This window comes from Manis javanica, chromosome 12 (assembly GCF_040802235.1).
Source record: "Manis javanica isolate MJ-LG chromosome 12, MJ_LKY, whole genome shotgun sequence".
NCBI classification, from domain to species: domain Eukaryota; kingdom Metazoa; phylum Chordata; class Mammalia; order Pholidota; family Manidae; genus Manis; species Manis javanica.
Window position 1 is genome coordinate 76459160 of NC_133167.1, and position 72089 is coordinate 76531248.

A 72089-nucleotide genomic window follows, 5' to 3' on the forward strand; every position below is an offset into this window, starting at 1 on the left:
CTTTGGTAACTGTTAGTCCATTCTCGGGTTCTGTGATTCTGCTGCTGTTTTGTTCTTTCAGTTTTTCTTTGTTCTTATACTCCACACATGAGTGAAATCATTTGGTACTTGTCTCTCTCCACCTGGCTTATTCCACTGAGCATAATACCCTCTAGCTCCATCCATGTTGTTGCAAATGGTAGGATTTGTTTTCTTCTTATGGCTGAATAATATTCCATTGTGTATATGTGCCACATCTTATTTATCCATTCATCTACTGATGGACACTTAGGTTGCTTCCATTTCTTGCCTATTGTAAATAGTGGTGTGATAAACATAGGGGTGCATCTGTCTTTTTCAAACTGGGCTGCTGCATTCTTAGGGTAAATTCCTAGTAGTGGAATTCCTGGGTCAAATGGTATTTCTATTTTGAGCATTTTGAGGAATCTCCATACTGCTTTCCACAATGGTTGAACTAATTTACATTCCCACCAGCAGTGTACGAGGTTCCCCTTTCTCTGCAACCTCGCCAACATTTATTGTTGTTTGTCTTTTGGATGGTGGCCATCCTTACTAGTGTGAGGTGATATCTCATTGTGGTTTTAATTTGCATTTCTCTGATGATTAGCGATGTGGAGCATCTTTTCATGTGTCTGTTGGCCATGTGAATTTCTTCTTTGTAGAACTGTCTATTCAGCTCCTCTGCCCATTTTTTAATTGGATTATTTGCTTTTTGTTTGTTGAGTTGCGTGAGCTCTTTACGTATTTTGGATGTCAATCCTTTATCGGATCTGTCACTTATGAATATATTCTCCAATACTGTAGGATGCCTTTTTGTTCTATTGATGGTGTCCTTTGCTGTATAGAAGCTTTTCAGCTTGATATAGTCCCATTTGTTCATTTTTGCTTTTGTTTCCCTTGCCCAGGGAGATATGTTCATGAAGAAGTTGCTCATGTTTATGTCCAAGAGATTTTTGCCTGTGTTTTTTTCTAAGAGTTTTATGGTTTCATGACTTACATTCAGTCATGTATTTTGAATTTGCTTTTGTGTTTGGGGTTAGACAACAATCCAGTTTCATTCTCTTACATATAACTGTCCAGTTTTGCCATCATCAACTGTTGAAGAGGCTGTCATTTCCCCATTGTATGTCTATGGCTCCTTTGTCGAATATTAATTGACCATATATGTTTGGGTTAGTGTCTGGAGTCTCTATTCCATTCCACTGGTCTGTGGGTCTGTTCTTGTGCCAGTACCAAATTGTCTTGATTACTATGGCTTTGTAGTAGAGCTTGAAGTTGGGGAGCAAGATCCTCCCCACTTTATTCTTCCTTCTCAGGATTGCTTTGGCTATTTGGGGTCTTTGGTGTTTCCATATGAATTTTTGAACTATTTGTTCCAGTTCGTTGAAGAATGCTGTTGGTAATTTGATAGGGATTGCATTGAATCTGTGGATTGCTTTGGGCAGGATGGCTATTTTGATTATATTAATTCTACCTAGCCAAGAGCATGGGATGAGTTTCCATTTGTTAGTGTCCTCTTTAATTTCTCTTAAGAGTGTCCTGTAGTTTTCAGGGTATAGGTCTTTTACTTCCTTGGTTAGGTTTATTCCTAGATATTTCTTGCTTTCTAATTTTGTGTAAGTTCAGTTCTGGCTTTAGTAGGGAGTTGAGCAGGAAATAGATAAAATTAAGCTCCAGGCCCTACTCTATGAACCTTTTTTGTATACAGATTGTAGTTAACCCAGGGGCCTCTTTGTTTTTATTTCAATTGAGTTTTCCAGCACTATTCCTATTCTGATTCAACTATACTAGCCTAGCCTACAGATCACACATACCAACACTGAGGATGTACTCCATAACTGTTTGTTGAATGAATTACTTGGCTCCATGTATTTTTGTCCCTTCTCTCTTTAAATTACATTTTCAGACTTAAATTCACTCTTATCCTAAGATCTGAAATTATTTTTATTATCACTGTTTTATCAAACTTCTACTCAATACTTAAAATATTTGACAGTAATTTTACCATAAACTCTGTATTTCATTTTCTGATGAACCAGAAAAATAACTCCACCTGCAAGCATGTGAGGTCAATGGCAAACATCTGTGCCCTTTGGAGGCTTCTTCCTTTAGCGCATCTGCTTACATCCAGTTACTTAACACACTCATGCTGACCAGTGCTTACTGCTGAGTCTCTTACACATTAAAATGAGAAGAGGGAAAGAAGTGAGTGTTAGTTACCAGTTGAGCGGTCATTCTACTTTTCTTCCAAAGGAAATAGCTCCATTGACTCCTTGGTGGACTAGGGGCAGAGGCAGGACTATCAGCTGGTGTAGCTTTGAAGTGTGGCCACAGGGCTTCCACCCCCTTCCCAGCTCAGCTGTTGAAGCAGAGAAGGAACTTCAAAGGCCGACTTGTTGTCCCTGTCAGCGGGGGTTGTGATTCCCATCAGTTAGCCTTAGAGAAAACATGAGTTCATCCTCTCACTTGTCAAGGCTCACCAAATATGTACCAGTTTTTAGCTATGACTGTCTCTAGTGAATGCATAGAAAAAGCAAATCAGCCGATTTCCTTGGGATCTTTATTTATGTACACTATTCCTACAAATCAGAGATGGCCGGTTTTATAATTTGCCCAGATTGCACCACAGATCAGTGACAAGTAAATCACTCCTGCCCTGATTACATTCTCTGCTCATGGAAACACACAGTGAGTGGTTCTCCTAAGGGCAAAGGCAAGTTTAAGAAGGTTGTTCCCTTGCATGCTGCCACCCTCAGCCCATAATTGTAACTTTTACAATCCTTCAGTTTTTCATCCTATGTATAGGCAGTGCGTTCACACTCATTTGTGAGTTAGGAAAGAATTATTCCATTTGGTTAACAATTCACCTTGTACAATATGTACATTTTTGAATGCTATGATTAAATTGTAAAAGTAAAAGCAATTTCCCTGATTTTATTTAGCCTAAACCTTTTCGCTTAAGACCTATATTCTTTACTTCACAATTATAAAAGGAAAAGGAAATAACGCTTGAAATGTTAACTCTAACTCTTAAAATTGAAACAGCTTTGATTCAAAGACTAATTCTTGGACAGTTACATGGACAGCTAAGCTTCTCTGTCACTACTAACCAATTTTTATTGAAATAAATACGAAAAATTAGATAAAAACATTTCAATGTACAGTACAAAATGATGCAAGATTGGAGTCTTCAGGGAAAATTATTATGCTAAATAAGCATAAGTAACCATATGGATACATTAAATCTTGGCATCATTGACCAAAAAGCAAGCTGCTAACACCGAGAGAGGTGCCTGTGAATTCAGCTGCATGGCCCCCATATGGCATAAAGAGGACTCTTCTGGTGGAATTAAACCGTGGGATTAAAAAAAAAAAAAGCAGACAAACCAGCAGATGGGTGTGCTTCACGATGCAGAAGAGACAGCCGGCTGGCCGGGCCCATTCGGAAGACGCGAACATGGTTAATTCAGCCGAAGAGCGACCGCAGCAGCAGTACAGTATGCAGTAGGCTGTTACCCACATTACGTGTCTCTCAGAATACAACCAAACAGGACATATGCCAATTACTGGATTTTTATTTTTTAATATTGCAGAAATGTTCAAATAGACATTTGGTACAGTTTTTTTCTCAAATAGGAAAAAAGATGGGTTTTTATTCCTGACTGACTGTACCCTGAAGAAATTAAAGGTCTTCCCAAAGTAAAGTCACCCTTTCTGGTTATATTCTGTCTTCTAGGTACATACAGGCCCGAGGTCAGGCCTTTTGAACAACCTTCCTTCCATGTAACAAATGACGTGGACATGCACTTGAAAGAAGCACATCAAAACACAGCAAAAATCTTGAGAGAAAGTCACAGGAAAAGTGATTTTATGGAGACTGAAGTTGTAAGAAAATGCTATTCCTGATGTGGTAGAATTAGGAGTTGCTGCCACTCTGTTTAATAATTCTTATGTGGATGGTTTGCAGATTTCATTCCAGTGAGAGCTGTACACTGTCAGTTTGGCTTTGTGGCTGCTGACAGTCGTATTTTCTTGCTATTAAAAGACAAACAAAACAAAATTAATGAAAGAACAAAATCATTATTAGCTAACATCATTAAATTACAGTCTAGTCATGATTATCAGCAAAGAATTAGCTTAGAATTAAATCATTTTTTTCATTAGAGGAAACTATACTTTGTAATCCTCTCATTTCTCAACACAGCTAATATCCATTTTCATGTTTATTGTAATTTTTTATATATTAGGATTATTCAGAGCTTTAAAATATAGGGCAAATGTTAATTAAGCTAGTAAAATTAACATTTTTAAATTTCTTATTTCACATTTTCACCTTCAGATAAATGATAATGCTTTTGTCTACATCATAAGGAATTTGATTATGTTTAACTTATAAGACTTATTGAAATGGTCATTAATGTAAACCAGAATAAAAAAGATACGCAATTCTCTATTTGTACTTCCGATAAATGTTTATTGAAGAAGAATGGTCTTAAATTGAAACAAGAGGAAGTCCAGGGCCAAAATCTTTGTGAATGTCATTCACTGGTCAGCTTTAAAACTTGCAATCTTGTCATCAAATTTTTACTAGCCGAGAGAGGTAACTATTTGTTTAGGCTACTCAGGGTGGGTCCAGATTTCTGTGGCTTAAAGCTTATACTACTTTTGGGAGTCCTCTTTAAGAAAAGGAATTCTGTTTGCTATTCCCTTTTGAACCACCTGATTTTGTCAGGACTGGACATGTCATGAACACAGTGATCCAGTGTGATGGGATTCACCAAATGTGCAAATCTGGACTACACTCACTGTTCGTAAGAAAAATGGCTTCCAAGGATGCGTGCATCCTAACCCCCCATAATCTGTCAGTGTATCACTTCAAATGTGGTTGAAGTACAGACCCTGGGAGATTACCCTGCATTATCCAGCCCAACCTGAGCTCTTGGGCCCTGAAATCAGAGAACCTTCCCGACTCAGTTTGGAGAGAGTGGGAGATACAAAAATGGAAGAATGATTGGAAAGATGCCATGTTGCTGGCTTTGAAGATGGAGGAACGTGGCCATGAGCCAAGGCATGCGGGCAGCCTCCAGAAGCCAGAAAAGACAGAGCACAGTGTCCTCCAGAGCCTCGAGGAGGAAAGGGGACCTTGCTAACACCCTGACTTCAGCCCAGTGAGACTGCTGGAGGACTTTTAACCTACAAAAGTGTAAGATAATACATCTGTGTTGTTTCAAGCCTTCAAATTTGTGGCAATTTGTTATAATGGCAATAGGAAACGAACACATCTTACAAACTCAGGAATTCTGGGAGCTTTTATTTTATGGCATTCCCATCAAGGAAGATAAAAAATTATACACTTGGTTTAAAACTGTATATTGCTATTGAATATATTACTGAATACATTGACTATGTTACTGATAGGAAGTAGCTTCTGTTTTGACTAGGCATCAGTGTTAACTTAATTCTTGTAATTTTCCATACAGGTCTTCTGGCTCTGTACTTTTTTTTTGAGGAAATAGGTTTTTTTTTTCAGGATTTTTTTATTGTGGTAAAACATACATGAAATTTGCCATTTTAACTACCTGTAGGGGTAGGTTCTGTGGCAGTAAGCACACTGACACTCCCGTGCAGCCATCCCCACCATCCTTCTCCACAGACTCTGTTGACCATCCCAAACTGGACTCTCTCCTGTTAGATATTAGCTCCCCAGTCTCTGCTCCCCTGGCCCCTGGCAACCACCGTTCTGCTTTCTACCTCTCTGAACCTGCCTCAGGTAAGTGAAATCAGACAATACGTGCCCTTTGTGACTGGCTGATCTCACTTCATAATAAGAGCAACTATGAATCACAATGTCTTCAGGTTCATGTGTGTTGTAAGATGCGTCAGAATTTCCTTCCTATTAAAAACTGAATAACATCCCATTGTATTTATATACCACATTTTGTGTATCATCAAGGACACTTGTTTGTTCCTACCTTTTGGCTGTTGTGAATAATGCTGCTATGTTGAATTAAGTTTTATTTATTTTGAACTGGTACCACATGCATATGGTACAAAATGCAGAAGGAAGAGAAGAGGAAATGGGAAAAGGGTTTATGTTCCTCCTACCTGATCAATCCTTCCTTTCCCCAGAAGAACTGCTATCACCAGTTCTCAGGAAGAAACTTATGCTGAAGAATTTCTTAGAGATTCTAGTTGTGTAAAGTATATATATATATTCTACTTTTCACCTGAAATTCCACTCACCTGAGACATATACTAGGACCATCTTGCGGATCATTCTTTCTCATTTATATGCACACACACACATTTTTATTTTTACTGTAGCCATGTTTCCTTAAAAAAAATGTCTTTTTTCCTTAAAATCCCAAACTGTCCCCATGGAGATAACGAATGCCCATAATGTGATGTGTATCATTCCAAGCCTTCTCCATGCTTGTGTAATTATATGGAACACCTATATTACACACAGGTAATACAAGGGATGTTTTGGCCATCTGATTTTAAAAGAGAGGCATCCTAGTATGTATACAATTGCCTCTTGCTTTTCTTACTTAATGATACACCATGGAAACCACGCCTTATTCTTTTAAATGACGGCAGAAAAGGCGATGGCTTTGATGTACAATTCCTTCTGGCTCTGTGCATTTTAAACTGTTTCTTTTCTGCTTCCTACGTACTCATGGTGCCCAGTATAGGGCATATTGAGACCTGACCGCTGGCCTTGCACATTGATGTCACATGCCATATTCCTGCAAACCATGCCTATACTGCTTTGGCTTGCAGTAATTCAAATTATAGTAGAAGTAAATGCAAATTCCATAAGTACAAAATTCAAACCCAAACTAAATAAAAGCTCCAACTCAACTTCTCCTCCGCCAGACTCCCCAAATGCTGGGCCATCTGAATGTCTCTCCACATGGGGGGGAGTCCAAAGGAGGGAAAATTAGAGTAGGAAGACATAGTAGTCTTAACTAATGACCAAAATAGCTAACATTTGCAAATCATAGGGACACCATGGCTAGGACTGTTCTCAGAGTCCTGAAGCACTTCATGGCAGATATGCCTCCCTGATACTATGTTCAGCATCTTAAAAAGGCACTGAGTTTTCATTACCAACTGTTTCTGATAACCTTCTCCAAAAAACCTATATTGTTTAATTACTTACTGAAGGACACTGAAAAAAATCCATTTTAAATATACCTCTGTGTAGAGGTAACATGGAATACACTTACAAATGGAATACATTTCCAGTTGCTGTCTTAAACGAATTTTGCTTATTGTGTCATAAAAGTTGGGCTCTGCCAAAGTTTCTGCTGTAGGCGGCACGCTGAATATCCTCATAATTTTCCTTTTATTCCTAAAACACCAGTGCAGAAGAGAGATTTGTATTAGTATCTGGAGGAGCCCAGCAGTTTCCTGGTGACAGTTATCAGACGCTCCATTTGAACGTCGGCAATGACAATGAGTCTATCTTCTATTTTTGTCTCTGAAATGCTTCCTTGGCTCAAGTATTCTTTCTTTTACTAAAAAATACAAGGCTGTACATGTACAGCCACAGGGTTATAAAAAAGAAAAGAAAGTAGGTCAACACATTCACTTAACAAAGTGACTTGCCTCCATTGGGCTTCCACCCACCACCACTCCAAGAAGTAGAATATTGCACGGAAAAACGCACAACCAAGAAAATATCTGATTTTTTCCCTCCTTCTCATGTTATCCCAATAAAGATAAATTATTGGGTTATAGAATAAACAGAATGTGAGCAGACCTTAATTTTGGAAAATAACAAATAAACATATTTCTTAAATACAATAGGATGCCCTGAGAGGGGCCCTCAACTCACAGTTAACAGTGTGTCTGCTTTTAAAATAGTGGGGTGGGTAGGAGGCAGCAGCTATTTTTAGTGGAAAGCTGCTACCTGCAAGTGACCCGGTAAGGAAGTGGGGAGTCTTCTCTCACCTTCCCCAGCGGTCCAGGTGGCCAACAGCCAGCTGCTCTGGGGGACATGTGGCTGGGAAGGGCCCGCCCGAGTGTCTGAGAGCAAGTGTGGGCTCTGAACTACTCCCCAGGCCAAATGTCAATCACTTCTGGATTACTAATTGTTTTAAACTATCTAGTGCCTCTCTGACCTTGGTAGCGGGCAGTGTGAAGCACGATGCTATAAACAGAAGCAACTCGGTCCAGCTGAAACTCCTTTTCCTCTTCAAAGCATCTCCCTCTTTTTTTTCGACTCTACTTAAAGGAAAGAAGCCAGGGGGTGTGGAAAAGAACAGTTAAATTACACTCCAACACCTGGAATTAAAGCAGGAAATATTTATGTCAGTTCTACCTTATGTGGCACACAGAGACAAAGGTTAAAGGTCCTGGTTCTCAAGAGACAGAAGTTTTTGTGGAATGAGAGAGAAGTAATCAGACTATACCAATATTATTGAATAAGTGCTACGATATGGCCATGCACAAGAATCAGGAGGGGGAGCTTAAGTGCGGGAAGGGAGAACTGCTGAACCCCAGAAGAGTTAGTGTTTTTGTATTTCAGGGACATGGGTCAAAAAAATGTGCCCCTCAGAGGGTAACGGCGAGCCCAAGAAAGACAATAAAACCGAGCTGTATCAGCGACAGCAGATGGGGTAGCCGGCCCCGGGGCCCAGAGCTGCATTTACATCTACATCTCCTAAAGCAAGAGGGTTTTTCAAGGCCAAACCTGGTGTCCAGTGCTCAAGGACAGACCTGAGTAGGCAGCGCTTTCAGAGCAGAGGCAAAAATGCTGATGAAATTATTTTTGTGCATTTAATTCAGGTAAAACACACACACACACCTGCAAAACTTTTAAATACCCAGTTTCTTTATCTACCCTGAGATAACACAGAATATACCTCTTGGCATACATGAAGAGGCCAAAGCTCACAAGGATCACTACCAAGTAGACATTGGTGGCTTCGTTCTAGGCCTTGTGAACGCTGTAATCCATCGAGCCATCATCACCCATCACCCCGTAACCTCCAGGCATGGGGCCCTAAGAGGGAAGAGACGGCAGGGTTTTTTGGAGTCAGTGATGGTTATGACCGTCGGGAGAAAGGCTGGCAAGCAGATAGATGGCCTGTTGACCACCTCCAGCACAGCACTGTGGCCGCCCAGGGGACAAGAATGGCTCTACTTTTCACACAGATACCTTTTAGATGGTGACAAGTAGCTATACGGTACCCTTGCTTTTTACAGCCTGAAATATTTACAATCTGGAATACATTTAAGAAAAAGCATGCCAAGTCATGGTCTAGACAAGGGCATGGAACATATCCCCCATATCTTTTACTTTGAAATGTTACATCTCCTGCATAAAGGTCAAAACTTGGGATTTAAAGTATCATATTACTAAAAGGATATGCTGTTGAAATGTTATTGCTGTTTCCAAACCATAACAATCACCAAGAAGAAAGCAACCCAGTACTTTATTTTAAATTTTCTTATACTGAGGTACATAAAATAAAATGCACCAATCTCAGCGTACAGCTTGACGAATTTTGACATATGTATATAATCATGTAACCATCTGCCAGATCAAGATATCAAAAGTCCTCAGTAATTTTTCCACCTTCCCCCCACCCACACCCCCTGTGGCAACCACCGGGGTGTTCTCTGTGACTATGAGTCTATTTCTATTTTGTTTGTTCGTCTGTTTTGTTTTTTGATCCCACATAGGAGTGAAGTCGTATGGTCTTTGACTGACTTTAGTCAGCACAATACCCAAATACACTGAAATCCTGGTCTGAAGTGGAGGTGGCGCTAACAGGAGAGTGTTGTCCTGGTGACAGCAGCCCGAGTTAGAGGTGATGGCGGTGACCAAGCTCTTCCACATACGCTCTGATGCAACTGGAAAATGTTGGGGGCTTTATCCAGTTTTGGCCTCCTGGCCAAATGTGGTTGAAAGAAGCTGTGGGATAAAAAGTTACTTCTTGCTATTTACACAGTTGTGACTTCTACTGAAGGAAATGCATTCTTTGGATATTCCCACAGAAAATAAGAGGGCTAATAGCAAGTGGATCAAATAGCAAGTAAAAGAGTCATCTTTTTTTTTATGTTTGAGAAATTAAATTGAACTTTTCCTAAAAGAGAAAATTCCTCCCTTGTGTTGGATATAAAAGGTAAGTCTTAAGTAAAATGACCTAATATGTGAAAGAAATTCCTAAGTATTACATTAGACATTTTATACAAAGGAGAAAAACCAAACAAATAATAGGTGTGGTAACTGTACTGTAAGTTTCTAAGAAAAAGTCATTTTCTAATACCAAGAAAAAGAGTTTTCGGGAATGTGCAAGAAATTGCCTTGCAATTTTTTCTAGCTATCCTACAAGAGAGGCATCGCAGAAATTCTCCCATGGAAATGTCTCACAATCTGCCGTGGAAGCCTACAAAATGTTCTTTAATGTAGACTCGGCTCAGGAAATTAATAAATGTGTATTATTAAGGGCAGAGTTTGTTTTCTTTCTTACGGCTTGCCTCAGCATAAAATGGATGAAATATCTCCAGAGGTCTGCTCTTAGGCCAGGTGGGGTTTTTCCCGTTCTGACATCTCAGGTTTCTGTCAGGCATCTGGGGACATACTGTATTCATTCACAACAAAGTGAGTAGCATGGTGGCCCTTTAACTCAAACTCTAGAAGTTGAGGGCAAGCTTAATTTCTCTAAAACATCTATTAGTACCTGATGAATATAAAGACTGATCTTGTAAAAATTAGCCATGGAGTAATAAAAACAGAACTTACTCTAAACTATAAAAATTTAAAGATGCAGATCTAAGCATTAGTTAAATATTCAACTATACCCAATTCCTAGATATTAAGGACTGAATATGGATTTTTGTTTTTAAGAGAATAGGAGGCACAGGCTTGGGAGGGGATTTGGCACATCACAGTTCTAATTCTTTAAAACTGAACTCCAGACTTTCTCTGAAAGTAACATTAGGATTTATAGTAGATAATCAGCCTACTTTATGAATGGAAACTTCTGGGAGACCAGAGACTATAACTGTCTTTATGACTTATGGAATGTAGAATTGTTTTAGTGCCAAAATGTAAACTAAGAACAACTACTGTATTTTGGGCAAAAACAGATGACTTTAGATGTCAGATTTGAGATACTGCAGAAAACCCAGGACAATTATGCCTAGAAGGTGGTATGTTTCAGGACTGGGAGTTATTAATAAACTGGGGGAGAAACATGGAAACTACAGTAATGGCCACTAGAATATTTTGCAGGTGCCCTTTATCTGACAAACTACAAAAGTGTTACCTACCTCTTTTCTAATGCCTGAATGGATCTGAGCCTGGTCAGTTTCTTGCTCCAATTTGTCACATGAAATTCTGTTCACATGCCACTCTTGTGCGGCATTCCTACAGAGCTTGTCTTCCTCCTGCTACAAATATTCTAGTCTTTAATTATATTTAGAGAGGGATTTTGAATTACTACTGACCTAGAAAGGTAAAATTTTAATGTGAATTATACAACGTATATTACACAACATCATTGGTATGCAATGACACTACTGTTCCCTGGTTCCGGGGACATGCACTTGAATTATTTTTAGTAGCATAGTTGTAAAAGATTTACCCTGAGGGGAGGCCTTTCCTGCCCAGTCCTCTGTCATGACCAATGGCACGTCTTTGTCAGACAGCCAGGAATAAGGAATGGCCTTGTCCAGAGTCATAGGACAGACCCATGGCCCACATGTGTCCTGAACTATGACCATCCCCTCCCAGCATGCCACAGTCTAACCAAGTGTATACATATATACCTGCTGAGTGGTTACTGCACACCCACCACAGCCTTCCTCTAGAGTCTAAAGCAAAAATTACATGGGCATTTCAATGGTTGGTTCCTAGCAAATTAGTATCTCAGTAATTCAGCTACCTATGTAGTTAGTAGCCATGTGCTGGGACTGCCATTCACGGCTCTTTCAAGAGAACTGAACTTTTTTCAGTTATTTTTCCTGTACAGTAATGCTTGAACGATTTCAGTAAGGAGGTGCCAGGATGAGCTAAATTAAGTCCCACAGAAACAATTACACCGAGATATAAAGTTGCTAAAATATGACAACTAGGGGTTGGTTTTAGTTTGATAAATTTTTAGGTTGAGAACTAGGATGACTGTTCCAGGGATCAAGTGACTATACCATAAATTTTAAGATTAGTTCCCTTATTTTGGGTTCCTGATGCCATGTCTCGGTGGTTCTAAAATTGAGTATCACTTGTGATCATGCCTGGAATGCTACCATTTTTGGCTCACTTAGAACTTTGTTTTTTTTCCATACAAATTCAGAGGAGACACAGTTCTGAGAGTTCTTACAACACAACCCACTGCATAAAGAGGATTTTCTTTTTCTCGGTTCCCTGGAAACAATGAAAGTGTGGGTCCCAGAAGAAAGGTACTAGCTAACAGGCCTTCAACCGGTTGCCAGGAAGAAGGCATTTGACATTTGAGGACTTAGGTGCCGCGCGGTCCACATACTCATGTAATTTATACAACCCACCTGCTGAGAGGCACTAATGCTCCATTTTACAGAAGGAACAGGGATGGTGGTGACGGTTATGTAACTTGCCCAGGGTCATCCAGGATACGGAGTGGAGGGGGGATGCTGTCACACAAATCTGACTCCCAAACCCTAACTCTTCCAGCCGGGACCCCAATTTTGCGATACCCTCTCCTCCCATAAGAAATCCAGTCAAGCGGGTACAAAATATAATCTCCCAGTAAATGGCCACGGGCAGGATCCCGCAGAGCTGCCTGGACGCTGCCTGCCTCCGCTCGCAGGCCGCGCGTGATTCAGTCCTAAAACCCTGCAGCCCGGAACCCCGCGGGGAGCCCCGCCACCCCTCGAGCTGCCAGCGAGGCTGCGCAACGTGTCATCCGCGTTTCCGAACTCGGAGCCACACTCCCGTCTGCTCGGCCCCGGTGGCTCCGAGCGCGGGCGACGCCTGCAGCAGGCACCCCACGGCCCGGGCCCGGCGGGCGCGCGCGGGGACCCTTCTCCCTCCCTCCCGGGCGCGGCGCGGTGGGGCGGGGCGGTGACGCGCGGGGGCGCGGGCGGTGCCACTCACGCTGCTCGCGCCGGAGGCGGCACGCGGCCGGGCGCTCTGCTCGAGGTGGGACGCGCGGGAGCCGGTGACCGACGGACCCGGACGATCTCCGCGTTCGTCATTTCCTGCCGGCCGCCGGTTTCCGGAGGCACAAAGAGTCAGGTCTTGCCCTCCCCCACCCCTTGTCAGTTGTGAACGGGAGAGGTGCAGCGGCGGCCCCGGTGCCGCCCCCGGGCGCGTGAGTGCAGCCGGGCGCCCTTCCCCCTCGCGGCGCGCCCCGCCGCCCCCGCCGGGGCCGCCCCGCGAGCCCGGGACCTGCGCCCCGCGGGAGGGCCGACCGTTCTCAGGCGCCCGCGGTCCCGCCGTCCCCGCCCGGAGGCCCTCGTGGGGCCCGGGTGTGTGCTGAAGCCTGGCGGGGAGCCGCGGGGACGGCTCGTTGCCGCGCCTCCTCCCGCCCCACCGCGGCGCGCCCCGGGCTTGACTCTCGGCGTGGGGTGGGGGTGCGCCTTGTCCCACGGAGCTGGTCTTTTTCGTCATGAGGACATCGGGTTACTTTTAATATTTACTTTAGTATTTACTTAAGAAAGCACATGCTCTCCAAACTGCCTTTCCGTTGTTTTCCCTATCCTAATAAATGATGCGTGTCCGAGACTGGAAGTGTTTTAAAAATTGGATGTGCTCAGGTTGCTGTAATAGTGTCAGTTTAAAGTGACTTTTGGGTATTTACAATTTTTATGTGTGTAGGGACTTGAAAAAGGTTTTTTTCCTCCATGGTATGTAATGAATTTATGTAGGATTTCAGCAGCGGTATTGAAGTAATCAGATTTAAGAGGTCTATGCAAATAAATGGCCACTTGCCCATGTGCTTGAGGTCTTAACTATTCATTTTGAGCTAGTTCTCTAAGATCAGCTGACAGCTAATGATAATTCATACTAGACCTAAAAGCGTAGATAAGAACTAACACTTAATACTCAATCCCTTAGCAAGTTTTCTGTTCTTTTGTGAATGATTCTGTTACCATTAAAGTTACTCTTGTCTAGGTGAAGAGCATTACTTGGTACAATAACATATATTAATAACATATATTAGCTTTCGTGTATTACATAGACATAATCATGTAGCTCACCCATTTAGTTTGACTCTATGAAGTTGGACAGTTAGGAACATTAATAATAAGTAATGTTAAGTACTTTTTTTTGCCAGAACTGTGCCAAAAGGTCTACATGGTTTATCTCATTTAATCATCTGGGGTAACTTTTTTTTGTAAGCGTGGGTTGCTTAAAAATACTTGTGTTACACGAGTTTGAGTTGAAAGGGTCCAAATGTGGAAGTCATTTTGAAGCTGTGTGGAATTAGGTGAGGGCTGAGGGCCTACAAAAAATCCAGCAAGGTGAAGAACAGTGGTTTTCTCTGAAATTACATTAATTACTTCTGTTTCCGCTTCTGTAAAATAAGGGTGTTGGCAATATAAAATGACTCATAGAGTAAATTAATGTGTTCTTCATGTTGGAAAATGGCTTCAAAATTGCATAGAACTGCAGTTAGTCCCTTTATTTGGATATTCGCTCGTTTCCAAAGCCCTGTGCTCTTACTATCCAAGTTCCCATTACGTATCGTTGTCACCCAATGAACAGGCTATGCTTGGACACTGAAACGTAAATGTTGGGCCCACTTTAGTGGCCCCTTCTGAAGGGCCCCTCTTTCTATATTTAGTTTGTAAGCAACATTTCCAATGAAATGAAACAGGAAGAGTAACTTTTCAATACCAAACCAAAGGGGTGGACCACAATGGGTCGGCTATTACTTTGTTGATGGTCTAACATTCTCACGTATATGAATTTAAGCCTGTTATTAGATCATCTGTGTTGTGGGGATCTACCTTATATTTCAGTTTGCCTCTGAATGTCTTAAGCATATCCTGTTTCGAGTCTAGTACTTTGTGCATTAAAAAGTTAATATTTGATGGAATTTAATTAAGTAGTTTTGACTTCCTTAAGGTGTGTATTTTGACTGTGTCTCTGAAGATACAATTTAATGATTTATGTAGGCATAGCAATGATGAGAAGGATGGTGAGATCCACCAGTTTGTAGAAGTAGAAGTAATTGTGGTTGAAAGGATGGGAGATGTTGAGGGAACTGCTTGGAAATGTGCCTTAATGGTGATTAGAGCATATTGGACTTAACCTATCTTCTGATTCTAGTGGTCCATGGGTGGGGAGGAAAAGATTGGGGGTGCTTTGGGGTTCAGTATTTATAGGAGGGTCCCTTTCCCTAAAGGCATTCTCTTGGGGAGAGGCTAAGTGAAGAGTTGTCATCCTTGGAAGAGTGTAAGGAGAAGAAGATGCACGTGTTTTCTTTTGGAGTTAATACTTCCACCCATTGTGACTAATGGATTCTTGCCACCACATGCACCTTGAGGCACTTTCCTAGTAGATATTTGACACTTGTGGGCAGCCACTAGTAGATGAAGTTAAGAAGGGGGAAAAGGGGTGGAGGGAGAGGAAGCACAAGGGCCAACAGCAAAGCATTAACAGGCTTTCATTTGGGCAAAATTTAGGGCCTGTACAGCTTCTATTACAAAAACCATTCTAGTAATGACTATGTGTTTGTAAATCTTGGATATGTTATTCATATCCAGAAATATGGAGACTATCCCTCTAAGGTGCTTTATAAACAGTGGAACAGATTTGGAGTACAGTGCATGAAAAGTTCCTGAATTTTCTATGACAGCCACTTCTGTGTATTTGTCATTGTTGGAAAGCCCGAGTGACCATAAGGCCAACAGTGGCTCTTGTTTGTGAGGCATTTAAGTGATGTTTTGTTTCTTGGGATGGGACGAAAAGCCCTTCTCATTCCTTCCTTCAGAGGCTGGCCCTCTCTGCAGTGCTCTCTAAGCTCCCAGAGTGTAGCAACCTGTTTGGTGTCACTTATTGCTGTCTTCCTGGAGCCTAGAACAGAGCCTGACATATGGAAGGTGCTCAGTAAGTATTTGGAATGAACAAAAGTACATTGGCATCCTCTTCTCCCTTCTTTCCACCAGTGAAGATCCCATTTGCATTTAGGCACAGGGCCCTTCCAGCCTCATGCTCTCCACAGTCTGCAGCCCTTGAGGAGACCTTTGAATGTTAGCTGTTTATACCACATACTTAAGTGTTTAATCTTCTGTGGCTTTATGTTGTTAAGTAAGTGTTCCATGTGTTTTGTTTGCCCATCCAAAATAGAGGCTACTCAAGGGTAGAGAATATATATTAATACAGTACTATGAGAACTTCCTTGTTCATCTGGCATACTAATATATAGACAGTGGGTTTATATTTACCCATTTGAGTGAATCTTAGATACCATGGGAGAAGCATCAGAGATACTCAAAATGTGGTCCCAGTCCTCAAGTAGGTAGTATGTTAGGCAAATTTCATGTACACGTGAAAAGTAGGAAAATTTGGAGCTAAATAAAACAGTAATAATAATGGCTAACATTTTTTTATGTAGTGCTGAAAATGTGCCAGACATTGTCCCAGGCGCCTTTACATGTTAATGTATTTGGATCTCACAACAGTCTTTGAAGTAGGTACAATTACAGTCCCATTTTTCAGATGAGGAAACTGAGTCAGCAAGGCAATCAAGTTACTTGCCCAAGATCATAAGACAAGTAATCAGTAGGATGATAAGATACTAACCCAGGCCATCTGGTTCCTGAGTACATATGGTTTCTCTGGGGAGGTTTACTTTATCAAAGACAATAGAGGGATCTAAAAGTTTATGCTTTCTCAGCTGTAAAAGGTGCTCTTTTTCAAATTTCAAAGTAGCATAAATGATTGCAGTGACTCTGAGCTGCAGAAACAATGAATTTTCCAAGTAGTAGTAAAGGCTGATAATGAAATAGTTAAGGGGACACTGTATTTTGAAATGACCAAAGGCGAAGGGAGAGAGACTAAATTTGGGATCCTAAAGCTGAGTGAGGATTACAGCTCTCCACAGGCATTATATTCTAGGACAGTGATTCACCAGGTCATAGGACAGTGACTGTTTAAGTTACTAATTTAGTGTCAAAATTATGCAAAACAGAAAATATTGAATGACAGTATCTTACTAGTTTCCATTCTTAAACACTTGTGGTAGTTATTTGCCAGAATGTGAGTCTTACGGTTTCTTGTGTGCTTCCATCCATTTGCTTTGTTCTTTTGTGGAATCTTGATCCACTCTTTCCGTCTGTCTTGGGCAATAGAGAACACCATGGGGGCCGGGAGGCCTCTTCAAATCAAGTCGTATTTCCTCAGTGGAAAGAACGTGAAATTGTGCCGTTGATTTGGTGACAGATCTGGAGTGAAGTCATTTTGAAGCCATGTGGAATTAGGTGAGGGCTGAGGGCCTACAAAAAATCCAGCAAGGTGAAGAACAGTGGTTTTCTCTGAAAGCCCCATTTTGTGTCCCTTTTGTCAGGAGCTGTCGGTATTATTTGTGGGTTGGGGGGCATTGGGCATCACGAGTCACTGAATCTAAATGGCTTCGCGTTAGGGGAGTACATGCATCCTATGCCCACTGCCCAGGAAGCAGAAGAGGAGGTGTCCGTGAACGAAGCATGGCCCCAGCCTGCTGAGCAGCCAGGGAGGACATGCACCTGCAGGTAGAGTATTCTGTGTCCCACTCCTTTCTGCTGGGGTGGGGTCGTGTTATCTGTCCTGCGGTCAGCTGCATAATGTGAGTCAGTGAAGAAGTGACACACATATGCTGCTGTCATTTTACTTTCAGCACATATTTTCAGATGGTCTGTCCTAGGAGGAGCGTAGAACTATGACTATTATCCCTCAGTTGTATTCTATTTAAATACCTGAGGTAATGATTGGAAAATTTGAGTTAAAATAATTTATATTGAAATGTTTATCCAGTTGGCATGTATGCCTTAACCTCAGGCTTTTCTCTGAAGGGGTGATTATTAGGGAAACAGAAAATGATACACTGATTCATTTATTTTAAGCCTATCAAGAAGGGATTTAATGAAATCTCTCCTGCCCCACGTAATGAATTTGAGGGCTGTAGAGCTGGGTCCTGAACATGATCCAGTGTGGTGGCTCTTTAAGTAGGAGGATACATCCGAATGATGAAAGTTTATTATAAAAGTAACAGGTGTTTATTCAGAGCTTTCAGGGCATCTTTATTTTAAGCTGTGCTTAAGTGACCCCAGCTTCCCCTTCCCCTATAGTTTACAGATAAGAAAAATGGGGCAAAATCAAATGGCTTGCCTACAGCTGGTTCAGTAATACCAAGATTTATCACCAGATAATACTAATTTCAGAATTTTATGGCTGGAGGAAATTTTCCAAGTCATCAATTAGAAGTTCATTTTACAGCTGAATACAAACCATGTTTGTTCATACCATTTCCAAGTTTAAGATATGAATGAAGAGAAGGTGTTTTCTCAAAGCGTATGTTCTATTTTGGCCATGGTAAAGGTCAAAACTTCAGTTACTAGAATTTCTTTACAGTTTTGACTGATGGTTTTTTTATTGATTTCAGGAAAGTATCAATTATTTACAGTATTTTTATTGTATACTCTGGGATGTCCTTTTAAATTTTGTTGAAAAATGTAGTTAGTATATTTCAAGCTAAGGGGAAAGATTAAAACTTTTTATTTTAATTAATTATTTTTCAGTCTTAACTAAAATGTAATACTGTGTGAGAATTTGTACTGCTGTATTGGAGTTTTTGTGTTTTTCAAACCTGGTTGATTTCTTTTTTTTTTTTCTTCAAGGTATCTTACCTTGGGAACAGCACAATTTGGCTTCCATGTTGTCTCTGAATAGGAGAGAGAATCCCAGCCTCAGCGTGTCCTCACCAGGGACCAAAGAACAGGTTTATTCCTACAAGGAGTCTCCTACAGCCTGTGGGGCAGCAACCATTTCCAGAAGTAAATAGTAATATTTCAGGTGCCTATGAGTGGGTCCATATGGCCAAGACTGTAAGATATTTGCAGATGATGAAAACCTGAAGAAAGGGCTAATTTCAAGAAGCAATCCCAATGCCATTTAGGATTTGGAGCCATTGAAAGAAGATAACTCTGCAAATAAGAGTGACAAAACTCTAGCACATCTCTACATTTTTCGTACAATATCTTTGTTAACCCATCTGCTGTTGTGTATAATACTTTAGTTACTTCCCTCTACCGCGGTAGCTGGAAATCTGCTTATAATCACAGTTTTATTCTGCGTGGATAGAGAAATAGTAGGTAAAGCAGGAGAACTAGGAACAATGGGGTGTCGGCCTCTGGAAATGGACTGTACTGACCACTCCCTTGAAGGTAGGATGGCAATGGGCTGCTTAGGAAGCATTGCCGCCTCTTCACAGACATTGCAGCTTTACGTGCTTTCAGCTTCTATATGTTCAATCTCTTAGACCAAAGAGCGGATGATCTGTTTTTTTCAGTTTAAAATAAGAACTCTATCTTTATAAATAAACCTTTGGAAGGGTTGCTCTTCTATCCTAGATTAGTTTCTGGGATCAAGAATAGAATGATTTCCATTCTTCAGAGTTGCTCTTTACTTTTTTTACATTTTTCCTCAGGGTTTTGCTTTACCCTACTGTTTCTAGATGGAAATGAAAGATGATCTCTAGGCACCATTTTCAGTTACCTAGCAGAGCAAAATAATGTGGGTGGTATCAATTTATAAAAAATTTACAGCTTTTAACTGTTATTGTTTTAAAACTCTATCGCATTTCTTTGTTGGTAATACTGATGTAAATGTTACCTTCTTTCTCTGTCCTTTCCTCTGACAGAGAGAGAGCTCTTGTAATTAGCAAATAAAGCAAGTAGCCATCAGTGTGTGTGTACACATAATATTAGTTTGTGGGTTAGAGCTAAGATAATGAACAGGGAGAAGTAAATTTTATTATTTTCAGCTCTTTTTGTGACTAAGTCAGTTGACTTCATCAGTAATATGTCCTCCATTAATTGAGGAAACCTTTGTTCTTAATGAACCAAGTTTTACCCAACAGAAAAATATAAGCAAAAGAACAGATTTAACAATTAATAAAGGGAAATTCCAGAAACCATTTGTCGTTTCATCATTTCCTTCCCAGTAGGCCTGTTTTACCTCACCCTTTCCCCCCTCTACCCTGCCTACTTACGCCTACTCTCACTTGTACGTGTTTCCTCATCTGTCCAGAATTTCTTGTTTCGTGCCTTGGTGTTTTGTATACTTCCTGCCTTTTCTGTGGGTCAGGCTCCCATTGAAAATGCCTTCTGTTCTCTTTACTCTCCATCTCCCTGGGCATACCTTCTTCCTGGTCAGCCACCTCCAGTCTTGAGTTGTTATCTCTTGTAATTCAGCTCCCATCACCTCTAGCTCCGGCCTGTTTTACCCTCACCTCTGTCCACTCGCATTCCACTCACCTCTGGTCAGTGGGGATCTCTTCTCTTGCACCACCTCAGGCTGCTTCCGTCTGGATAGCTCACCAGATCTGTCAGTTTCATCTAGCCCCTTCTCCTCCCTAAATGTATGTTGTTTTCTTCCCATACTTTGTAGTCCTTGTGCATTTGCTCTTTGAGCTTTTTCTGTTTTCCTTGTCCCTGGGTGGCAGGTATTAACTGGATGGATATGTTGTCAGTATTTGCGTAGAACACAAATCCTTGCTGTGTACTTCCTGGGTATTCAAGATGAATCAATTATTATTAACTTTTCTTGAAACTGAGCTTCCTGTGTTTGCTGCTTCTAAGAATTAGATTGGTATTCTGTGAGACTAATAGTACTTTCAAGAGTCAGGATAGTCATATGAGGCTGTCATTTTAGCTCCGTATTCAAGAGCTCATCGTACTTGAATTCACTCTCGTCTTGAAAGATTAAAGAAGACATCCAAAGCAAGTTTGGGGTTGGGTAGAGGGTGGGAAGGAAAGGTAAATACTAAAAGGACTCATACTCAATTTCTAGAATTGGGAAAAAAAAGCTGAAAACATATGCCACATGCTTTTAATATTAGGTAAAATGTTTCCTAAAATAATAAAGACTATCAGTCTCAGTAATTCTGTTAACTAGTTTTAGATTAGGTCATCTGTATTTCTACATTTCCCTTTAAGTGCTAAGACCTTTCTTTAATGTCTAACAAAACAGAAACTTAATCTCGTAAATATTCATCTACTTTGGAGAGGCTTAATGTCTACTTAAATGTTAACCTGTGTTATTTTGTCACACTGGAACATTCTCAAAATGCCATTACCGTCCAGCCCTGTTTCTTGGGAAAGCGTATAAATTTTATGGTCTTGACCCTCTGGACTCTCTAGCCATGTTGTAATGAAAAGGTAGCTTTTTGGCAAAATTTTACTTTATACTATTGGTGACTTACATTGTCTTAGGTTTTTCCTTTATTTTTATGTATCCTGAGAATGTGGTGTTCCTGTAATTTAGTTTTCTATGATGTGTATGAAGTACTGGAGCTAGATTAATGTGAGTGCAGAAATAGCTTTGTGAATTTTCAAAAGGAAAAACCCTATGCGTCACATAATGTGTTTAAATACAATTTTAAGGACAACCCTACAAACTGAGGTTGATCATATTGAATATTCTTTCTGTATGATCCTTCCCTAATTGTGATGGGGGTTGTTGAGTATCTTACAGCTCAAGGAATGGCCAGTAGTCCAGTATGGTACTGTAATAGTCACCAACACGTGGGCAGCTAGTAAAACACATCAAACCACAGTTCAGATACCAGCAGGTACTAAAGTAGATATACTAAATTACAGGACTGTTCTGGGACTACAGAGATGAGCAAGGTATGGCCATTCTCCCTGAGAGTCCATAATTGAGTAGGGAATATTGATACGTGAACAATTACAGCACTTATATAGAATAGAATACACAGATGTAGCTACTATTATAGGAGTAGACTAAGTCAGAAAGTATAGATAAAAAATATAAAGTCAAAAACTAAAAATAGAAATACCATTTGACTCAGGAATTCCACTCCTAGGAATTTACCCTAAGAGTACAGCAGCCCAGTTTGAAAAAGACAGATGCACCCCTATGTTTATTGCAGCACTATTTACAATAACCAAGAAATGGAAGCAACCTAAGTGTCCATCAGTAGATGAATGGATAAAGAAGATGTGGTACATATACACAATGGAATATTCAGCCATAAGAAGAAAACAAGTCCTACCATTTGCAACAACATGGATGGAGCTAGAGGGTATTATGCTCAGTGAAATAAGCCAGGCAGAAAAAGACAAGTATCAAATGATTTCAGTCATCTTGGAGTATAGAACAAAGAGAAAAACTGAAGGGACAAAACAGCAGCAGACTCACAGAACCGAAGAATGGACTAACAGTTACCAAAGGGAAAGGGACTGGGGAGGATGGGTGGGAAGGGAGGGATAAGGGGGGGAAAAAGAAAGGTGACATTACAATTAGCATGTATAATGTGGGGTGGGGCATAGGGGTCAAGGAGTGAGTCTACAGCATCTTACTACGCTGATGGACAGGGACTGTAATGGGGATTGTGGGGGGGACTTGGTGAAGGGGGGAGCCTAGTAATGTTCTGCATGTAACTGTAGATTAATGATAACAACAACAAGAAAAAACCTTATTTAAAAAAAACTTTAAAAAAAAATGAAGTAAATTTATTTAGCTGGATCTGTTTGCTGGATGTAGTTCTCCGTGACAAGTCTCTCATCCCAAAATCTAATCCCTTCTCAGAGAATTCAAATTTTAGCCAAGTTTGACAAAAATGTGTCACAGGCTACTAAAATGTTCAGCAAGAATGAGAACACCATTGGAGTAGGTCTCCATGATGACTGCCTTGAGGACAGTTGGAGTCTTACTGGGGACAGAGGCATTTGAATATGTATCAGCCTTTGGGTAGCTGTAATCCCAATACTGGGTTATATATACCAACCTGAATATAGTTCCTGGAGTATACCTAGTGTTGTTATTTTGAAAGATGTTCAAATGAACTTCTGCTAATAGAACCAAACTGAAGAGTGTGTTTTCTACGTAACAGAGAAAGTTGGCGCAGTGATTTAATATTATTTTGTTTATAGTTGATTAATTTCTTCCTAAGTTAATAGGTCTTTAAAGTGTGGGTCTATGTCCTAGACCATATGACAGATCAAGTTGCGTAAACTTTTCATTTGAAACAAACTGATTTTTCTGATCTGGGTTGTTTGGCCTTGTTATGAAAGTCTGTTAATTCACAGCATGATTAGACTTGTCTACTATATTATAATTTTGTGGATAATAAAGGTTGTATTTAGGGTAATTGAAAAATTTCAGTGTTGAGATAGAATCATCAGCCTAGAATTTTGATGAAAGATCAAAATATGTGCCTTGTCTAAAGCCTCTTTATTAAAAGTTCATTATTTACAATCAAGAGATTTAAATAAGTTTAGTTTGTATAATTTTATGGCTGGTGTTAATTTGTATGGGTAACTACATTTGTAGATAGGGAAGCTGTATTTCCACAGAAAAGGGGACTTGGTGTCTTAGATTCCCAAGCGGCTTTCACTTGCACTTCTGCAAGGTCCTCAGTACTCCTGTGGCATCAGGTTCACATGGCGTGTGTGATGGCTGTGGCGGCCGTCTGCCCTCAGGGCCATTTGGGAGGCTGCTGATACAATTGTCTTGCTGCTCTCCCACATTCTTAGAGAAACTGAATTTTCTGATAGTGTTTTATTTTTTCTTGGGTTTTTATTTACAATGATTGATAACAGTAACAGTTAACCATTTGTGGAGTCTCAGTAGGGCCAGGCTATCGCTCTATATCGAACACTTTGTTGTTATGTAACTTTTAATAAAATTTGATGTTTTTGGATACACATTCTTCTCAAGTGCATATGGAACATTCTCCAGAATAGACCACATACTGGGCCACAAAAAGAGCCTCAGTAAATTCAAAAAGATTGAAATTCTACCAACCAACATTTCAGACCACGAAGGTGTAAAACTAGAAATGAATTGTACAAAGAAAGTGAAAAGGCCCACAAACACATGGAGCCTTAACAACATGCTCCTAAATAATCAATAAATCAACAACCAAATCAAAATAGAGATCCAGCAATATATGGAAATAAATGGCAACAACACCACAAAGCCCCAACTTCTGTGGGACGCAGTGAAAGCAGTCTTAAGAGGAAAGTGAAAGGAAGGAGCTACACACAGCAGCAATTCACCGGAGAATTCCACTTTATTAGGGAAAGGTGCTGGGTTATATAGGAAGGGGCATGGGGTGATTGAGGTGTTACTTCTATGGGGCTGGTGGCTATTGGCTAGGTGCTGGGAATGGGAGGGGGGCGAGAGGTGATTGGGCTTCAGGTGGCACCGGTGGGTACTGAGGACCCGGAAGAGAAGCAGGAAATTCGCCATCTTACGGGTGGGGGCCCTTCATTCCCCCCTTTCTCCTCTATGGGGTTGTGGACGTTGCTTTCTCTGCTTCCTGCTGAATGGGGTGGAGAAGGGAGTGAGGGCTTGAGATCGGGAGGAAAGGGTTGATAGGACTCCCCACAGTAAGGACGAGTAGATGTGGACTTCTTCAGTTTGGAAATCAGTGAAGGTTCCCTGTAACCGTAGGTCGAGGACTTGTTGATTCCAGTGGTGCCAAGAGGATACAGATGCCAGAAGCCAGGTGTCTGTGGCCAGTGTTTCCAGGAACTGTTTCCAGCGGGGAGAGGGGTCCATCTCAGCGTGTGGTGAGGAGGTTACATGAGGGTGAGGGATCTTCTGTGGCTAAAAGCTGGTAGTTCCTGAGTAAAAGCTGGTTGAAAGTTTGATTAGAGATTTTACTGACTTGGGATTTGATAAACTTTACTATACAAGGCAAGAAGAGACAGGCGAGAAGAATGATTATTATGGGGCCTGCAATGGGCCAGAGCCAGGTAAGGAGGGGGTTTGTTAGTATTGAAGAGAATGGGTTGGAATTGGAAGCAGAGTGGAGGCTGGAGGCAAGGTCGGTGAGTTTGGTAATGTCAGTTTCTACAATGCCGGATTCGTTGATGTAATAGCAGCACTCTTCTCGAAGGAAGACGCAGGTGCCGTCCTTTTCAGCTGTAAGCAGATCTAAGGCCCGCCGGTTTTGAAGGGTGACCTTAGCTAGCGAAGTGACCTGTCTTTGGAGAGAGATCAGGGAATTGGCAGTGGATGTCAGGGCCCCCTCAAGTTTGGCATTGAGATCTCTAATTGCCCATAGTGACCCAAGGCTCCCCCTGAAAATCCTGCCCCATTGGCTGAGGTGGCTAGGGAAATACTGACCATAATGGGAAGGAAAGCAGCCCTTCTTGTGCGCAAGGGCAAAGGAGGTTGAAGCTCAAGGAATTCTGCCATGCTGTAAAGTGTAAGCTGTGGGATTAGGGTGACGAGAATGCAGGGTGTGCTGGAGTTGGGAGGCAGTGAGTTGAAAAGACTGCCATTACACCAAAAGAAGTGTCCCGGCTGCGTAAAAGTCTTAGAGCCGGAGGTATGGGTGTGGATAGAGAGACAGTGAAGTGCGCTGGAGGAGGGAGGGGTTGGGCCTACACAGTGGTGGATGGTGAGATTGTTTGCGTATTCTAGTTCCCATAGGGGTATGTCTGCCAGGGGGCGGAAGGGTTGTCCTTCTGCGTGAAAGGAGTAATTGGAAATGTTAAGGGGCACGGCGGCCAGCAGTGGGCGCTGTAGTGATGTGCACAAGAAACAATTGGCGGTGTTAAGGGTGTGTTTGAGAAAGGTGGTGGTGTCCTGAATGAGCTGTAACCAAGAGTAGGAGGAATTGGAAGAGGGGCGGGGGTGAGAAGATGAAGAGGCGCCGTCAAGAGTTTAGATAATGACTTTTTCGGAATGTCCGATATCGGATGCAACTTGAGAGATCTGGGAATGAGAGGGAACATACTCTCGAGAGATATGAAGGGTACCATGGGGGGGTCGAGGACCCCCCGTAGTAAACTGAGGCTGTGACTCCGGCGTCCCATCGAGAGTCCCAGGGATCTGGGATTGATAAGGAGAATGAGCCGTTGGGATATTTCATGAAACGGTTGGAGGAGTAATACTGTGGGTACCGGGAGTTACCCATTTAGTGAATGGCACAAGACCAGTAGGGCCATCTCCCGTAGGTGTCTGGCCATCGCCTGCAATAGCCTTGTTTTTGGTCATAGAGGAAGCAGAGGTAGGGAGAATAAAGGTAGCTGCTAGTGAACACTTTGGTGGAGGGAGGAAAGTGGAGGTATAAAGGCTCAGAGCAGCCTTCCAGAGGGCAGTCTAATGTGGCAATGAGGGCAGTAACTTTTGTTTGATGCTGTGTGTAAGTCTGTCTGACTTTGAATCGCCATACAAAGGAGGCTGGGGTGGCGGGGAAGACAATAGGAATGAGGAAAAAAAGTGAGAGAGCAGTAAAGAAGGAAAAAAATCATGATTTGGGTATGGATGGCAAAGGGTGTGAACAGGAGATGCGGAGTTTCAAGGGATCAGAGGGATGAGGCGTGGTAGAGTAGACAGCGTCTTGGGCTGTATCCGAAGGACTCTGGATCGTGACTGATGGGTCTTGGGTGTCCAGAGAAGGTGGGTCCTGGGTGTTTGGTTTCAACCTGGAGATATGAATCCAAGGAGTGACCGAGTTATCAGGCAGTGAGAGCTTGGCGGCCGAGGGGGTGCAGAGAATAACTGGGTGTGGACCTTCCCATTTTGGGGTGAGAGGGCCGATCCTCTGGCGGCTTATAAAACACTAGTTGGCCGGGCTGTAAGACAGGAGGATTTTGGGAGGCGGATGGATCAGGAAGGAGCCAATCCTGATATTTCCACAATTCAGTGATTCAGTGTGAAGGAGAGAGTGTAGCAGAAGGGCCATATTGGGAGGAATTGGTCCTTTGTGAGAAGGGAGCCCCAGGGGTAGAATCGGGCGGCCGTACATGATCTCAAAGGGCAACAAGAAGGAAGGTTTCTTTGGGAGGGCCAAAGATTGAATGCGGAGTAGAGCTAAGGGAAGTAAGCAAACCCAGTCAAGGTGTAATTCTAGAGATAGTTTGGTCAGGATGTCCTTTAGAGTCCTATTGGTTCTTTCTACTTTTCCTGAAGCCTGTGGTTGATAAGGACAATGTAAATGCCAGGGGAGCGAGAGCGACTTGGAGAGGTTTTGGATAATTTGGGCAGTGAACTCAGGGCCGTTATCTGATTGGAGGGAAGTGGGCATCCTGAATGTAGGAAAGATCTGGGTGAGGAGGATAGAGGCAACCGCGGACGCTCGTTTGTTAGTGGTGGGGAAAGCTTCGACCCATCCTGAAAATGTATCTACTAACACGAGTAGGTATCTGGCACACCGTACGGGGGGGGCATGTTAGTGAAGTCTATTTGCCGATCTGTGGCAGGGACATTACACCTTGCTTGATGAGCCGGGAAGGGTCGGGCCTTGAGGGGGGTATTAGAGTTAGTGCGTTGGCAGATGGTGCACCTGCGGGTGATTTGGTCAAGTAGGGTTTTGACTTCAGGAGAGAGAGAGAAAAAAGGATTGTAAAAAATGGATCAAGGATTGGGGGCTAGGATGGAACAGATCGTGTAAGAAGCGAAGAGAGACTCTTTGTCCTGGGAACAAAGGGTGTCTTGTGATAAGGCTAAAACCACAAGGGCAGATGGATTGTTGTCTGGTGTGTCTTTTGATAGGGCAACTGACCAGGATACTCTGTCAGCTTTGCTGTTACCTCTTGCAATGGGGGAGTCATCCTTTCAATGTGACTTGCAGTGGACTATGCCCAGTCGGTGTGGGAGTTGTGAAGTCTCTAGGAGTTTAGTTATTAAGGCTGAATTAGTGATGGAATTTGCTTTTGTGGTGAGGAGGCCTCGTTCTTTCCATACTACCGCATGAGACAAGAGAATGTGGAATACGTATTTGGAGTCAGTGTACAGTGTGAGAGACGTGTCCCGGGCCAGAGTGCAAGCTCTGGTGGCTGCAATGAGTTCGGCTTGTTGATTGGTTGTACCGGGGGTAGGGCATGTGCCTCGATGACGTCTTCGAGGGATACTACCACGTATCCTGCGTAGTGGGTGCCCTCATGTTTAAAGGAGGACCCATCACTAAACCAGATGAGGTCGGGGCGTGAGAGGGCTCCTTCGGAGATCGTGGAGTGGCACGGAAGGAAGTTGTGAAGGGCTTCCAGGCAATCATGCGAGGGAGTATGAGTAGAGTAGGGTAGAGGAAGAAGAGTAGCCAGATTCAGGGGGGGAAGGGGAGGAAAGAAATGTCTGGATTTTGGAGAAAAGAGGATAGTAAGGTCAGGAGTTTGGAGGGAGGGAGATTCTGTAAACTTTTGTAGGTTAAGAGGTCCTTTAGGTGATGTGGGGACAGAATGGTAAGGGGTGCCCTAAATGTTAGTTAATGAGCTTCTTTCTGCAAGAACTGCCCAGTGGCTAATGCCCGTAGGCAGGGGGCCCATCCCCGAACTGTGGGGTCCAATTGCTTGGAGAGATAAGCTACTGGGGCAAAGGATGGGCCATAATATTGGCCTAGGACTCCTAGTGCTTGACTGGACCTTTCATGGATGTATAATGAGAAGGGCTTCGACAAATCAGGAAGATGGAGAGCTGGGGCTTCCACAAGGGCTTGACGGAGCTTAATGAAGGAGTGTCAGGGTGAGGAGGATAATGGTTCTTCAGGGGGGCCCTTGCTGAGGTCATATAGGGGTCTTTCCAACAGGAAGAAGTTAGGGATCCACGCTCTAAAATACCCAGCTAGGCCTAGAAAGGAAAGGATTTCTGTCTTGGTTTTGGGAACGGGCAGGTCAGAGAGGAGTCATTTTCTGTCTAAGGTAATGGACTTTCTTTGTTGAGACAGAAGGAATCCGAGGTAAGTGACAGAAGGGGAAGAGATTTTAGCTTTGACGGGGGATACCCGGTAACCTCTGGAAGCTAGAAGGTTAAGTAGGGAGGCAGTGTCAAGTCGAGACTGTTCCCATGAGGGACTGCAGAGTAGAAGATTGTCCACGTATTGTAATAAGGTGGACTCGGAGTGATCATGATGAAACTGTTTGAGGTCCTGAGCTAGGACCTGTCCAAAAATATGGGGACTATCTCGGAAGCCTTGTGGCAAAACTGTCCAAGTGAGTTGTTCAGAATGTCTTGTGTATGGGTCCATCCAGGTGAAGGCGAAAAAATCTTGGAAGGAGGGGTCCAGAGGGATGGAAAAAAATGCGTCCTTGAGATCTAGGACTGAGAAGTAGGAGGCCGAGGCAGGGATCTGTGATAAAAGGGTGTATGGATTTGGAACCAAGGGATGGATAGGGACGATGGCCATGTTGATGAGACGAAGGTCTTGGACAAGGTGGAAAGATCTGTTGGTTTTTTTTAACAGCTAATATGGGGGTGTTAAACAGGGAGTGAGTGGGTCTGAGATAATTTTTGTTTGAAAGATTTTGAATGATGGGTTGAAGGCCTATGAGGGCTGAAGTGGTTAGGGGGTATTGGGCCTGGCAGATATACTGAGAGGGGTCATGTAATTTGATAGAGGCAGGAGGACATAGAGCCACAGAGGGGCTGGTAATGTCCCAACCTTTGGGATTTACAGGGTATATGAGGGCGGAACTGGAGCTTTCATTGGGTAGAGGGGGGTTGTCGGCTATGAGGGCCATCAGAAAGGGAGTACTGGGGGCTGTGGGAGTGGATATAGTTATGGAAACATGGAGGAGAGAAAGGATGTCCCGTCCTAGTAAAGGGATGAGACACTGGGGCATAACCAGGAAGGAGTGGGAGAAAGGTATAGGATTGTCTTGGATTGTGCATAAAAGGGGGAGGGTTTAATGGGAAAATCTGTTTACCTCCTACCTCGACTATAGGAGTAATGGCTGGCGTGGTAGGGCCCCGGTATTCTTTCAAGACCGTGAAGGTGGCTCCTGTATCTAGGAGGAAGGAGATGGGGCGACTGTCTACTATTAAAGTAACCCTGGGCTCCTGTTTGGTGATGGAAATGGTCGGGCGAGAAGCCCCGGGCCCTGTCAGTCTTCTTCTGCCAGTCCCACTATGGCGGGCTTAGGATGGGGTTTGTTCGTCCAGTCTCCCCTTCAGGTGGTTGGGCAGTCAGACCCCCAGTGGCCCTTTTTGTGGCATCTGGGGCATGGGGTGGTAGGAGATCTGGGGAAGGGGCACGCCCTTGACCAATGTCCTTCTTTTCCGCACTTGAAACAAGCTCCGGGGGGGTGGGGGCTTGTTTGTAGAGGGGCGCCCAGGTTGTGGTTTTATCAGCTGGGCCAACATTTGGAAATTGGCCTGATCAGCCTTTTGTTTACGGCATTCTTTCTCCTCCTCCCGGTTATGGAAGACTTTAAAGGCCACTGTTAGGATCTCAGTCTGTGGGGTAGCGGGGCCCTGTTCTAACTTTTTGAGTTTAGCTTTAATGTCGGGGTAGCTTTGAGCTAGGAAGTATGTCATAAGGACATGTCTTCCGTCAGGCGTTTCTGGGTCCAGGCTGGTATACTGTAATAGAGCTTGAGTGAGTCTGTCTAAGAACTCAGAGGGAGTTTTCTCCCTCCTTTGAATTATGTCTTGGAGCTTTTGAAAATTGACTTCTTTACGAGCTGCCTTTTTCAGACCTGCTATTAAGCAGGAGGCGAAAATATCTTGAGAGCGGAGACCCACGGCGGTGTTATAATCCCAGTGTGGGTCTTGTTCGGGGACAGCAGTGGGGCCAGAGGGATAGGTGGGGTCAGTCCTGTGGGTTTCGGTAGCGTGTGTTTGGGCAAAGTCCCAAACTCATCTACGCTCTTCAGGGAGGAGGGTATTGGCCAGGAGTATGAAAATGTCATGATGTGTGAGGCTGTAAGACTGGAGGGTCCATTGAAACTCCCTGGTGTATGTCGTGGGATCAGTGGAAAAGGAACCTAGGCGTTTCTCAAGTTGGGCTAAATCTCCTAGGGAGAAAGGGACGTGAACGTGATGATGCCTTCAGGACCCGCCACCTCCCAGACGGGGGCAATAATTTTGGGAGGCCCACAGGACTGAGTCTGAGGGGGACTGAAGGTTTCTGGCTCAGTCTGTGGGGGAGAGACAGGTGATAGGGGCAAGGACGGAGGGGCCTCCTGGGACTTAGTTAGAGGGGGGCTTAAAGGCTCAGACTCGATCTGCGGGGGGGGAAGGCGAGGGGGATGAAGGCAGAGAGGGTGAGGTGGGGGAGGAGATGGTGGTTGAGGAAGGGGGAGGGGCTGTTGTAGGAGAGAAGGGGTTAGGGAGAGGACAGGAGGCTTCTGTGTGGGAGGACGTGGAGGCGGAGGAGATGGTGGAAGAGGGCAGAGGGGTTGTAGGAGGGGGAGGGGCCGAGGGGGGAAGCCTGTATGGCGGAGGTTCGTCGGCTGGGTCAAAGGTAATTGAAGAGGGACTGGGAGTGTGTGGAGGGGAGGGAGACGGCTTGCAGGCTAGGAGAACGGGGCGGGGAACAGGTGGTGCAGAGGCTGGGATTTTGAGCTAGGAGGTGAAAAGCTTCGATATAGGGAATCTCCTTCCGTTTTTTCAGGCACTGGCAGTAGTTAAAAAGATCATGAGTGATGTTAGGATCAAGAGTTCCCCCTGCGGGCCATTGGTTGTTATTGTCTAGGGGGTATGTTGGCCAATCTTGGGAGCAGTATTTACGGAGAAGTTTTGGTTTTATATCAGGTGTCAGGGAGAGGGTAGCTAGATGCTTGAGCAGGCATTCAAGAGGTGAATTTTCAGGGAGGGATGATGAGGCTCCCATGGCTAAAGGACAGAGAAGGAGACAAACAGGGGAAGACGAACGGAGATCCTCGGACTGGAAGCAGACCACAAGGAGACAAAGGGCATCTCCGATGATCCTTGGTGGTCTGCTGAAACTCGTATACAAGTCGGAATTTCTTAGGAAGTGTGGGTCATCACCCAGATTTCTCTAAGAAGTAGAGTGCCGGAGTCACGAGGAACCTAGTACTAGGAATTTTCAGCAGAAGGAATGGAAGGAGGAGGGGGAAAAGGGAGCATTTTCATCTGCAAAGGAGTCACCTCGTTTATGGCTGTCGGAGGAGGGGCCTGAGGGTTTGCCGCAGCCGTGAAGGCCTGAGGCGGGGAGAGTTCTCTCCTCGCCCCTGAGCATCAGGGCCTTGCTGGACGATCACGGTCAATGGCGCCGCGATAGCTCGGGAAAGAGCGGCCTGCTCCGGGGGAAAACTTACCCAAAGGCCAAAGAGGAGTGGTGAGTGTGAGGATCCAGCGCCAGAAAAAGAGGATGAGGGCAAGCTGCTGCTAGTGTCGGGGGGGAAGACGGGACCCAGTTGGGGTGTCTCGTCTCCCGGGTTTTGGCACCAATGAAAGGAAGGAGCGACACACAGCAGCAATTCACCGGAGAATTCTGCTTTATTAGGGAAAGGTGCTGGGTTATAAAGGAAGGGGCATAAGCTGATTGAGGTGTTTCTTCTACGGGGCTGGTGGCTATTGGCTAGGTACTGGGATTGGGAGCGGGGTGAGGGGTGATTGGGCCTCGGGTGGCGCCGGTGGGAACCGAGGACCTGGAAGAAAAGCAGGAAGTTCGCCATCTTATGGGTGGGGGCCCTTCAGAAAGTATATAGGAACTCAGGCATATTTAGAAAAGGAAGAACAATCCCAAATGAATAGTCTAACATCACAATTATCAAAATTGGAAAAAGAAGAACAAATGAGGCGTAAAGTCAGCAGAAGGAGGGACATATTAAAGATCAGAGAAGAAATAAATTAAATCGTGAATAATAAAACAACAGAAAAAAATCAGTGAAAACAAGAGCTGATTCTTTGAGAAAATAAAAAAATAGATAAGCCTCTAGCCAGACTTATTAAGAGAAAAAGAGAATGAACACACATCAACAATCAGAAACAAGAAAGGAAAAATCACGACAGACCCCACAGAAGTACAAAGAATTATTAGAGAATACTATGAAAACCTATATGCTAATAAGCTGGAAAACCAAGAAGAAATGGACAACTTCCTAGAATAAAACAACCTTCCAAGACTGACCAAGGAAGAAACAGAAAATCTATACGAACCATTACCAGCAAAGAAATTGAATTGATAATCAAAAAACTGCCCAAATACAAAACCCCTGGGCCAGATGGATTTACCTTGAAATATTGTCAGACATACAGAGAAGACATAATACCCATTCTCCTTAAAGTTTTCCAAAAAATAGAAGAGGAGGGAATACTCCCAAACTCATTCTATGAAGCCAACATCACCCTAATACCAAAACCAGGCAAAGACCCAACCAAAAAAGAAAATTACAGACCAATATCCTTGAGGAATGTAGATGCAAAAATACTCAACAAAATATTAGCAAACTAAATTCAAAAATACATCAAAAGGATCATACACCATGACCAAGTGGGATTCATCCCAGGGATGCAAGGATGGTACAACATTCGAAAATCCATCAACATCATCCACCACATAAATAAAAAGAAGGACAAGAACGACATGATCATCTCCATAGATGCTGAAAAAACATTCGAAAAAATTCAACATCCATTCATGATAAAAACTCTCAACAAAATGGGCGCAGAGGGCAAGTACCTCAACATAATAAAGGCCATATATGATAAACCCATCAACCCACAGCTAACATCATACTGAACAGCAAGAGACTGAAAGATTTTCCTCTGAGATCGGGAAGAAGACAGGGATGCCCACTCTCCCCACTGTTATTGAACGTGGTACTGGAGGTCCTAGCCACGGCAATCAGACAAAACAAAGAAATACAAGGCATCCAGGTTGGTAAAGAAGAAGTTAAACTGTCAGTGTTTTCAGATGACATGATATTGTACATAAAAAACCCTAAAGACTCCACTCCAAAACTACTAGAACTAATATCGGAATTCAGCAAAGTTGCAGGATACAAAATTAACACATAGAAATCTGTGGCTTTCCTATACACTAATAATGAACTAATAGAAAGAGAAATCAGGAAAACAATTCCATTCACAATAGCATCAAAAAGAATAAAATACCTAGGAATAAACCTAACCAAGGAAGTGAAAGACCTATACCCTGAAAACTATAAGACACTCTTATGAGAAATTAAAGAGGTCACTAACAAATGGCAACTCATCCCATGCTCCTGGCTAGGAAGAATTATCATCATCAAAATGGCCATCCTGCGCAAAGCAATATACAGATTTGATGCAATCCCTATCAAATTACTAATAGCATTCTTCAACAAACTGGAATAGTTCAAAAATTCATATGGAAACACCAAAGACCCCAAATAGCCAAAGCAATCCTGAGAAGGAAGAATAAAGTGGGGGGGATCTCACTCCCCAAGTTCAAGCTCTACTACAAAGCCATAGTAATCAAGACAATTTGGTACTGGCACAAGAACAGACCCACAGACCAGTGGAACAGAATAGAGACTCCAGACATTAACCCAAACATATTTGGTCAATTAATATACAATAAGGAGCCATGAACATACAATGGGGAAATGACAGTCTCTCCAACAGTTGGTGCTGGCAAAACTGGACAGCTACATGTAAGAGAATGAAACTGGATCATTGTCTAACCTCATACACAAAAGTAAATTTGAAATAGAGCAAAGACCTGCATGTAAGTCATGAAACCATAAAACTCTTAGAAGAAAATATAGGCAAAAATCTCTTGGACATAAACATGAGCGACTTCTTCATGAACACATCTCTCCGGGCAAGGAAAACAAAAGCCAAAATGAACAAGTGGGACTACATCAAGCTGAAGAGCTTCTGTACAGCAAAGGACACCATCAATAGAACAAAAAGGTATCCTACAGTATGGGAGAATGTATTCGTAAATGACAGATCCGATAAAGGATTGACATCCAAAATATGTAAAGAGCTCATGCACCTCAACAAACATAAAGCAAATAATCCAATTAAAAAATGGGCAGAGGAGCTGAACAGACAGTTCTCCAAAGAAGAAATTCAGATGGCCAACGGACACATGAAAAGATGCTCCACATCGCTAGTTATCAGAGAAATGCAAATTAAAACCACAATGAGATAACACCTCAGATCAAAAGACAAACAACAACAAAAGTTGGCAAGGTTGTGGAGAAGGGGGAACCCTCCTATAGTGCTGGTGGGAATGTAAACTAGTTCAACCGTGTGGAAAGCAGTATGGAGGTTTCTCAAAAAGCTCAAAATAGAAATACCATTTGACCCAGGAATTTCACTTCTAGGAATTTACTGTAAGCATGCAGCAGCCCAGTTTGAAAAAGACAGATGCTCACCTATATTTATTGCAGCACTATTTACAATAGCCAAGAAATGGAAGCAACCTAAATGTCCATAAGTAGATGATAAAGATGTGGTACATATACACAATGGAATATTATTCAGCCATAAGAAGAAAACAAATCCTACCATTTGCAACATGGATGGAGCTAGAGGGTATTATGCTCAGTGAAATAAGCAAGCTGGAGAAAGACAAGTACCAAATGATTTCACTCATATGTGGAGTATAAGAACAAAGAAAAAACTGAGGGAACAAAACAGCAGCAGAATCACAGAACCCAAGAGTGGACAAAGAGTTACCGAAGGGAAAGGGACTGGGAAGGATGGGTTGGAAGGAAGGCATAAGGGCAGGGGAAAAAGGAAGGGGACATTACGATTAGCATGTATAATGGGGTGGAGGGCATGGGGAGGGCTGTGCGACACAGATAAGACAAGTAGTGATACTACAGCATCTTATTACGCTGATGGACAGGGACTATAATGGGGATTGTGGGGGGTACTTGGTGAAGGGGGGAGCCTAGTAAACATAATGTTCTGCATGTAATTGTAGATTAATGATAACAAAATAAAGTTTTTTGATATTTTTAAATATATTTTATATACTGTATGTTCATATATAGTAGACAGTATGTGTTTGTACTGATAGGTAAATATAGGGCAAATCTGCAGGTCAGTAGTTTTGTTATGAGTATTACATTTTCTCCACTATACAAATGAGGAGATTGAGGGAGGTTGGTGAACTGCCCAGGTAATGCTGGTAGTAAATGGTGAACCAGGGTTGTAAACTAGGCCTGCTTAAATCGCATGCATTCACTTTTCTATACTGCTTTTTAAAATATTTTCCCTTAGAAAATAAAAAATTAGTTCCTTTATAAATGCATATTATTTTGAGCTAAGGAGTACTCTGGTTAATCCCATGCTATGCCCCTAATTTTTTTTCAAAATAAAATGACTTTGTTCCTAATTATGGAAGTAATGGGCTCAATGTTAAAAGTAATCATTGCTTAGTAGAAAAACAAAATTTTAAAAAGTATACAGGGGTGGCGAAAATCACTAGTAATTCTACTACCCAGGGGCTAACAGTTTGATGTGTACTGTTCCAGACTTTTTGGTGTAAGGGTTCACATATGTATATTATGAAAAAAAAAATAGGTTCACAGCACACGTGCTACTCAGTAACTCTTTTTTTTTTCTTATTATATATTGGCCATCATGCACACATCATTGTTAAGTTTATATCTTCATTTAAAATTATGTTTTTCACGTTATAAAAACCTTTTTATTTTAGAAGTTTTGGGTTTGTAGAAAAATAGCAAAGATGGTACAGTGAGTTCCCAGGTTCCTGTATCATTAATGTGCTACATTTGTGTGCTACATTTCTCACAATTAATGAGCCAATATTGATACATTTTTATTAACTGCAGTCCATGCTGTGTCCAGATTTCCTTAGTTTTCACCTCTGTCTTTTTCTGCTCCAGGGCCCACCCAGGATCCCACACTCACTAGTCGCCCTGTCTCCTTAGGCTCCTCTGGACTGTGACAGTTTCTCAGATTTCCCCTTTTTTTTATGAATTGACAGTTTTGAGGGTTGCTGGTGAGATACCGTAGAACGCCCTTCATCTGGGAGCTGCCCACTGTTTTTCTCATGGCTAAACAGGGTTATGTTTTGGGGAGGGAGACCGCAGGCAACTGCCATCACCGTCACATCTCAGGAGCGCCGAGAGCTGCATGGCTGCCCACTGTTGATGCTGAACTTGGTTTCCTGGCTGAGGTAGTGCCTGCCGGGCTGCTCTGCTGTAAGGTTACCCTTTTTTCTCCCCTTAACATCTGGTGCTCTTGGGCAGGAAGGCAACCCACGCTTCCCGAGTGGAGTCCTGCTCCACCTCCTTGAGGGCAGAGTGTCTGCGTACGTTGTTGGAATTCTTCTGCACAGATTTATCTGTTCTCCCCCATTTATTTAAATTTATTTATCCAATCCAGTATAAATAAGTCCAGTTTATTTATATCAGTGTGGACTAATGGGTATTGCATTTATAGTTCAGGTTATACTTCCGCACACCTTCACTGCTCTACTCTCCCAGCTTGGAGGTCAGAGGCTGAAGCTTTCAGTTGGTTCCTGGGCCCCCTTGTCATACCACTAGCCTTGTGGGTTAATATCTTCATTTTTTACAGAGTTATGTGATTCTCTATTGTAAGAATATACCATAATATATTTAACCCCTTACTGATTTAATTTATCAGGTATTTCACCTTGTAAACAATACTGCAGTAAGCAGTCTTCAGAAAATATATGAAAATACTGTTCAATAATTCAAGAAAAATCACTGTATTAAAGGGACTGCCCGTTTTACATTTTATGTGCTATGTGCCTCATACACTAAACGGATTCCTCAGGAGTGAGCATTTTTACCTTAGCTACAGAAAACTATGGTATGTTTATCATTGTAGTTGCTCCCCTTCTTTTTATCTTTTTTGCATGTGATCAGAGCTGATGACTGGGGTGGCATCAATGGTCCTAGAGCTGCTTTGAGATTGCACCTTGTCTTGAGACACCTGTGCCTTCTCAGGAGAGAATCCATTACTAGAGAGTTAAGTTGAGTTTAAACTCTATTTGGTAAACAAAACAGCATTCTCAAAGAGTAAAAACTTTAGAACTGGAAACGACCCTAGAAATCATGTTCATTCCCTGCATTTAGAAACTGTGGTGCTGTCGGGTGAGGTGACTTGCCTAAAATTATGCAACTGCAGAAACACTCAAGAATCTGCATTTCTGCTCAGAATTCCTTGTTACCTGAATGTGTTTTATATCCCGTGCAAGGATATACAGAACTTTTGCACTGGAAAATTTCAAACATATACCAAAGAAGACAAAACAGTATAATTAATCTCTACGTCCCGTCACCCAACCTTAACCTATCAACTGGTGGCCAATCTCGTTTAAAATTCCTACCCACTCTCCCTACCACCATGTTATTTCAAAGCATATATTAAATCACTCCATCTGTAAATATTTCAGTACATTTGAAAAGAAAAATCTGTTTTGCAAAACACAACCACAATATCATTTTGCACCTTAAAAACATTTCTATTCAAGGATGTTTGGTTATAAAAACTTTGACAATTTGTATTCACCATGGGTTAGAATCTGGCCTTACTGAAAATACACTTGCTGTGATCCCTCAGGATTATAAAGAGATGCTGGTATACCCACCCACCATACAGAATGGCCTAGATTATGGCTTTTATAAAAACCTAGTCATCCATAAAAAATAATCTCCCGTGATTTCTTCAGAGGCAGAGAAATTCCTAGGAAGTATATGACAGATGTCTCCTAACTATATATTTGCTCTTGGACCCTTCTTTACTGTTTATCTAAGAGTGAGGAAGAAAGTCCAAGGACATATGCCAACAAAAATTGTTGTACGGATTAATGGAAGCCATGGATGGGAGTGCAGAGACATGGCCATTGCACTCCGGAGGTACAGAGAGATTTTTGAATATCAAGTAAAATTCCTGCACGTTACTCCTGAATTTGGAGTTTGTAAAGCTCCTAAGAAAACCAACATGTTGACATCATGACTGTGCTTGCATTTGCTTTTAGGAAGATAGTTTAAGAGCAAAGAATACACTTGATACCCAGCAGTAATCCTAGGGGCAGAACTGACTGCAATTCCGCTGTTTTCTTCAAGCAGCATATTCTTCAAGCAGCATATTAAGTTGGATTACTGACTTTACAGCTGACTTTACAGCTTCAAAGGGTGATTAATACTTCCCAGTGTTTTAAATATGGTCTTTACCTGGGATTTTGCTGGATCTTTAAACTTAAAGTTGAGATGCTGTTTTCCTTTAGGAAAAAAAAACCCTGCCTCAGGCTTTACAAGCAGAATAAGAAGACTTTCTTTGAAAATCCTTTTACTTGGATTGACTTTGTCCTAGAATTGCCTGGGCTTTGACATGTTGAAATACGCAGTGGTTTGGAGATGGAGTGCAAGACAAGGGCAGAAATTTTCCTTTTGCTTTTTCTAAGCTAGACTGAAACCAATCTTAATTGCATAATTTTATTTAAAACTATTTCATTGCAAATAAATATTCATCCTATCCCATATTGCTCATTATATGCAGTTTCATGTTTTATTCAAACCTAATTTAGACTTTCCTTCATTGTGTTTGACGTTATTGCAGCCTTTCCTTTTTCTTTTGTGAATAGTCTTTGTTACAGTCAATCAGCTTTATTTTCCTCCCATTTTGAGCGTCCTACTTGTATTTCTGAATTTTGGCTCACTTTTATCTGCTTCTTTTCATTCAGTGAGTATCTTTTAAAGATGAGAAATCACAGTTACTTTTTCTCCCCATTTCTAAGCAAAAGTTGAAAGATGAATTTTAAAAAACCACTGTTTCAAATGCATCCCTGGTCCAGTCATTTGGTTATCCTAGGCTAACATGCATTATGGATCTCAAGTGCTTGGAAGTCATACAGTGTTCAGCATGGTGTGCTGTGATTTATCACTGTAGCATTTCACCTACTCCACTACCTATTTTAACCTATTTTTTAAACTCTTTCATGATACAATAGTGATACTTTGTCTTCAAATTGTTTTTGATTTGAAATTGTCATACTTAACTTTGACATCTTTGCTGCTTGCCAGCTGTGTGGCCTTGATTGAATCTCATCTGAGAAGTGAGGATATTAATTAGCCACCTCCTTGGACTGTCCAGTTAAGTGAGATAAGCTATAGTGCCTGGCACATAACAAATGCTCCATAAATACTATTCGAATCATCTTTTTCTCCAGCCATCTTGTATGCCTTTCCCTTTTACTGTTTATATTTTCACATTAATATTAGATTAAGAAAAATGATTTACGTATCTTAAATAAATGACCACCTTCATGTTTCCTTAAACTTTACAAAAGTTTTTTGTTTTGAAATGATTGTAGACCGATGGAAAATTGCAAAAAAGAGAAAGGTCCCATGTATCTTTCACTCAATTTTCCCTAAAGGCAACTATAATACAAGATCAAAACCAGAAAATTGACATTGGTATATTCATAGAGCTTGCTCAGATTCCTCTAGTTTTATGTGCACCCGTTTGTGTTGGTGTGGCATGGTGTGTGTAGTTCTGTGCCATTTGGTCACATACTGATCTGTGTAAACACCGCCACAGTCAAGATACAGAACTGACCCATCAACTACTTTCCTTGTGCTACCCCTTGAGAGCCCCCCACTCTGACCCATGGTGACCACTGATGTGTTCTCCTGCTTTATAGGTTTGTCATTTTGAGACTATTATATCAATGGTATCAGGTATATGTGACCTTTTGAGATGGGCTTGTTTTACTCATCATAATGCCAGTGAGATTCATTCAAGTTGTTGAATGTATCAGATAGCTTGTTCTTTTTTATTGTTGAGTTCTGTTCCCTGCTGTGGATACATCACCATTAACCATGTGCCCTTGGAAGGACATGGGGGTCCCCAGTTTGGAGTGTTACCGGTAAAGCTGTTGTGAACATTTGTGTACAGGTATTTTGTGTGGGCCTAAGTTTTTCTTTCACCAGGACAAATGCTTAGGAGTACAATTACCGGATCAAGCATTTTTAATGGACTCCTGTAAGCCTCTTTGAAAGCACATGCTAATACCACATAAGGTGCTATATATATGCTAACACTAATATAAAGACAATTATTTCTTAATGCCAGGCATTATAAATAATATACATCACCCTTTGTTTTAAATATGATTTCTGTACAATTTGCAGCATGAGTCCAAAGTATAGAATCCTGTTTTTTTTCGTACTGTAATATAACGTGTACTAAATAAATCATTTCTTTAATGAACCTCCTTTGTATTTTATTGGCTTGTTTTGTGGGGTATATTACAGTTCTGAGATACTAAACTTGAAATGGGGAGATATTTCATTAACGGTTTTTCTTTTTATAAATTCTTTGCAATGTGGTAGATACTGAGTTTTTTAAATACTTACAAAGATTAGCTCAAGAAGTCAGGATCCATTAGTTAACTAATGTTCATCATTTTAAATAAGCAATAGAGCAGTTTGGCACTATTGTTCTAACATAATGTTGGGGTTGGTTGTAAGATGTTTTATAAACTCATTGCCTCTGAAGTTAATAATGGTAAATCATTAAATGAAAGTGCAAATAACCTTTTGACACGTGAAGAGCCCCTAATTATGACAGCATAGATTTAAGTAACTTTAAGTTGGGTATCAAAAGTCAATTTCAGGACAATATAAATGGTGGGTGATGGACAGGTATTACCTGGCTGATCAGTTTGGCTTTCCCAAATGTATCTTCTAACCTTAAAGTAACTGGTAAGGGAAAAGCTCTTTGCAAAAAATTGGAAGGAGGGAAGGAAAAGGATGGGATATAAAAAGCAGTGGTTCTTAATGCTAACTGCCTATTTGAAAAATTTTGTTTTTAAAGCAGAACACCTATACCCAGTTAAATTAGAATCTCTGAAAGTGGCACCTAGGCATTGGATATTTAAAAATGTTTCCAGGTAGTTCTGTTCAGCCCAGGTTGAGATCACTGAACTGTAAACTGCACGATGCATCCATCTTCCTTGTACTGGATTAATGTGCATTCCACATACCTTTTGTTATTGATTCTACGGCAATGCATGATTTCCTGACCTGTCAATGTGGACACAAAGTATAAAACACAGCTATAATTTGTATAACAAGAGTATCTATGAGGTGGAATCAAATACCCAAAAAAAGAAACAATTATTGAAAATTCAGAAGGAAATTAGGTTTCATTCCAGGACTTACTATGGGTGGGAAATTAAGCATTTGGAAAACCTGCCTGGAGTGTTTGGGTGAGGGTTCTGAGTCTTTATTGATATATCCTTTTGGAAACCATATTTGGTTTTTCTTTTCTTTTTTTACTTTGCAAAAGCAGTACTAACAAGTGAAAACATACAAGAATAAATAAAATAAATACCTCACCGATGTTCGCAGCCTGATGTGAATTCTTCCCCACCTTTTTCTATATTCATAAAAGTAAGTTTAAAGACGTAGGTTTTTGTTTTTTAAATAGGCTCATAATACTCTATACATTTTTCTGAATCTTGCTTTTCCTCATATCAAGGATATGTCTCCAGGTCAATAGAGATCTAATTTTTGTTTACAAAGAATGCATAAAAATTTCAATATACCTTGATTTATGCAACCATTTCCCCATAAATGGACATTGAGGATGTTTCCTCTCTTGTGTGTGTCACAAACAATAGTGTAACACATATCCTTATATATAACCTTAGGTGCTTGAGTTGTTTCTGAAGTATTCTTACAATCCATAGTTTTGTTGTGTGCAGATTTCTTAGTTTGTGGATACCTTCTTTGATAGAACTAGTGAGTTAATGTCAGTCAATGCTAGTAAATTGGCTCCTTCTGAGTTAATTAAGTTGGGCAATAGGCGAATCAGTTTTTTTAGAAATGGACATTAATAAATACTAGTGACCAAAATGTTTTTCCTGGGTCCTAGAATCCCTAAGGTAGGGTATTTTCCCTGGAGGCCAACAGATGGGCTTTGTGTGGTCTTTGAACCATCCCATATTGATTGAAAAATTATGTACAAATGTACATTTGATGGCTTTAATCAGATTTTTGAAGGGGCTCTTGCCCCCACCCCAGAAAGGTTAGAAGTTGATAATGTGTGTGTCAGAGAGTACTTAGTCTAGAGAACCTGTAAAGTACTTTGAGTTCCCATTGATAGCACATTTTTAATCACAATGTCTTTTCTGTAAAGATCTGGATTGACGTAAGTTCATCTAATTCCCAGAGAGCACAAACCTAGGAAAGATGACTGATACCATTGGTAGCAGACTGTAGATGCAGAATAATCTGAATAGGGTGTAATAATGTTCTCAGATCAGCAAGGTGAAGCATCCTGAGGAGAGGCCACCTGCAGGAGCCGAGGGATGCACGTGGGTGGAGGGTGGCCTCAGAGGCGCCTGGGATGCAAGCGCTGGGAGTTGACCTGCTGTGTGCTGGCTTGGGTGCTGTGATGCCGCTGCTAGAAAGAGGAGCTTGTTAGATCACATTTGGTGAGTCCTGCTTGCATCTGAGGACCACATTTTAGGTGAGTCGTTGGCAAAGGAAAGAGACACAGCTAGTGATGGCTTGGAAAATACAGTCACGTGTGGAGCCCCTTGCTAAAGGGGTCTCGTTGGATCTGGAGGAGGGGGTATAAATGGATGGGGGTAGCAGCCCTTAGAGATCAGGGGATAGGAAGACCAGTGTGCTCAGGAAATGTTTGAATGAATGAATGAATGAATGAATGAATGAATGGAAGTTAAAAGGCAAAGGACTTCAATTTGATCTAAGGTCTGGTGAGAGCCCTCCAGTGGTGAGGCGGGCTGCCCAGAAAGTAAACGCTGTGGTCAGCGGAGACCTTCAGGCACAGCGATAGGGGCTGGGATCGGGCTGTGCTATTTTATTTGGAATTTTGTATATCTTCTCAGGTACTTTAATTCTAAAACAGGAGAAAATTCTAAGATAATTTTGTAGGCTCTTTAAAAGTACTTACGTACATGGAGTCAAAATGCTTTTGACTCCAAGCTACATGGCTGTCAGGTGTTTCAAAGTTACTAAAACATTCAAGTATAACAGGTTTATATCGGAACCTGCAGTGTGTAAATTATTCCGCCTTTAAGCCTGAAGCGACTAGCCTAGACTTGCAGAGAGTGTGGTTTAAGATTTCATCTTTTGTTACGTGAGGAGAAAAACTACAATCCTTTCAAGCTACACAAAGAGTGAAAAAGGAAATTCCCTCCTTCCTGTGGCCTCGGGAAATAGGCACAATATCTTCGCTAGACTGATTGTCTGGGTTCTGAGTCAGATGATCGCAACACTCTGGAATTTGTGTCATGCTGCCTCACGTATATAGCTCTGCCCCCGCATTGGCACATGCCTGGGAAAGTGTCTAATATTTAAATTGATTGAGACAGCTCCTATTACCCCTCAATAACTGAAACGATTTAAAAGTCCTTTAGGTTATGGAAATGGGTAAATGTCAGGTTTCTGTATGTAAAACTTATAGAAACACCCCTCTGTCTCATGCTGGTGGCCTTGGAACAGGCGCAGGGGTGGGGGTTACTGTGGACGTCCTGGCTTCCCCTCCTTGTCGTAGTGCTGGGGAGGTTTAGGGCCGAGGAGTTTGAGCCCCCCACCTACTGGCTGTGCGACCCTGATCTCCTGTGATCCACTCGTGAGGGACATGGGATGGTATTGCTCACCCCGTTGTGAGAAGGCGCGCAACATGTGCTGGAACATTCTGTTACTATGCCTCCTGCTGTCGTCTTTGAGCTCCTATCTGTTTTCTTTCCTGCTTTGTCAGATGCTGCCCTCTATGTATCTTGTACTACCTTAAACAAAGCATGTCTAAAACTAATTTTTATAGCCCCACCCCATCCTCCTTGCATCCTAGAGCTACGCCTGCTGGCCACATGCTCCTAGCCTCTGTTACTGGATGGTCCTCCCCAGAGAGGGTGTGGGAAGACGTTAACGCTGCATCTGGACTCCTACTGCCTGGGACTAAAGTCCTGACCCCCACTTATCACCATGTGGCTGTGGATGAGTTACTTAATGTCTCTAAATCTCAGTCTCTTCAATTGTGAAATAGATGTGATAGCAGTCTGTCTTGTAGAATTGGGAAAATGCAGTGTGACAAATACATGTGAAGTGTTTAGCATGGTTTCTGATTCTTCAGTAAGTGCACAGCACACGTTTACTCTGTGGTGCTCAGGCTGGAAATGGCCGTGTTGTTCTTAATCCCTCCTCTGTCCCCTCACCCAAGGGCCAGCGATGCTAGTGATTCAGACTCTCTGTCCCATCGCCACCTTCAGACCAGGGTTTCTTAATCGAATCCATTATACTCAAAAGAGGTTCATAATCCTCTGAAATTACAGATGCAGCTTTTGACACGTGTGCATTTTTCCTAAGGGAAGGGCTTTTAGCCTTTATCATTGACCTTCACACAGGTCAGTGGCCTATGAAAGGTCACTGACTATTGGCTTGGCCTCCTATCTCGAGTCTGTGTTTAGTAGCCTATAAATTGACTTTCCTCCCACATCTCTGTGCCTCTCTACATACTGTTGCCCAGTTAACTTTTTTATGTTTTTGTATCACCATCCTTACTATATATACAGTTGTGTTGATTCCCCGTTCTCACAGTGGTTCTCACCCTGACTGCATACTAGGATCATATGGGAAGCCTTTTTAAAAATGCTGATGCCCAGGCCCCATCCTAGACCAAATAATTGAAATTGAGAAATAGCAGGTATCATTGTTCTGTTTTAAAGCTTCCCAGGAGATTGTAATCTGCAGCCAGAGTGGAAAGCCTTGGGGCTGTGGGATAATGGACCATCAGCATGCTCATAAGGACCTCAGCAAGCTAGCTAATCATCTTTCTCAGCCTAATCTTCTTCCTCTCACATTCGCAGCCCTTGACTTTCACTCCTGGTGCAGACTTTTGCTCTTCTCAGAATGTGCTTCCTGCCTCTGAGCCTTTGCTTGTGATCACCTTGCCTGAAACCCTTTCCTCTGCCTGGTCATTTCCATCGCAGGACCTTCCCCCGGGCCCCAGAGAGAATTGCAACCCTTACTTTTATACAAATTTGTACTGTATTTTCCTTTATGTCTCATGCCTTATGCTGTTACAATTATTTGTGTGTGTCTATCTTCCACATGACACTGAACCCCTAGAAGGTGGGATCCTCATTTATTTCATTTCTCTAGTACCAGGTTAGGAAGCTCCCTGGGAGTCTAATGGATGAGTAAATGAGAATGAACAGCCAGCAGCCTGCCCTGGGGAATCCAGAAGGCCAGGGGTGGGAGTGTAAGTGAACGGTATGTCAGATGCGGTGAGCAATGCTCAGCGTTCCCTGCTGCTGCGACTCTACTATTGCTTTTTCTTGCTTTACAAAAACGAAAGATCAAAGTATGTGAAGTTTCTCATATGGGACTAGGAAGTCAAGACCAGCTTTGAAAAAAACCTACAAACATTTGAACATTTTTTAACACAATGGTACAAAGTCCCGAAGCCCTGCAGAGATTTCTGAATGAGACGATAGTCAGCCACAGTGATGGTGGCTGCCACCCACTTTGCCCTGTGGATTATCCTCATTTAGTGACTGATTTAAAGATACCCTTATTTGGACAGTTCTCCAGACATTATATGTTGCTAATTTTGGTCTCACCCCTGGCCTTTGTGTTTTAGCTGCTGTCTGGTCCTTTTCTTGGCTATTTTTAGTATTTTTTTTCTCAGTGTGTCTCAGAATTGTCCCAACACATTCTAAAGAATCTTAACTTAAGGGTGATTTCTTCTTCCTGTTCCTTCAGTGCCCAAGATTAATTTCATAGTAATTCTGGAAGAATTACTTTAGTAAGTGATCGCAGATTCTCTTGGATTTGTTTGGGGGATGTTTGGGGTTATTTATTTGCCCTTTATTGTAAGTATTTTTCCCAAACACCAGCTGACCACTACACTCTCATGAGAAGAGAGAGCTTGTTTAACACTCACGCAGCGAGCAGTGAACACCAGTCTGATGTCTCGATCGGAATGCACTTCACTCGGACACGCTGTCCGTGAACAGCCAGAATACCTTTTGGCTGCTTATTATTTTACATTCTTGTATCTTGTAACTTTGACTACCAAAGGCAAGATTTTTCTTACTGAAAATCATAATGTTAGTTGGAATTTATTAATATGCTACCCTTGAACATTTCTATCCTCTTCTTTAAAAGGAGTTGGTAAAAAAAAAAACCTTAAATCTGGATAAGAACTCCTCAAATCTGGATAAGAACTCCTTGTAAATGTAGTTTACAAGAAAGGATCTCAGTTTGAGAAATTACAAAGAATAATTTTTAGGCCTTTTCTAAAAAGCATTTTTAAAAACAGGTCTAAGTAAAGAACTGAGAAATGCACTCTTCCGTGGCAGTTGGAGGGACAGGAAGACAGTGCCAAGCAAGAGTAGAAAACACCTCTTGCAGTGAAAGCATTAAGGTCTCACATGCATAATCATCTCCTCTTCACAGTTGACAGCCAGCCACAGAGAGCCCCGTACTGTCTATCCACTCTTGTGGTAGTGACCCGTGGCCCACATAAAGGAACTGGTCTCCGGTGCTTCTGAGAATGGCCTCTTGGATTATTATAATTACTAGACTATTACAGTTCTTAGAGCTGAGTTGTTAATCCTTCTGGTTTTTTGCTTACTACTGCTACTTTGAAAAAGGAGCTCTCGGAGCACTTTTTTTATTTATTTTTATTTTGGTATCACTAATCTACAATTACATGAAGAACATTGTGTTGACTAGGCTCCCCCCTTCAACTCCCCCCCTAAAAAGCCCCATTAGAGTCACTGTCCATCAACGTAGTAAGATGTTGTAGAATCACTACTTGTCTTCTCTGTGTTGCACAGCCCTCCCTGTGACCCCCCACATTATACATGCTAATCATAATGCCCCCTTCCTTTTTCCCCACTTTATCCCTCTCTTCCCACCCATCCTCCCCAGTCCCTTTTCCTTTGGTAACTGTTAGTCCATTCTTGGGTTCTGTGAGTCTGCTGCTGTTTTGTTCCCTCAGTTTTTTCTTTGTTCTTATACTCCACATATAAGTGAAATCATTTGGTACTTGTCTTTCTCCGCCTGGCTTATTTCACTGAGCATAATTCCCTCTAGCTCCATCCATGTTGCAAATGGTAGGATTTGTTTTCTTCTTATGGCTGAATAATATTCTATTGTGTATATGTGCCATATCTTCTTTATCCATTCATCTACTTCTGGACACTCAGGTTGCTTCCATTTCTTGGCTATTGTCAATAGTGCTGTGATAAACATAGGGGTGCATCTGTCTTTTTCAAACTGGGCTGCTGCATTCTTAGGGTAAATTCCTAGAATTCCTGGGTCAAATGGTATTTCTATTTTGAGTATTCTGAGGAATCTCCATACTGCTTTCCACAATGGTAGAACTAGTTTACATTCCCACCAGCAGTGTAGGAGGGTTCCCCTTTCTCCACAACCTCGCCAACATTTGTTGTTGTTTGTCTTTTGGATGGTAGTGATCCTTACTGGTGTGAGTTGATATCTCATTGTGTTTTTAATTTGCATTTCTCTGATGACTAGTGATGTGGTGCATCTTTTCATGTATCTGTTGCCCATCTGAATTTCTTCTTTGGAGAACTGTCTGTTCAGCTCCTCTGCCCATTTTTTAATTGGATTATTTGCTTTTTGTTTGTTGAGGTGCATGAGCTCTTTATATATTTTGGATGTCAACCCTTTTTCGGATCTGTCATTTATGAATATATTCTCCCATACTGTAGGATACCTTTTTGTTCTATTGATGGTGTCCTTTGCTGTACAGAAGCTTTTCAGCTTGATATAGTCCCACTTGTTCATTTTGGCTTTTGTTTTCCTTGCCCGGGGAGATATGTTCATGAAGAAGTCACTCATGTTTATGTCCAAGAGATTTTTGCCTATATTTTCTTCTAAGAGTTTTATGGTTTCATGACTTACATGCAGGTCTTTGCTCTATTTCAAATTTACTTTTGTGTATGAGGTTAGACAATGATCCAGTTTCATTCTCTTACATGTAGCTGTCCAGTTTTGCCAGCACCAACTGTTGGAGAGACTGTCATTTCCCCATTGTATGTTCATGGCTCCTTATCGTATATTAATTGACCAAATATGTTTGGGTTAATGTCTGGAGTCTCTATTCTGTTCCACTGCTCTGTGGGTCTGTTCTTGTGCCAGTACCAAATTGTCTTGATTACTATGGCTTTGTAGTAGAGCTTGAACTTGGGGAGTGAGATCCCCCCCACTTTATTCTTCCTTCTCAGGAATGCTTTGGCTATTTGGGGTCTTTGGTGTTTCCATATGAATTTTTGAACTATTTGTTCCAGTTTGTTGAAGAATGCTGTTGGTAATTTGATAGGGATTGCATCAAATCTGTATATTGCTTTGCGCAGGATGGCCATTTTGACGATATTAGTTCTTCCCAGCCAGGAGCATGGGATGAGTTACCATTTGTTAGTGACCTCTTTAATTTCTCGTAAGAGTGTCTTGTAGTTTTCAGGGTATAGGTCTTTCACTTCCTTGGTTAGGTTTATTCCTAGGTATTTTATTCTTTTTTATGCTATTGTGAATGGAATTGTTTTAATGATTTCTCTGTTAGTTCATCGTTAGTGTCTAGGAAAGCAACAGACTTCTGTGTATTAATTTTGTATCCTGTAACTTTGCTGAATTCTGATATTAGTTCTAGTAGTTATGGAGTGGAGTCTTTAGGGTTTTTTTATGTACAATATCATGTCATCTGCAAATAGTGACAGTTTGACTTCTACTTTATCAATCTGGATGCCTTGTATTTCTTTGTTTTGCCTGATTGCCATGGCTAGGACCTCCAGTACTATGTTGAATAACAGTGGGGAGAGTGGGCATCTCTGTCTTGTTCCCAATCTTAGAGGAAAAGCTTTCAGCTTCTTGCTGTTAAGTATGATGTTGGCTGTGGGTTTTTCATATATGGCCTTTATTATTTTGAGGTATGTGCCCTCTATACCCATTTTGTTGAGAGTTTTTATTAAGAGTGGATGTTGAATTTTGTCAAATGCTTTTTCAGCATCTATGGAAATGATCATGTGGTTTCTGTCCTTCTTTTTGTTGATGTGGTGGATGATGTTGATGGATTTTTGAATGTTGTACCATCCTTGCATCCCTGAGATGAATCCCACTTGATCATGGTGTATGATCCTCTTGATGTATTTTTGAATTTGGTTTGCTAATATTTTGTTGAGTATTTTTGCATGCATGTTCATCAGAGATATTGGTCTGTAATTTTCTTTTTTGGTGGGTTCTTTGCCTGGTTTTGGTATTAAGGTGATGTTGGCTTCATAGAATGAGTCTGGAAGTATTCCCTCTTCTTCTATTTTTTGGGAAACTTGAAGGAGAATGGGTATTATGTCTTCTCTATATGTCTGATAAAATTCAGTGGTGAATCCATCTGGACCAGGGGTTTTGTTCTAGGGTAGTTTTTTCATTACCAATTCAATTTCTTTGCTGGTAATTTGTCTGTTTAGATTTTCTGTTTCTTCCTTGGTCAGTCTTGGAAGGTTATATTTTTCTAGGAAGTTGTTCATTTCTTCTAGGTTTTCCAGCTTGTTAGCATATAGGTTTTCATACTATTCTGTAATAATTCTTTGTATTTCTGTGGGGTCTGTCGTGATTTTTTCCTTTCTCTTTTCTGATTCTGTTGATGTGTGTTGATTCTTTTTCTGTTAATAAGTCTGGCTAGAGGCTTATCTATTTTTTTTATTTTCTCAAAGAACCAGCTCTTGATTTCAGTGATTTTTTTCTATTGTTTTATTCTTCTCAATTTTATTGATTTCTTCTCTGATCTTTATTATGTCCCTCCTTCTGCTGTCTCTGGGCCTCATTTGTTCTTCTTTTTCCAGTTTCAATAATTGTGACATTAGAATATTTATTCATTTGGGATTGTTCTTCGTTCTTTAAATAGGCCTGGATTGCTATATACTTTCCTCTTAGAACTGCCTTTGCTGTGTCCCACAGAAGTTGGGGCTTTATGCTGTCGTTGTCATTTGTCTCCATATATTACATGATCTCTGTTTTAATTTGGACATTGATCCATTGATTATTTAGAAGCATGTTGTTAAGCCTCCATGTGTTTGTGAACCTTTTTGTTTTCTTTGTACAATTTCTTTCTAGTTTTATGCCTTTGTGGTCTGAGAAGTTGGTTGGTAGATTTTCAATGTTTTTGAATTTACTGAGGCTCTTTTTGTGGCCTAGTATGTGGTCTATTCTGGAAAATGTTCGGTGTGCACTTGAGAAGAATGTGTATCCTGCTGCTTTTGGGTGTAGTGTTCTGTAGATGACTGCTAAGCCCATCTGTTTTAGTGTGTTTTTCAGTGCCTCTTTGTCCTTACTTATTTTCTGTCTGGTGCATCTATCCTTTGGAGTGAGTGGTGTGTTGAAGTCTCCTAGACTGAATGCATTGCATTCTAATTCCTCCTTTAATTCTTTTAGTATTTCTTTCACATATGTTGGTGCTCCTGTATTGGATACCTATATATTTATAATGGTTATATCCTCGTTGGACTGAGCCCTTTATCATTATGTAATGTCCTTCTTTATCTCTTGTTACTTTCTTTGTTTTGAAGTCTATTTTGTCTGATACAAGTACTGCAACACCTGCTTTTTTCTCCCTGTTGTTTGCATGAAATATCTTTTTCCATCCCTTGACTTTTAGTCTGTGTGTGTCTTTGGGTTTGAGGTAAGTCTCTTGTAAGCAGCATATAGATGGGTCTTGCTTTTTTGTACATTCTGTTACTCTGTTACTTTTGATTGGTGCATTCAGTCCATTTGCATTTAGGGTGATTATTGAAAGATATGTACTTATTGCCATTGCAGGTTTTAGATTCATGGTTACCAATGGTTCAAGGGTAGCTTCTTTACTATCTTGTCATCTAATTTAATTCTCTTATTAAGCTATTATAAACACGGTCTGATGAGTCTTTATTTCTCTCCCTTCTTATTCCTCCTCCTCCATTCTTTATATGTTAGGTGTTCTATTCTGTATTCTTTTGTGTTTTCTTTGACTGCTTTTGTGAGTAGTTGATTTTATGTTTTGCCTTTAGTTCGTATTTGGTTGGTCTGCTTTCTTTGCTGTGATTTTATTTTCTCTGGTGACATCTATTTAGCCTTTGGAGTGCTTCCATCTAGTGCAGTCCCTTTAAAATACCCTGTAGAGGTAGTTTGTGGGAGGCAAATTCCCTCAACTTTTGTTTGTATGGGAATTGTTTAATCTCTCCTTCATATTTAAATGATAATTGTGCTGGATACAGTATTCTTGGTTCAAGGCCCTTCTGTTTCATTGAATTAAATATATCATGCCATTCGCTTCTGGCTTGTAAGGTTTCTTTTGAGAAGTCTGATGATAGCCTGATGGATTTTCCTTTGTAGGTGACGTTTTTCCTCTCTGATTTTTTTCTAAATCTCAAATTACAGTACCTTTAAGGGTTTCTTGTTTTAGATTAACTTGAACACTCATAAATTATGGAGGTTCAGATTGTACTTAATAAGCCTGTGTTTATTTTTCCATTTAAGGTTTATTTATTAGATAAAACACTAGCACGCCTCTGTTTAAAGCTGGCAGCCATGCTGTCTGTCTAGCAATCTCAAGCCTAGCCTCTTGTATCTGCAGAGTCGTTGCCCCCAAGAGAAAGGAGTAAACGCCCAGTTTCAAAGCAGAGGAGAGACAGTTCCTGTTCCAGTGTTGGGGCACCTGAAAACATGTCTGCTCTTGTCCACTAGTGTGATACTCTCTGAACCCCAGACAAAGGGGGAAAATTAAAAGTATATGTACCAGATGTGGTCCTTGGTGATAGAGCTTTATCTATGTATCTCTAGTCGTATGTGTCTGCCCATCTGTCTTGCCATGATACATGCTTTACAAATACAAACTCATTTAATCTTCATAATACTATGAAGTAAGTATATTATTATCCCCACTTTAAAGATGATGAAACTGAGGCCGAGAGAGAATAATTGCCCAGCGTCAACAAGTACTGAAGGACGAGGCTGGAATTCAAACCAGGCAGCCTTGCTGTTGACACTGTGCTGTCACTGGGTACTTTACAACAGAGACTAGGAGAAATTAAGGAACTTCATCAGTAGTCCAAACAGTTATTAATTGATCGAGCCGAATTCTGATCACAAGCCATTTCCCAGACATGCATCACAGCCCTCTTTTTTCTCTCTTTGCTTGTCATTCCTTCTGTGTAATGTTCTTTTCCCTCCTTTTGCTGTTGAAAGCTTATCAGCTGCAAAGGCTCAGTTCAAATGTCACCTCCTCCAACATGCCTTCTTTCCTGGTCAACCCAACTGGAAGCCTCTTGTTTTCCTAGATTCCTAATGGGATGAAATTTTACCCTGTGGGATACTTACTGATTACTCTCACAGGGTGGAAAGTTTATATATCCTGTCCAGACTAGGAACTTCTTGAAGGCAGAGAGTCATTCGCACTATTTTCTGTTTTTTTTTGGCCATGGGCGTCCTGCCATTCGTACAAATCTTGCAAATGCTTGGGAGTTTCATAATGGCAGGGACCAACTGTTTAACAAATGCTTGTTAAATGGATGGCTATCAGGAATGTATGGAGAGGGTAAAAGTCCCCATCATTATTCTAAGGTACTTTAAAAAATCAACTATGTTAAAATAAGTAGTTAAACAACAGCACTAATAATATTGCTTTTACATTCAGTCTTTATATAAATTATAAGATCATGCTGAATTAGCTATTTTATCAAGAACTGCTCAAGAGTTTGCAACTATGTGTATCTTTTTTTTTTAGCTTACAAACCAAAGAACGCTGGACAAAAAAATGGTTTATTCTTATAGAGCTTGATTTCTCTGCTCATGTGTAAGTTGGTGTAAACTGGTACTCTAACCCATTTCTGAATTATTAAGACAGACTAGGTAGCTATAAACTAGGCCAATCAAATCACTCTGAGGACTCGGATGGAGGAATCATTTCCTGAACACGTATGGTTGTAGCACTGAAGTCGACATGTATTTGTTTCAAGTTATAGGAGGAAACAGAGTGCTTACCATGTTCATAACTTTGTGATCAGACCGTATCACTGCTTCATTTTGGCTTGATTAACATTAATAGTTGGTATGACAGGTAAATATTATCAGAATTGTGAGTTTTAAGAGTAGATGGGCATTGTTAGTCTTAAGGTCTCATTTACAGATACAGGGATGGAATATTACAGACTTTTTGAGGATGTGTGTATTAGTGAGCTTTTGCTGCATAACCAACCACCCTGTACCAGTGACTTAGAAAACCTGCCTATATTGTCTCTCACATTTCTGTAGGCCATCTAGGTGGTTCTTCTGGCCGGCCACATGGTCCAGGATGGCTCCCTCACATGTCAGGCAGTCATTGTGTTGGCTGGCGTGGGAGCCCCGTGGCAGATGGTCTCGTCCTCAGTAGGCCAGCAGGGGCTTCTTGGTGTGTGGGCCTCCAGGTCCCAAAGTGCAGCAAGAGGGCAAGTCCCAGTGGGCAGCCTACTCAGGTCCGTGGGTCAGGTTTTCTGTTGTCCTGCTGGTGGACCCAGAGGCAGTGTGGGAAGGGACTGCACAGGGGTACGGATGCAGGGCAGCAGGAACAACTAGTGAGCCATTACTGCCACAGTCAGCCAACACAGGGAGTCTGTATGTGCTGTATAGTCAGTGCCCCTAAATTTGGATCCCACCTGGGACTTCCAGCATGAGGTGATCCGGCAGAAAATCAAGCAGGCTGTCCAAACTCCCGAGTGTTCAGAGAGGCAACTTACAGACGCTGGGTTTCCCTGGAAGACTTAACAATTATTTGGAGCCCCTTTCAACTTTTCATTTTTTGAAGCTTTGAGCTGTAAAACTAGGGAGCCTTTAATCCTTAGTAAATATCCCAAATTGATCTTCAGTATGGACCACACTGCTGGCGGAAGGGGTGTGATCGCAATCCCACACCGCTGGGGGAGAGCCCTGCGGGCCGCCTGGCCAACCGCCTCCCCTGAGTCCCCGCGCCCACCGTCCACGTGGGCGTTTTCGCCCCTGTTCTGCTGGCGAGGAGGGAGCAGACTGCACACGTTAGCTAAGCTGCCTGAGGTCGTATGGCTGGTAGGCAGGGGTCTCCATTTTAGACCCAGGTCTTCCTGACTCCAGCTACATCCAAAGTAGATTTTTACCTAACGAGTTGAGAATTTTTTTTTCAGCATGAAGCCTTTGAGTGTTTTATGTCAGCCCCTGAAAAACTGGGAACCATGGTGGAATGTGAATTTTTTTTCCCCCTTTCTACTCTCCCTCCACCATCCCCTTCAGTAGCTGGACCAAATGGAGTTTGACTTGAAGATGATAAAAGCTCAGGATGGAGACTTTACTGCTGGCTCTGGATGTAATTTTTAAATATTTTAGCATAACCGATCATAATGGCTCTTCTAGGTTTCCACAATAAAATTCAGAATGCCGAGATATTCCGAAGCATATTTAAATTTTCATTAGAAGATAACCTTTATTTAAAAAATAAAGCGCCCCCCACCCCCACCCCGTGCACGCTCCCAGGGCACGTCGCCCGCGGCTGCAGAGCCCCTTCTGCAGAGCCGCTCCCCTGGGACCCCCGGCTCCTCGCCCCCCAACGCGAGCTTCCGATGAATTCCATGCCTAGGGAGAAATTCGTTTCTCCTGCCCTCCTTTTGGACTCTTTGCCCTCCTTTGAGCCCTTTCTTTCTCCTTTCTGAGTCCTGTTTCCTCCTCTCCCAGTCTCTCTCCCTTCTTCAGCACTCCTCAGCTTTCCGTCTCTCCCTCCATCTTATTACTGATTTTTTAATTCATGACATTGAAATGATAGTGTTTTGGATGTATTGAGCTAAAATGTATTAAAATTAACTTTTACTTTTTTAGTATGACTACTAGAAAAGTTTGAATTATGCATGTGACTGCTCTAGAAGATCAGTAGTAAGGTTAACTTACTAATGCAAGTTTATAAAAATAATTGCCTTTGTTTCAGTTTCATGGATCCGTTGGTCTAAAGACCCAAGGATCACCACTTGAGTAGCGTCCCTGCCTAACCCTCCTCCCCACCCCCACCAAAATATAATGAGATCAAATGGGGGAAGGATCTACCTTGCTCCTAATGGTGCACATAGATTTTTCTCTACTGTTTCAAGTATGCCTTGAGCAGGAGTAATGAAGAGGAAGCGGTAGCGCGACTAATGTAAATTGGAGGATACACTGTGTTCTTTGGAATGTTTCAGTTCTTGCACTTTGAAACAGGTGTGGCCACTGTTGACAGACACAGTAGTCAGGCTGCACATATTTGATACGTGAGGAGCTGGAAAACTGTTCAGCGTTCCCTGCCTTCCCTGTAATGGGTGCAGGATACCGTTCCTCCCTGATGCAAAATCCAGGGCACAAGTAAACTCAGCATATCTACTTTTTCTTTATGATTTAGGGAAGAAATGTTTTGATGAACTGTGACATAATAGGGTGAGGATAGTCGTGTCAAAAATAGCCTCACAGTATCCTCTTTCGGTATTAGGAATTCCAGAGTAAGCTTGCTGTGGGTCACTGAGAATTATGTTAACCAGAGATCAGCCATCTCTGGTGAGTGCCAGCTTCTTTCCTTTGGGCCAGTGTGGGAAGGGCCCACCTTTAGTGACTTTGGATTGTGGTGGGGGTGAGTGCACACCAAATATCATCTCCTGGGGCTGGGGCAAGGGCTGCCTATGGTTGCCTGCGGTTAGGTGCAGGGCTGGAATTCCAGACTAGCAGCCAGCAATTTTTGTCAACACCCAGGAGGGGGACTGTGCTGGTGTCACCAGCGCATGCCAGTGAAAATCTACCCGGCTGTGGCTTTGGGCATGCATGCCACAGGTGAGCATGCTTTGTAGGGACACAGTTATGTCTTAAGGATCCATGACACAGGGCATACCGCCTGCAGTAGACAGGCAGGGAGTGGGCCCTTGTTGCTCAGACCTGGGATTTGGGAGTTGAGTAGAATTAATCTCTTGGAGCCTAAACTGACATGTGACATTTTAAAATTAGGAAAACAAACAGCTCTGGAAAGATCTGTAGGATTATAGCTAAATGGTTAATACAGGAGACATGTCAGAGAGAGGTTAAGGAGGGGGGGATGGAGTGTTGATTCAGAAAGAAGCCTCGGACAAGTCATTGAATTACTCTGTTTTTTACCGATCTGTTTAAAAAAATTAGAAAATGACATTTCCCATAGATGTTTGTAGATCTGATTGTTGTTTGCAATGTGCCCTATCTCTTATAAAATGTTCAGTAGAGCAAAATAGGTTATCAGAGCTTAAATGCCTAAAACAAATTAGTCTGAACCATCTTGAGTAGATATTAAGTAGCTCGGTGTCTTTGATATAAATTGTACTTAATATAGGAGTTTATATTTTCTAAAGACAGCTCCATGTTACTTCTGACTTTAGTTTGAGTATCAGCTGTGTACTTGGGGTCTCTAGCTGTCACTTTGAGCTTCAACATGCTTTATAGATGGCCAGTCACCTGTGGAGGCCGGTTTAACAGTTGCAGCCAGCCAGGCAGTTCTATGCACTTTGGACTGCTTCTGGCCAAGGGTGATGCCTTTTGCAGATATTTGAGATGTTTGTTCTCAGTTGTAATTCATGAGTGAACCTCTGTCCCCAGAGCAATTCCTTGGGAGGTACAGAATTCAAAGCGAGAATGGAAGTAAAGGAAATTAGTTCATTCCCTATCAAGGGAAAACGCTCTCCTTTCAGGGCACTTGTTGATAGACCTACCCGTTTGTGTGTCCAGTGCCTATTTAATTTCACATACTACCGCATCTGATCGTACTGCTTAAATAATTTGACAGGCTGTCCTTTAACTTTGCTTCTCCTTGTGAAGAGCCTACAGCACTGCCCCCTTATTGCCAAAGTTTTGTCGGATTTTTGTACACTTAAAAAGCAAGTGAACACGGGCTGTGAAAAAGCGCTTACTCTTTCTCTTTGTCAATGCTTGCAAAAACAACTTAAAACAAGTTGGCGTTATTGGCCCGAATTCAGTAATTAGCATGATCATGATACTATGCATTGTTCAGGGGAGCACGCCCCTTGGCCAGCTTTCCCATTAAGAGGACACAAATGTTGTCCCGGCACAGACGATGCAAATCAGCGAGGTCCTGCCTGCTGCTCCTGTGCAGTTAATTTTATCCAGGGTTTGTTCTCTGAGCTGTAAAACTGTTTAGCCAAGTAGAAGTTAGCAAGCTGAAATGTGACTTCGCGGCCTAATGTCATAGGTTATCTATTTTAGACCTCAGATTGTGTTCATGATCGGGAGGGCAGTCTTCTGATGAATTGCAGCTCAGACTTCAAAGGACTTTCAAAGGACTTGTAAGTACTGGGTGAATTTTTAAGATTTCTCTTTGTTCTTTTCTCCTTAAATCTTCCTAATGTTGCTATCCCAGTAATTTTTTATTCTTGGGAAAACTGGAAACTATGGGGAGGGGACTTTAGAACATTCTAAGGGTGGTAGCCAAAGGTTTTTCTCTAAGTGTATCCTACTGCAAGAACCTGCCTTATTTAGCTTTTCCAAGAGAAAGTATTGAGTCTTACTATTTTTAAACTTTGGAAAGCAATCTGAGAATTATTACTTATTTTATTTGTTAAAATATTTGATTAATAGAGTGGATGTGGCATTGAGCTTTATTTCTATGGTAACCTAAGTCTTAAGGGGAAAAACGTTAAAAGTGAATTCCTCTTATACCATTCTTACTGTGAGCTACATGCTTATGCAGAAATAATGGTGGTGTCAGAGGTGCTCCAGTAAAACATATTAGGTGGTCAGTTTTTATTTTTTTAAGAAGGAATTTGGGCTTACAAATAGACCCCATATACTCCTCAAGAGAAGCAATTAAAAAAATAAAGTAAATGTAGGAGGAAGGCTTTAGAAAGTGATTGAAAACATCCTCTGGAATTGGGTTGGATATCAAAATTAATCAAAGGTCTTGAAATTCTCCAATCTTAACTTCTCGTAGCTTATGAAGTCATTGCCAACTTATATTTGGACTGAAGAAAATGAAGATTTTAATACCGAATATTTTTAATTAAATCTGAATGACTTTGGTTTGTTTGAAGTTGTTTTAATTTAGAGTACAGTGATTTCATGCCAGACAGCTTGCTTGCAACACAGAACCAGGCAGGAATTTCTTTATCAATTAAAACATAAATTGCATGCCCTCTAGGAATCTTGGTTTTAATGAGATGATTCTAGTAGGCAGTGTGGTAGCAGCGTACCAGGCCTCCATGTCTGCACCGCATCTGTGAGCCACGATGGAGACATTCCCTCAAATGCCATTTACCCATTTTGAAAGCTGTATTTAAAGACTTCTTTGTTATTATGTATTGTCGCATTTTACATTCAAATGACTTAAGATGTCAACAATGAAAGAAAGTGTTTCAGTGGTACATTTAGTAGGAAAAGAATGTAAGAAGGGAAAAATAGAACTGAGTTCTTGGGCTATTTTTGGAAAGAAACTTGTTTTTAAAACGTAAGTATTTTATTGAGCAGAGAAATTCGCAGTCCAGAGTAATTGTAATTATAACAGAAAAGTCTGTAATATCTCCTCCAGCAGTGAAGATACTTCATTCCAGTGTATGCTTTGTAGTGTAATAATTTCATCGGAGGAAAATAACTGTACTTTTTCCTTCAGTTCTTAACAAGGCTCCATCAGCATCTCAGTGGAGTGTTTTAAATGTAGATCAGTCAGATACTGGACAGTTTTCAGGCTCTTAATTCATTCCCTCTACTGTAGTTCAGTCCTGCAAAAAAGAAACTGTTTAAAATTGATCCACTTTAAAAAATTTAACAAGTTGCTGTAGGTATTTTTACCACGAGGAAGCATGTGTTCTTTCTGGAGGGGTTGCCGGAAGGCTCATAGGCGCTTTCCGAGTATTGGGTCTGATGATTTCGTGCTGTGAGAGGGCGGTCGAGGGGAATGGAGGAGCTCATTTTCGTCACATAGTATGAGCAGGCGCTGAGGTTCCCTCCAGCACTTCGTACCTGGTGCCTGGTGGAGGGGTGTGGGTTGTGGGTCCTCCGTAAGCAGCAGCTCAGGTGACCAGGAACAGCCTTGGGTGGGACAGACCCCAGTGAGCTCAACTCGGACTCTCCAATGGGGTCAGCGTGCTGAGGAGCCCATGGGCCGGGCACACCCGTGCCTCCCAGCAGGTCTCCCCCAGGCAGCTCGCTCCCCGCACAGCCGTCCTGTGCCCCGCACGGCCATCCTGGGGCAGCTGCCCGCCCTGGCCGCGCACGCCCTGCCCAGGTCCCCCACTTCTGAAAATGGCTGGAGACCCACAGGCTCCGGTAGAGTAGCTCCTGCCCTCGGTGGGTTTATTTTGCTGTTACTTTATTCCTGGAGAAGAGGCTTCTGCTCTGAAGCTCTGAGGGATTTTTCCAGAAAGCAGAGAGGAGGCTGTTCCCTGGGGCCCCTTCACCGGCAGGAGGTTTTTAATCGGTACTTGTCTCCGTGGCTGTATGGGAATTGCAGGCTCCGTGATCACATCTCTAGAATGTTCTCTTTCAAAGGGAATTTCTGTAGGCACAGGCTTTGTTATATCGCGTGTCCACTGTTTGACCCCCAGTGAGAGGAGCAGCGAGCGGAGCGGCACCTTCAGCCTTGCCTGTCTCGGCCACGAGTGTCCCACAGGGGTTGCCCTCTGCTGGAGTTCTGGCTTCTTTCATTTCTCCTGGAAACACTGGGACCGCGGTCACCCTTTAGCCTGTATCACGCACCCCCAGAGCACATACAGTACACAAAGCAAGCACAGCCCCCACTCGGAGGCTCACGTGCTGAAATGAGGCGCTGCACAGACTGGGCCCGGCCGGCACAACTGGCAGGGGGAGGAGGTGAAAATGAAAGACAAGAAAATAAGGCAGAGTGGGGCCCCCCAAAGGCAAGGGATCCGGCGGGCTCACCTGCCCCTGGAACTGTTATTACATGGGGGGAAGGGGGGTGGTAAGCTTGGTGTGTTCAAGTCCAGTCCGTGTTAAGATGCATTTTTCTCCACATAATGATACTTGGATAGAAATCTGAATTTGGGCTCCAGATTTTCCCTCCCCTCCTGGGCTGCTGTGCAGTTGAAACCCTCCACTGGTTTAGGATGTTGAGTCAACTATTAAGTTAGTTAGAGAAGCGCCTTGAGCTTCTCAGAAGAAAGGCATTGCCAAGGTCAAGCAAGCATCTCAGCAGCTTGTAAAGGAGTCAGAAGATCATGAATCAGAAGGGAGCTGAAGGCAGGCTGGGGTACTGGAGATCGATAGACGGGAGTGTACTGTATGCGTCTGTGAGTCATTTTTCCCTTTATACTCAGCCCAGCCAGTCTGTGACTAAGGTTCTGGGTCTAGTTAATGGCTCCATAACAGAGACTTGGAAAGGGTTCAACAAAGAACCTCAAAAAATGATTACAGAGTTGAGAAATGATACCTCTAATAAGAGGCTAGGGAACATCCATTATTTAGCCTGGAGTTAAAAACACTGGCCAGAGGACTCTTGAATTGTTATTCAAGTGGATGTATGCCCCAGTACCAAGGCGAGGACCCGTGGGTTTCCATTCCCATGGAGGGCGTAGGAGGGCAACCCAGCAAGTGTTAGGCTAGAGCCACGGTGCTCGGTGCTCGCAGCCCAGGCCCAGGGCCCTCAGCATCAGCTCCCCCCAGACCTTGCTGGAAATGCACACCCACAGGCCCCACCCCTAGCCTGTTCACTAAGAAACCACAGGAGTGGGGCCCTGCAGTCTGTTTAACAAGCCCCCCAAGTGAATCCAATGTACACTCAGTTTGAGGGCCACTAGGCACGATGTAAAGAAAAAGGCTGTTTTAAAATGGGGAATTTGGATACTGGGAAATGTAAACATTTTTCCTGACATCATGTAAAACAGGTTGCTATTTGTGATGTTTTCAGTATTCTCTCTGAAGTCAGGAGATAAATGACCTCTCAGAGTCCCTTCCACCCTGGCTTTCCTCTGGATTTGCTCTGTCACTTAGAGAAGGCCAATTACTAACCAGGACAATTTTGCAGCCACTTTTCTGAACTCAGTAGTTAAGACAGGGCCCATTTCAGGTGAGGACCAAACGAGACGACCTGGTGGCAGTGACGCAGTGTTATCAGACACATCCTGCTTTATCCCAGTTGTGTTGAATAGACGCCATCCACCCCTTGGGACTTTTTCACAGCCACCTGAAGGGAAATTTGGGCAGAGGTCAAAACGGAGAGCCCCCTGATGTCAGTGCAACATCATTTCACATCACTGACTGCTGGCCAGGTAGGGCGCTTGCTTCCCAAAGCCCATTCAGAAGATAGGTGGCTGTAGGGACAGACTCCACCCCATTTTCCCAACCCTGCCGCTTCTACAGGAGGAGAGGTTGGTCAGCGAGCCATACACCAGCTGTGGGAATGCCAGTCACCTCCCTGTCCTGAGGATTCCGTCCTACACCTTGGAGGTGGGGTCTAGGTGAGGGTCCTGCAGAGAAGGCGAGCCCAGGGTAATGTGTGATCAGCTTGTGGGGGCTCCTCCAGAGGTGGCAGAGAGGGACCTCTTTCACCTTGGTGTTCTTGTATGAGCAGCAAGCAGCAAGTGGCACGCATAGTAGGCACTCAGTGCAAATAAATGGTTGATCAGTCACTTGAAATGTCCGAGGCCAGAGGTGCTCCATTCTCTCCCACGTACAACTGATCCTTGAACAACCCAGGAGCTAGGGGCACTAGCTGCCCCCCTATACACACATTTGAAAATCCATGTAAATTTTTGACTCCCCCAAAACTTAACTACTAACAGCCTACTGTTGTCCAGAAGGAAACCTTCCTTGTAACATAAACAGTTGATGAACACATTTTGTATGTTATATGGATTATATACTATATCCTTAAAGTAAGCTAGAGAAAATAAAATGTATTTTCAACTTGTCACAAAGCCCCAAAACTTGTCCAGTATATTTATTGAAAGAATCTGCCTATAAGTGGACCTGTGCAGTTCAAACCCCAGTAACTCAAGGCCCCACTGTGATTGTAGAGCCAGGACGTCGGCAGTCCCTAGCCTGGCTGGGCAGACCAGTCACTCCCACGGGCCCAGCTACTCATCTCCCCCATTTCTCTGAATATATCTCCATTCCCTATGTCTTGGCCTGTTTGTGTGTTTTTGCTTTGTGCCTTTGCTTGAAGGAATTGCCTCGGGCTGAAGACACAAGCTGCTGAATGTGTCAGTTGCACTCTGTGTTCATTTAGTACAATAAAAGCTTTTGTGATCCTAATGAAGAAAGGGCCCTCTGAGGGCCAGGGCTGCTTAGAAAGTGTCTCACAGGTGGCACACTGCTGCCTCCAGAGGAGACATGCTCTACCTTGGCCCAGGCACTGTGGCCCTAATACTTCAGCACTTAGAAATGGGATCCATCCAATCCTGGGCTTTTACAGCTGCAGTTAATTACACATTTGCCGAGTACTAAAAATTCCTTGAAGTGATAAAAGACAAGCGAGAGCAGTCTGGCCCAAACTCCAGTTTGCGTTGTAATGGGAGACGCAGGGGTGAAGGGACAAGTGTATATGCCGGAGTTGTTGCACTGCCCTCAGATCTCATTAGGTTTGAAAGACTGGCCCCTCAGACATCCAGCTGCATGCACTGGTTTTCTGCGTCCATGCCTGTTCGCAGGGGACATGCGGCCCGGTGACTGGCGGCTGCACCAAACAGAGGTGTCTCACCAACCCTGAGGGCAGGGGTGGCTGATGTATTACACACTAAGGAAGTCTCTGGATGTAAAACATTCTCTTTAAAGCCAGCAAACTCTCAGTGACTCTATATCAAACAGAGAAATCCCAAAGGGTTGGTCAGTTTGGTTTTTAATGATATCAGGCAAAGGGGTATTTTCATTTCTATGCAAGGAGAAGTTACTAAGTAGTCATTCCTTTTGGTATTTCCCTCTGGCAAAAATAATTTTGTTTTTAAACTCAACCTGATATTCACACAGTTCACATATGTGTCATTAACTATTACAGTGGTCAAGTGGTTTGGGATAAATTTTGTCTCATTATAGTTGTTGAGTCAAAAAAAAAACTTGAAGAGAAAGGAGGGGGGAAAATCCTCTTTTGTTCATCATCAGACTATTCAAGAATGACCCACTGAGCTAATACTTCAATAAAATATCCTCAGAAGTGACCTAAAAAGGTACTAGTTAAATAGTTTATGCTGTGGCCATGTAATGAACACTGTGCAGCCATTTAAAATGAGGTGTTGAGTAAGTGATCTTTATTGAGTAAAACTAGCAGGTCACAAAATAAATGCTTGTGTGTGATCCTATTTCTCAATGGAAAGCATTTTTTAACATGGCTTTATTTCCTTTTGTAAAAGGTAAGCACTTAGATGTGCATGAAGAGAGAATTCTCTGCACCAAATGGGAGTGTTGGTTCTCTCTCGAGATGAGCTGATATGGGATGTTTGCCCCTTCTTTTGGTTACCCATATTTTATATTTCTGCCGTAAGCATACAATACCTATGTAATGATGAAAAACTTTCTTTTCAAAAAAGAACTATTGTAATTCATTTTTACTTTTTACTTAGACTTTTATATTTAATTTGGCAGTGGGCTCTCAGTGGCTTACGTAAGTAATGCCTACCCCGATGGATAAAACTTGTACCTCAAATTGCACACAAAATAATGGTTATTTTTCAATGTTGGGCTGGGAGCAATTTTCCTTGTTTTACTTTCTACTTTTCTGTATTTACCAACATTTTTATGTGAGCATATATATTTTTATAAAGGAAAATTTTGACTTATTTTTAGGCAGAGACTTTAGATCTTGGCTCTTGGGAAGAGACCCACACAAACTGGCGTGTAGCAGTTATGGATAAAGGCTAAATTCTGTTAATTCTGCAGCATGGAAGGTATTCAGCCATGTTGGGAGCCGGGGCTATGTCCCTTCCCCCACGTCTGAACGCAGCGTGGGAAAGCACAAGCTTGAGAGCAACTGGTGCAGTTTTTGGAAGTTATCTGCTCACAAAAACATATTTTGTCTTTGAAGATGAGCCAAGACTCTTCGCTCTGAAAATAGGGAGACTTTGAGGATGTGTGAAAACACCTCTCTGCCAGCGCCACCTAAGGTCCAGTTATCTCTTGACCCACTCCTTACTTGCTACTTGTATAAATTGAGCTTGTAAACAATAAACTTTGCCAGCTTGATTAGACACCCTGTCTTGCTGGTCGTTCTTTGTGTCCTTTGCTGTCTCATTTCTGCAGGCGTCTCTGGCACACTCCACGTTTGTCCCGCGGGCCGGGACAACTGGCGCCCAACGTGGGGCCCCCCGGGACTCCTGCTGAAACGTCTGCTCGGAAGCCCTGGCCAGGCATTATTCTGAGTCATCACACGGGTATTGACCTGATGTGGACTCTGCGTTGAGGATCACTGCGAATCACCCGTCCGTAATACAGATCCCGGAGAGGTGAGTAGACGCATCACCCAAGCAAGCATCTTAAATACCTCTTGTGAGTTCTCACTGATCCCCTCCCTCTAGTTTGCTGCCGCGATTTATTCCTTGTTTCGTCCTTTGGTTGTTCCTCTCTGAAAACCTTGTGCTTACTTTGGGCTAATGGTCGTTCACCTCTAAGGCCTGCACAAGGGACTCTGACTACAGAGTCCTTGCCCTAGAGGGTCCGAGCAAGCGGATTATACTTGCTGACTGTCCTACGTAAGCAAGGGCTCGCCTGAGCTGATGAGAGTGCCGCCAGTAGTTCAGAACATTGGTGTGGTTGCGGCTGCATTAGTGTAATTCCAAGTTACATAGAGTTGAAATCCCAGCCGTCCGAATGGGCAACTCACTGAACTCCCACGAGGTATTTCTTAGCGGACTCAGGGAGTCCCTCAGGACACGAGGAGTAAGGGTTAAAAGAAAAGATCTTAGACAATTTTTTCCTTTATTCATGAGACTTGCCCCTGGTTTCCCCTCGAAGGCACTATCAATCATAAATGTTGGAAAAGAGTCTAGTGATCGTATAGAAAAACCAGCTAAAGCCCAGAAATACCGCCGCCTTAACCTTAAACACTTAAAAGACTTAAAAACAGCTGTTCAATCAGGACACTTTGCCCGCCAGTGTCCAACAGGGATCCAGTCTCACCTACCTAGCACCCCCCCCCCCAAAACTGTTTGCCCTCGATGCCGGTGCGGTTTACATTGGGCTAAAGAATGCCGTTCTAAGACAACTATTGAAGGCACACCCCTCCTCAGCAGCCCCAGGGAAGCCAAACAAGCTTATGACTCAGATCAGGGCTCTGGTAGCGAAAAGTCACACAGTCCCTGCATTTATCAGACAGGCAGGGGCCTCTTGAGGAATGACAATAGCTCAGGCAGAAAAAACTAGGAAAACTAACTGAGAGCAATTCGATCCCTAAACTCTAAAAAGAAGTATCTTATCTTCTGCACACAAACCTGGTCCCAGTACAAACTCTGATTAGAGAGGCTTGGCCCCTGAAAGAAGTATGCAATATAATGTTATGCAGCTAAATATATTTTGCCACAAGGGAAGAGGATAGTCAAGAGTTCCATGAACTGCTACAATGTAGAGCTAGTTTTCTGAATTCTTTTAGTGAACATCTATTCTATTTAATAAGTTCATCACTGTCTTTGAGAATTGAGAAGTCTTAAACTAAACTCCCTGAGATAGAAGAAATTTATCTTCTGCAATACAGCCTGGCTTTAAATGACTGGAGCTACAATTGTACTTGCATTTCATTTCCAGCCCCCTAGACACACATGGTCCCTATCAGTTCAGAGCCTTCAGCGGCTCTGTTAGTCTGGGGCTGTCTAAACCTTAACCCAGTTATGTAAACTGCTTGCCTTTAGAGTGTATTCTTGAAAACTGAAGTACTTTTCATCAAATAAACTAAGAAGAAAGAAGACCATTGAGTATTAGAAACTCAAATCTTTATGTCAGTTTGTCTGTGTATATGTATTTGTATGAAGAGTGTCACTAACTAGTCATTATGTCTCGGTCTGTATGTTTGTGTGTCTAAGTGTGTAAAAAAATATATATAGTTTCTACCTCCGGAGGGTATTAATAAAATTGATTTAAAAACAAGTGCTTGTGAAAATTGAGCATTCTAAAACTTCCAGAAAATCTAATTAAAAAATATTATGCATTAATGTCAATTTAAGCTTAACTGAAATGGACATGTCTTTATAGTTATTAGCTGCCAAAGTTTACTTAAAGTCATTTAAGTTGATGTTACCTGTTAAATATTCCAAGAAAATACTTAAAGAAAGGCTTGACTTTGATGTGTGGTGAAAGTTTTATAAGTAATTTAGCATAGTTGCTAAAAATAAGTAAACAAGTGTAGCAAATAAACCTTTTAATAATAATACTGTATTAATCTATAACAATGTACATATCTGCAAACAGCCTGAGAATTTTTGTGGTAACCAAAATTCTTAAAGTTTGCCAAGTTATTTAAGAAAATAAGATCTTAATATTAAAAAGACTAAGCTAAGTGTTGTTAACAACTATGTAACCTTCTGCATTCGCTTTTAAACTTTCTTATTATCATTCCAGTTAAATAATAAGTGTTATTTAATAACTATAATTCTATTTAGGCAAGTGCCTTAAAAACTTTTGACAACTTCCCAAGACCAAATTTAAAAGGTATTTTTACCTCTCGATTAACTGTGATATTTTCCAGAGGGCCCCTGGAACATATCAGTAGAATTTCTTCTCTTCATCAAGAAAATATTTGACTAATGTGGCTTATTTACCTGATATATATTTACCTGGAAAGCACTGTCAAAAGGAATAATACTAAACTTTATTATTGAATCTTTCATGTTACATAAATATCACTCTTCCCCCTAAAGTGCTCGCTCCTGATGCCCAATTAAATCTACCTGTTAGTATTACTATAATTACTGTGTATGTATTAATTGTACTCATGTGCCCTCTTATTATAATTCTTCAATCATTGTAAAATGGTCTTCTGGATATAGACTTCCAAATAGTTGGGTATTTTTGCATAATGACAAAAGATATCAAGCCCTTTCTCCACACTATCGAGGTGTTTGTAGTGTGGGACGCATTCTTCCTGCTCTAATAGACCACCTGGATATAAGCACAAGAGACTTCTCCGAGTTCTGCCATCTGACTGTGATGAAAACTTGAAACTTTGAGGTCCTGTCGCTGTTGCAGTTGCAGCTGCATTCCTCCTGCCAGTTCCTAGACTTGTCATTGGAATGCAGAAAGAGATATCTAAGCTGGCCTGTGCATATAGCAAAACAACAAACTTGACTGCTTCTGTATTAGCTGAACTCAACCAAAAACAGAGAATTGCGAGCTGCAGTGCTTCAGAATCGCGCTGCTGTGGACTGTCTGATGTTAAAAGAGCATGTAAGATGTGATCAGTTTCCAAGAATGTGCTGTTTCAATTTCTCAAACTACTCAAAATCAATTAGATGATATCCATCATATTGTCAATAAGTTTTTACAAATGCCTAAGCTATTTAACTAGTTTTTTAATTTCATTAGATATAACTAGTAATTGTAAGTCTGCCTTTGTTATGTATCTATATTCCTATTGTTAATGTGTATATGCAATTTAACTAGCAGTTTGTTAAAACCTATATATATATTCAAGTTATGTCTGTCTTTCGACATGTTCAAAGAACCCCTGAATAGTGTCTGGCACGCTGTCACACCTCTCTTAACCCTAAGCATTTTATGTCTTCTATTGCTGTTACTAGGGCCTTGTGTCCTTCGCAGCATGTGGAAACTCATCCAACAAGCCTTAAGAGACCTGCATTATTTGAAATTGCAGACGGCTCCCCCACTTGTAAATCATAAGATCTAAAGTCAAGTATAGTAGCCAGTGACGGGTAAGATATGGTTGAATAGTAAATACCAACCTAAGACAGGGAGTGGTCGACAGAGGACTATGCCCCCATGACGGGTAAGGATTTACTTCAACTGTACAACCTAAGACAGGCACATACCTTGACCCAGTCTGAGTTAGGCTAGTTATTTTATTAAAGAAAAAAGGGGGAGATGTTGGGAGCCGGGGCTATGTCCCTTCCCCCACGTCTGAACGCAGCGTGGGAAAGCACAAGCTTGAGAGCAACCGGTGCAGTCCTTGGAAGTTATCTGCTCACAAAAACATATCTTGTCCTTGAAGATGAGCCAAGACTCCTCGCTCTGAAAATAGGGAGACCTTGAGGATGTGTGAAAACACCTCCCCGCCAGCGCCACCTAAGGTCCAATTATCTCCTGACCCACCCCTTACTTGCTACTTGTATAAATTGAGCCTGTAAACAATAAACTTTGCCAGCTTGATCAGACACCCTGTCTTGCTGGTCGTTCTTTGTGTCCCTTGCTTGTTCATTTCTGCAGGCGTCTCCGGCTACACTCCACGTTAATCCCGCGGGTCGGGACACAGCCAGGATCTGCTTCCCGTACTTAATGCTGGATGTTCAGTGACCTCTAATAGGGTCTCAAATTGGCCAGGATCTCAGGTTCAGTATTATTTGGAGAACAAAGGAAGGGAGCTGCAGAATCCCACATATTTTTAAGTCATTAAAATAATACTCTGCTGTTGGGATTACACATTTGTGACCATCATGTAAAGATGTTAAAGATAAACTACTAAATGGCAGAGCCACATGCCACGGGCTTCGGATTAAGTTTTGAGTGACGGTGGTGAGGGATGACAGCAAGACAAGTCGCTCGCTGGTATTTCCAAAGCACTTACTTTGTTGTATCAAAGTGTATCTCACCAGTGTTTGCTAAATGTGATAGAACTTTAAGAGAGTGCTGGCTGTCTCGGTTATCTCTGCCAAGTGCTGCTGGGATGTTCTTGTAGCCTTAATCAGAAGGTTACTTTGGGTAACTATTTTGGTTCGGGTGACAGTTGATTTAAGAAGATCTTGAGCAAAAACAGTAGGCTTCCCTTTCAACCTGCTTTGTATGGTGACATGTGAAATAAATAGTTTTGATGGTTACTTAAAGTGTCTCTCTTTGAAGTGTGTTCCTAAGCCTGGGCCTAAATAAGCAGAATCTGTCACCAGGTTTACTTGGGGACAGAGGATTAGATGGAGCGTGAGTTCAAGCTACTCTCAGCAGGAATAATACCTTAATTTAAAGCTGAAGTGCCTTGAAAAACCAAAGGGAAGCTAGCATCATGTACAACCGTATTTTGACCTAGCCTTTGGTTCAGAACCTTTGTTACTCATAGAAGAGTGTTTCCCGGAATACTGGGAACTAAGAGCTGGTTTTTCAACTTTCCTTCCTGCCATTTTTCACCCTAACAAGAAATGTTCTTTTCAGCCTCTCCTTTCTTTCTTTGCCATCTTGCCTCTGTCTCCTGCAGTTACATGAGGGGAATCATGATGGGCTCCCTCTCTGCACTGTGGCCTCTGTGAGGAAGTAAAGGCACATTCCACCTGGTTTTATATTCATTTTCTCTGATGGAGGAGGAGGGAAGGAGATGTGGATGAATCATTTAACCCAAATAGTCAGGTATTCCAGGATAGAGTGAGAGCTGTTCCCAGTGAGAACTGGGGTAGCCGCGTCAGCGTGACCTCACTGCCAGCGCTGCCAGGCAATTTCAGCTTGGGTGAGTCATGAAGCTCTCCTGCACACAGGGTGAGCACAGATGTGTGAAATGCCACAGGCCCTATCAAGTTGGAGTAAATACATGGGCACAGTTTGATAGACTGCTTTGCAAGTTGAGTAGTTCAAAAGACGAAAAAGGATATCTTTTCAAAAATGGTTAGGCAGATAAAAATATTTCCTAAGACCACAGATTAAGTCAGAAAAGGTAGGGAAACTATCTGGTGGCTGTCAAAGGAAGGGGTGACTTTTGTAAAAGAAGAGAATGGATCTCAGCTTAAAGATGTGGACTGATTTTATTTTGTTACTGTTCACTTTTTTGGTTTGTCTTGATTTTACCTCCACTCTGAAGACAAAAAGCAAAAGTAAGAGAATATAAATGCATTCATCAGAGTGAGGTAGTTGGAAGTTATAATGAACTTGTTTATTGTTATAAAGGTTTTAAAAAGGAAGAGTGATTGCTTTGAAGAGTGACTGACTTGCGATTAAAGTGGTGGCTGCGCAGGAAGACAGGACGGGATCTGTGTGGCTGAGTCCCTGGGGAAGTAGAGGGCCGGGTGCCCAGCCGCACCCCTCTTTGTCAGGCCTGTTTTTTGCCATCTCTGGTTTTGTTTGCTCTTGTTTGGTTTTCCCCTGATCTTTAAGTCATGGTGTCTTCAGGCTCTCTGAGAGTTGTCAGTGACAATTAAGTAAATCCAGAATTTTTACTTCACAAATGATGACTGGAAGCCTAACCCAGAACAAACTTCTTTTGATCAAGTATAAAAGCTCAAAGTTATCATACTAAGTATTAGAATGATACATTTTTTTGAAGTTTTATTTTTATTGTGTTACGAGAGGACATGACCTTCTGTAGGCAATAGCATAATAAGAAATATTTTGTTTTCTATCACCCCGTTTTATCTTAGGTAGTGAATTTTTAAGAACTCAGGTGACCAAATTGGATCCAGCTATGTAAGAGCAATACGGGTATAGAAGTATCTTTTTTTAAGGTAAATTGTGGCCACTTAAAAGAAATTACATAGAGTAAAAATCCACTTTTTCTGGTGAAGCTATAGTGCTGTGAGTTTTTACACATGCTCAGGGTTTTATGGCCACTAGCACAGACAGAGCACAGAAGAACCGCAGCCCCCCAAAGCTTACCCTTGGAGCTGCCCCTTGCAGTCAGACCTTCCCTCCTCCCCTCACTCCCTGAACTTCGCAGGTAGTCCCTAAACCCACACACAGCCATGGTGAAGGGTGAAAATCTAACTTGCTAAAGGGGGTTTAAGCACAACTTTTGACCAGTAGTGGCTTGTATGTCCCATGGGTGATCCTTAGCAAGCTAAAGGATTAAAACAAGGGACGGAAATCTGAGCAGGGACCAGAGCTGCACACTATGGGGAGAATAGACTTCACAGAGTTTGTTTAGCCAAATAAACAACCAAAGAGTCACAACAAACCTGGGGGTGGGGGTGGGGGGTCAGCAAAGAAGACCTGCTACAATGTATTGTGTGAAACCTCTACAAAAATATATGAGACACGTAAAGAAATTGTAATGTGTGACACACAGCAGAACTAAAGCAGACAGCAGACAACAGACTTCTAAGAAGGTCCATACATTGAATTTTACAGAAAAAGATTTTAAAACAGCTACTATAAATATGTTCAAAGACTAAAAGAAATGATTCTTAAAT

At 42.1% G+C, this 72089-nt stretch overlaps 1 long non-coding RNA gene and 1 pseudogene across 3 annotated transcripts; one reads left to right on the forward strand and one right to left on the reverse strand.

The window, feature by feature from the left end:
• Positions 1–3557: 3557 nt before the first annotated feature.
• On the reverse strand, positions 3558–13206 carry LOC140845124 (small integral membrane protein 19-like; annotated as a pseudogene).
• LOC140845125 (uncharacterized) lies at positions 13102–20114 on the forward strand. Of its 3 annotated transcripts, XR_012123832.1 has the most exons (5): positions 13102–13231; positions 15936–16051; positions 17296–17424; positions 17586–17694; positions 18820–20114. It is a non-coding gene; the product is annotated as an uncharacterized lncRNA (long non-coding RNA). The 3 variants fall into 3 exon arrangements; XR_012123831.1 differs by having other exon boundaries at positions 17296–17694; XR_012123833.1 differs by lacking the exon at positions 17296–17424.
• The last annotated feature ends 51975 nt before the right edge of the window (positions 20115–72089 follow it).